This window comes from Larimichthys crocea, chromosome VII, assembly GCF_000972845.2.
Source record: "Larimichthys crocea isolate SSNF chromosome VII, L_crocea_2.0, whole genome shotgun sequence".
In the NCBI taxonomy this organism is placed as follows: domain Eukaryota; kingdom Metazoa; phylum Chordata; class Actinopteri; family Sciaenidae; genus Larimichthys; species Larimichthys crocea.
In genome coordinates this window covers 1611123-1683211 of record NC_040017.1, presented here as the reverse complement: position 1 = coordinate 1683211, position 72089 = coordinate 1611123, and the positions used below count along the sequence as shown (strand labels likewise).

The 72089-nt window shown below is 39.5% G+C and overlaps 2 protein-coding genes across 2 annotated transcripts; one reads left to right on the top strand and one right to left on the bottom strand.

The window, feature by feature from the left end:
* The first annotated feature begins 13246 nt into the window (after positions 1-13246).
* On the top strand, positions 13247-29295 carry pou2af1 (POU class 2 homeobox associating factor 1). The gene is made up of 5 exons (XM_010740323.3): positions 13247-13395; positions 19371-19498; positions 25187-25229; positions 25360-25655; positions 26961-29295. The coding sequence occupies exons 1-5, from the start codon at positions 13380-13382 to the stop codon at positions 27396-27398; spliced, it is 921 nt and encodes a 306-aa protein (XP_010738625.1). The 5' UTR covers positions 13247-13379; the 3' UTR covers positions 27399-29295.
* Positions 29296-49204: 19909 nt separating this feature from the next.
* pou2af2 (POU class 2 homeobox associating factor 2) lies at positions 49205-51864 on the bottom strand. Its single transcript, XM_027280860.1, has 3 exons — positions 51794-51864; positions 51303-51607; positions 49205-49642 (listed from the first exon to the last, which is right to left on the bottom strand). The coding sequence occupies exons 1-3, from the start codon at positions 51798-51800 to the stop codon at positions 49205-49207; spliced, it is 750 nt and encodes a 249-aa protein (XP_027136661.1). The 5' UTR covers positions 51801-51864.
* Positions 51865-72089: the final 20225 nt, after the last annotated feature.

The window sequence follows — 72089 nt, the reverse complement described above, 5'->3', positions numbered from 1 at the left end:
ACAAAGCTTTAATTGTATGGGGATAATTTTGTCTCAAAAAGATTTTAATGTGTACATATGATGTGTATACATGCATACATTTATAAATATCCAATACAAATACAAATATAAAATTGGACTACAAATAAATAAACGATTTGTATAAATAAATGTGGATTTGCAAATATATTTTCGAGATTTGAAAATAAATGTCCTTGACTTTGTGTGTGGGTCAGCATTTGTGGTCCATTTTTTGCTTTTCTCGCGATGACGTAATTTTGAGGACATTCCTACCGCTCACCACGATTCACAAATAAATGCCACCAGATTTGAATACAAATAGCGGTACACCCTTCACCGAACATCCAGCAGATGGCAGTGTTGTGCAACGGTGCCAGTCAGTCATTTGTAGGCTATCCAGTCAGAGACTTTCTTACAAGAGTAAATGAAACTGCATGATCAACATGGAAGCGGCCAGTGGATTAACTGCATGGGTAAGTAGTGTTATTTATTGCGTGTGTGTGTGTTTATAGTGGATTTCCCCCAACTTGACAGTAGACCTTTCACCGTTGACAACAAAAACAATGTGTTAAAAGGGTCTGGTAAAGAACGTTTTTTTAAATAGTTTATCGTTGTCTGTCCTTTGGTGGCAAACTAAGACAATGTGGCTAGATTTTGTTCCCAGCCAAAAAATACCACTATTGTTAATCCAGACCGGTTGCGTCTGTGTTGTGTGCGGAAGTGTACCGGAAATAAAGTTAGGGCCATAGAACGTTCGTACATTGTTTTTGTTGTCAACGGTGAAAAGGTCTATACTGTCAAGTTGGGGGAAATCCACTATAACACACACAAGCAATAATAACACTACTTACCCATGCAGTTAATCCCATGGCCGCTTCCATGTTGATCATGCAGTTTCATTTAATCTTGTAGAAAGTCTCTGACTGGATAGCTACAAATGACTGACTGGCACCGTTGCACAACACTGCCATCTGCTGGTGTTCGGTGAAGGGTGTACCGCTATTTGTATTCAATCTGGTGGCTTTATTGTGAATCGTGGTGAGCGGTAGGATGTCTCAAAATTACGTCATCGCGAGAAAAGCAAAAAATGGATCCACAAATGCTGACTCCACACACAAAGTCAAGGACATTTATTTTCAAATCTCGAAAATATTTTGCAAATCCACATTTATTTATACAAACTTCAGTTTATTTATTTGTATGTCACATTTTTATATTTGTATTTTGTATTTGGATATTTATAAATGTATGCATATGTATACACATCATATTGTACACATTAAAATCTTTTTGAGACAAAATTATCCCCATATAATTGGTGCTCTGAAAAAAATTTCGGCGCGCGCTTAGCGCGCCAATAACCTTTCTCCTCTATGAGCTAAGCCACCCCAGTTTCTTAAACCTAGTGACGTCCCTGCTTCTGCCTGTTAAAACGAAGTTTTTCCTCGCCACCGTTGCCAAGTGCTTGCTCATGGTGGAATTGTTGGTCCTGTAAATAATATTATAAATCAGGGGTGTCAAAGATCCGGCCCGCCTAGCTTTTTCATCCGGCCTGCGGCCCATTTTTAATAAAATTTAATTTCTTTTTTTTTTTTTTTATAATATCGTGACGCACCGCTGCGCGGCGCGGTGCTTCTGTACGCGCCGCTTAGCTTAACACCGCATGTGGCTCACTAGCGGGCGCTCATGAAGGCTTGGTTCTTTGAGAGCAGGTAGACACTTTGTTTCAATCTTGACACCATCGTTGGAAAAATGTCACTGTCGAAAAAGATAAAGGTGGACACTGAGTGTCGGATCTTCCAGGAAAAATTGACTAATTCGTATTTTTTCACGGAGATGAATGGAAACCTATGTGTTTGGTGTGCATGCAGCGAGTGGCTGTGCTAAAGGAAACAATCTTAAACACCACTACGAGAGTCTGCATAGCGACTAATACAGCAACAAGAGCTAGGAAGAATAATTGTACACATCACATCTGTATGTTTTTTGCTATTATTTTTCAATTTAATTTCACATTATGTTCATAAGTTTACAGAAGAGTTGAATTTATTAAGGTGTTGACTTTATTCAGCAAGTGGCCATTTTTATTGTTCAAAGCTATATTGTTAAAATAATCCAAGCTCATGCCTTCCATGTCATCAGCTTGCTCTGCTATGAGCTCTGCTGTGAGATATGACAAACATTGTTTGAGCTTTTTTGCACGTTTTGTGAACTATTGTGATGCGTTACTGCACAACTTGAAATTGCACTTACTTTTAAAGCCTCAGGTTGTTACTTTTTATTTTATTAAGGAAAATTTTTTTAAATAAAAAAGATTTCGTATTGCACTTGTTTTTAGCACATTTTCTTTATCTATATATTTTTTTTATATTTTCAAATGTATGCAGTGATTTTTGTGCTCCGGCCCCCTTGAGCTCATATATAGTTGTATGCGGCCCCTGGACCAAAATGAGTTTGACACCCCCGTTATAAAGAGTTTGGTCTAGACCTGCTCTGTATGGAAAGTGTCATGAGATAACTTCTGTTATGATTTGGTGCTATATAAATAAATAAAATTGAATTGAATTGAATCATGATGATAATGATTATGTCACATTCACAACTGCTCAATTTTGACACTTTGCCCATGTTTTCCTGCTTTCGTGAATGAAATAATATCCAAATCAAATCAAATAAATTTTATTTGTATAGCCCAAAGTCACAAAGTACATTTGCCTCGGAAGGCTTTACAATCTGTACAGGGAGTGACACCCTCTGTCCTTAGACCCTCGGTTCGAGTGAGGAAAAACTTGCCCACAAAAAACCTTTAACAGGGAAAAAATGTGGAAGAAACCTCAGGAAGAGCCACAGAGGAGGGATCCCTCTCCCAGGACGGACAGACGTGCAATGGATGTCACATGTACAGGACAAATCAACACAAACATATTGTACAATTACAATGACTGACAAAATGACAATGAATCACAATGACTGATAAAATGACAATGAATCACAATGAATGATAAACTGACAATGAATCACAATGAATGATAAAATGACCACAGTAGCAGATATGGTAGCAATAATGACGGTAATAATATATGTAGTGGGCGTCATGCAGGATCACAGCAGCAGCCACGATCCATGAGAACCTGCTGGACGACAGAGCACAGAAACTCCGGGGAAGTTTGGTTAGTAACATAATATGCTGCATTAAGACATAAGATAATGTAAAAATGAATAGTGCATATTTAGTCTGTATTGAACATTGTTCCAGTTCAGTATGAGGAATAAATACCTTCAGAGGCCTAATGGAAACATCAGAATATTAAGTCAAGTAACAAGTAAGAAACCAGGGAATCAGGATTTTCTTCAAACCTTCAAATACTCAAGATAACCTAGACTGATACTGACACTATGGGTTTGACTTCTTAAGGCTTGGCTGTATGTCAAAGTGTTCAATATTACTGAACCTGTACATCAGTGGATAGGTTATTGTTTTTTAAACCTGAGCAATGATATAACAGACGGCTGCTTATCAAACCTGACCTGGAAAGAGTTTTACATTAATGGCCTTCTCTCAATCCCAAATCAATCCTCAGATCACTTCACTGGCAACCAGTACGCGATGCAAAGTTCTTCTTCTTAAAGTTAGGTCTTGTTGCACTGAGTGTACAAATTCCAGCAGCATTAGTCTCTATGCGTCAGCTCTGTGACGAACTGGATTTGAATTTGAATTTGCCCAGTGTCAGTTGGGATAGCCTGCAGCCTCTGCCATCCTGATATAAATAAGAATACACAATAAGCAGTTAAGGAAGTGATGAATGAAACATTTCTTTCTTTCTTCTCGTCTTAATCATTGTAAACTGAGGTTTTCTCAGGGTATGAATCGTACTACATAAATAAAGCTCAGCATGAGGTGTTGTACACTTTACAAAGAAGAGCACCGTCCATAATATAAAGTCTACATTTGATCCGGGGGAGCTGAACTACAAATCAGACAGTATGGAGTGATGAAAGAATAGAGGATCCTCCAGCTCTCAAAAATCTTCATTTTATTGATGTGTGGACTTCTGTTTTGAATCCATCTCCAAACTGCTTTTCGTTGGTGTGATCATGTCAGCCACCATGAAACGATGTCTCCACTGGCTACGACGACTAAACTTTCAGCCTCTCTTGCATCATTTTCTCATCAAGCTCTATTTTAAATGATGTGCGGTGTTTTGGGGAGGGGGGCTTTGCCCAGCTCTCTGGCGCCATCTAGTGTTACAGGATGTTTTGAAAGCTGTCCGTCTACATGATGTGTAGTTATAGACTTTGCCACTAAGTGGCAGTGGTGTGTAAGAATAAAAACGCCACTTTATAGTTCTGACTGGAGCCTTCAAGAGTTTGTTCTTGATTTTTTGGTCACATTTGATTTGGTTGGTGACATTATTGAGTTTATATTCTTCTTTTATATCATTTATTGTTTGGTCTGAATCAGTTTGCTTTTAACTTTAAACTTTTGCCTGGCAACAGAGAGCTGTGATTGCCTGTCTTTCCATTTGTGCTCAGGCAGTAGACAGAAACAGTGGGTTTGCCTTTGCAGACCTTTCAGACAATGAAACACAAGTTATGACTGATATTAATCAAACAAATGTGATGACATGCCTCAGTGGTGAAAGAGAACATTGTGCACAGCATTATGTCTCCATATAATATGAACTGCAGGAAACACTATGTGTGTGAGAGAGGTATTAAGTCATGGTTTACTTTGTTTCTTACTGTAGAAACTTGTACAAGTCCTCACTTGTGTGGAGGTTGAGGTTGTGTTAAATGAGTTTCTGTGTAGATGCTGAATACTTTCGCTGTAGCTCACCCCGCAATGTGCTCGTAAAAAGCTCCTTCCTATTCTGACATATAGGAGAACACACACATTGCTGCGTCCTCTTAGCTCCTGGTTTCATTCCTTAAGGCATTATAGTATCACCAAACATTAATTTAAAAAAAACAGGATTCTGTCAGGTGACAGTTGCCAAAGCTGTTGCGCAACCTCTAATCTCTAAATATTAAACCCGGAAACTCTTAGAAAAAAAAAACAGCACACATGCAGGAGGTAACAGTCATGTGTCTTGTCATGTGGACACACACTTTGGGGGGGAAAACACAGAAATGATCAACAAGTTTTTTCTTTTTGGATGTGGATCATTTCAGTCAGTATGAGTGCATGCCCAAACCTTTCACACCCACTGAACTATAATGATAAGCCACCCATTCAGACTCAGTGCTATGAGTCACTGATGAAACAATTCAAGATAATATGTGCATAACTAGTTGCAACCAGATAGATACATTTTTTATCTATTACTCAGTCTTTTTTAACTTCAAGGCTGTGCTGCCCCCTCACCTGACCTGATCTGACCTGCAAATGATCAACTTTCTTTATGCACAATGAGCGCTTAAGTATCATAAAAGTCAGTTGATGCAGTTCAGTCTTCGTCTCTAATCATAAGAAAGCGGGACAAGTTCATGTAGTATGAGGACAACCTGTCTGTCTGTCACATGTATGTGAGTGATTACTTGGCCCGAGCAGTTCTGAGGGAAGCTGATGTTTAACTAAGATAAACTGAAAACGCACCTGGCACAGTTACCCATACCCCTGCTTAGAAACCAAAAAGGGAAGTTCCATAACTTCCTGAATACTGAGGGATGGTTCGACTGGCTTCAAGTGATCATCAGAATGTTGTTGTTGTTGTTTTTTTTTAATTAAATTAAATTTAATAGCCCCTTTTGTTTCAGATGTTCTGTGTTCTAATGAACAGTATTTCGCAGGATGGCTGGCCTCTCTCTTGCATGATGGAGGATCGATCAGTCAGGACTCCTGCTGCACTTCCAGCTTGTGTAAGGTGGTTCACACATCTGGTGAGGAGTCCACACAACTGTTGAAGTGACCTGAGGCAGAACCAGGACCAGGACCAGTGATGGAGGAATCATTCTCATTCTTTTATGTAGTACAGAGTAAATATCAACAACTCTAAAATTAAAATGTTACTAAAGTAAAATTCTGTAAGCATCAGTATGTATTTAGTAATAATGGTTTTGTTGTACTATTATAGATTATAAAATTGTATTGTATATTTTTTTATTTATATATTGTTGGACAGTTAATCCCAATTTTGATGGGATCAGCTGATGTTTTCTTAGGTGTAATCTTAATGAACTAAATCTAGTATCCAATATTTACTTCTTAAATGTGATGTAGTATAAAGCAACATTTTATTTAATTTTGTTACTTTGTTTGTTATTTGCTTGCTCAGGAAAAAACCCACAGTCAATGAACGACTGACAGACCTTCAATCAAAAAACAATCGGGTTTTAATATCTCACTATAAGTACGTACGTCATATCACTCCACACCAGGTAACTATTAACCTCAACAATCAACTGAAGGGACTTTCCAGATGTGTTCTATATTTTCCTTGGAACTGTTTTCTATCTTGACTTATTCTGAAGCCCTGTGAACTTAAAAACTTGCAGGGCAAGAGTGTGACGACAGAGCCCTAACACCGGTTCCCCTCTCAGTGTTTGACCGCTCATTCAACACAAGCAGCTGTGCAAGCACTTTGCAACTTTTCACTGATGTTTGCTTCAGACCCTCGGAGTTCAAGTCTGGATCCTCTGCAGAGGTGAGGGGCCAGCCAGTGCTGTCCTCCAAATCTGACTCACGTGCGACATACACATTAGTGTGTTGTTGTGTGAGAGAGAAAGTGTGTGAGAGTCAGTGAAAGGTGAAAGTGAAGCCCCAGCCCCCCACAAGCAGATTTATTTGCTCTACAGGTCGAGGCGTGTTTCAGGTCCTTTAAGGCTTGGCATGTACACACAGGTCAAGACCAAGCAGTGCTGGAGCCTGGCATGCATACACACACACACACACACACACACACACACACACACACACAGAGACCACTCCTTCGCCTTAATCACCTTACTTTCAGCTCCTTTCATTCCCTCTGGCCGAATCACGGAGTCTACAGCTATTATCCATTATCTACTTTCTATCACATTCCCTTAGAAATGCTATCACACACACTCACACACACACCACAATGAGGTTGGGCAGTAATCATTTGCATTTCTGGGGTACCATTAGAAGGAGGCACAGAGGTCATGAAGTCAAGACCATGCCTCCACCCAAATGACCCAACTGAAATGACACGACTTCTGGGCCCTTTACAGCCCTTTATACCTGGGTACCTCTCTATACAGATTCATTGCAACCATTTATCTAACAAAATGTAGAATAAAAATTTGGAACATTTTGCAGATCATCCTTAGCACCTGTGAGGGTGGCATGCTAGAATAGAAAACTTCTATTCTAGCATGCCACATACGAAGGTTACACAGGGTCAGGCATATTCTTGTCTTGGGGTCATTGTGGGGACAGTGTTAAATATTAGATTGTTACGGGGACACTGACTTCTTCTTCATGAGATATAGAGCAGCTGCATCTTTGTATTTAGGAAAACAGGCACAATTCTGATCATTACTAACTGAGGTCAGAGGATAGGGAAGTCTCACTCACTCACAACAGATAGGTAGATAATGCAGAAGACTCTACAGAGTCACACAATGACTCATATAGATGAGTCAGAGAGGACAGCTTTTTCAGAATTGAGGCAGCATCATGTCATGTTTTTTTTGGAGGTTCTGCACAAAGAAATGGAACATTCTCTATTACATTTTGAATAAAGTGAAGGATTAGTACTTATTGAGAATATTAAGTGGCTGAAAAACGTATAACACACAACCATTTAAATGGAGACAAATTCAGTTAATGGAAAATGGTTAAAAAATAAACAAATATGGAAGCGATATGTTAAATAAACAGTGTGATTGTGTTGTATGAGTTTAGACAAGTGCGCTGCTGCTTGTAGCTATATTATTATCACTGGAGTTGCTATCATTATTCCGGTTTTGAATTAGTTTTCTTTAGCCTCGTAAGCTTTTCCACCCTGACAGGAATTAGCGTCTAAAGAAAACAACCAGTTTCTGTAAGTTTTGGAACCTTGCCAGAAGTTAACCTTCTGGCAGTTAACCTACCTGATGAAACACAGGGCTTAAAGGAAAATTCCACTTTTGAATATTTGCTTTTTAAAATATCATCTGTCAACGTTTTCCACTAAACTCGACTTCATTGAATACAAATTAAGTGAAGATCCTTCTGCCTCATTTAACAACCCACCCTTGGCATTGAGAAGTAACTTTAATCTGTGATCTATTTCTAGCTGGATGAGCTGAGTTACTGCTTTGTAAGATTTGATGACATGACAGCAGGTTAGCCCCTGGGGACCTCTAGAGGAATGTGCGTGTATTGTAGCATCCTTGAAAAAGCCCTGAGGCTACCTCTCGTCTCATACATACAGTACGATGCTATCTTGATTTGACGCGTTTACTCTTTAAAGCACTGAGCATTGCCTCTTGTCTTCTCCATTGTGATCACCTTTACAACAAATCATTACATAGTTAGGAATAGAATGTCTGTTGTGAAATACAGACATGTCGAACATGAATCTGAGTGATCCACAGATGAGTCACCCACTTCACTTGTCCTCTTTAAAAGTCAGGTAGCTAGGATTAACTGTCCACTGATCCTCTGTGTCTTGTGGGCACATGCGGTTGACATGAGGCTACGTCAGTATCTGCCGTCTTTGATGGGTCAGTAGTAGCAGTCCCCTCCCTTACCCCCACAACACCCACCACTCCCACAGTAGAGAGTACTGAGAACAGTAGAGATATGATCAGTGATGAGACCCAGCCCACAGGCTAAACTGACTAACAAGACTCACAATGAAAAATAACTGTTGCCTCCATGGACAGATGGCTCCATCTTTCTCTTTCACTTGCTGTTTTTCTCTTTCTTATTTCCCCCCCCCCCTCCCCTCTCTTTCACACACACTTTGAGACCGGTTATCTGCGCCCCGAGTGACACACTTCTGAAGCAAATACAGATATTTGAACACCAATGTGCCCACGAGTGAAGACTTCATTATGAACAATCACAAGCCCAAGCTCTCCCCTCTTTTGAAAACCTTTTTGCATCAGCTATCTACATTAAGCCACACTTTGCATCACTCACTGCACACGTTCAAAATCCAGCAGAGCACAATAGTCTAGTCACATCATGGAGTAAAGGAGGAGTTGGAGCTGCCGTGAAACGCGGAGTGACAATGTGAGTGTGGTGCTTTTTCTCTGTTCTAGCAACTTGATGCTCAGGAACAGGCTTAGGGTTGTAGTGAAGGTTAGGGTTAGGGTGTGGGTTAGGATTAGACGTGACACCTGCCTTTTAACCGCATCAAATAAGTTTAGAAATGTATTTACGCCTCACACAAACCTCTATGCTTTAAATTTGTACCAAAACAACCTGGTGAAACATTTAGTTTTTGTCTGTATCAGCTTTCTCATCATTACTGACTGTGGATGGGAATTTAAAGATTGGAAAACGGGTATATTCCACCAGCAAGGCATATAGTTTCATCTGTTTGTCACAGACAAAGCAGGTGGTGTTTAGTGTAATTCCTAAGAAAAAAAATTTAATATGTATGAGGCATGAGAAAAATATAAAAGAAACACTCATTTAGGCACCGAAACATGCAGACGTGTTTGAGTTTCTGCTTGTGGTTTTTGTGCGTTGCTGGTCAGTGAACCTTGAAGTACATGCAGGTGTTTCCCCCCTGCAGAGCTACATGTTGACTCTGATGCAGACCAGGCAGTTTCAGGCTCAACATTTAGCACAAGATTCAACTCTGCAGCTGTTTACCGTGCTGCTGTGATGAAGGTGACACTGTTTTTTGAGTAAGGAATAAAGATGCAGTAATATTCTTAAATGAGGAGTAAACATCCTGCAGAGCGTCAGCTCGGAAAGAGGGAAAATGAGACTGTGCTGCAACCTGTCTCACAAGTTCTGTTTTGTTTGACTGAGTTTGACCACACACATGAGAGATTTGATCTAAGTCAGTTGCAGTGTAAAAAAAAACCAAAAAACATTAACCTGTCTGTAGCTTCACTTGTAGCTTAATGGCTGCACATAACCATCTATTAAAGTATTAAACACTTAAAATTAATTAAAAAAAATTCTGTTGGAGTAAAAACTTCCACTACCCTATACTTCGACTCCATTACATTTCAGAGGCAAATATTGTAATTTTTTACTTATCTATTTACTTGATAAATTTAGTTACTGCCTTTCAGATTTAGGTTAATAATTAATAATATAATCAACAAATGAATTAAGAAGTAATATTATGAATTAAGATGAAACTCCTTAGTGGGCAAATAAGCTACTGAGCAGAATGTAAAATAATTAAAATTAAAACAAAGTGATGAACACATTAAAGCAACAATAATTCTAATCAGATAATATAATATACAAAATACACCAGTCTGCATAAATACTTTTGCAACTATAAGTACATTTTGTTGCTTTTACTTCAGAATAAATAATAAATAATTCATAAAACTTAAGTCCATAATGCGAGTACTACTCCATCACTGTCTGAGGCCAACTGTCTTACGAGCCTCTTTCCCGTCTCAAAAGAGGAAGTTCAGCACACTAAATTGACTGGAAACACAACAACTGCTCGCTGTATCAGAACCGTACTCGATCGAAACACACTCTGCAAGATGTTTTTCTTTTTCCTGTTTAATTTGCACCTGCCTGCTACCTTCAGTACAGTTCATGGAAATTAGGTAAACAATCCATTTTTATAGTCATGCTTGACTGACAGATGTGTTGACAGATCACTCTATTATATTCCTTCATGAAATGACTTTAATTGCCTCTGCAAGCCAACAAACATAACGGTTTTTCATTTGTCTCAGAAAACAGTAAAACGACTGCACATTGTTTATTTTTTGGTCATTTTAACAAGAATCTTTCACACTGACGATAGTGACCTTTTTTCCTTTTTACTCCACCTTCCAGCACCGACAGGACAGAAATATAATGCAGGTTGTTCAATTAAAGAATTAAAAATTGAAAGTGCTTTGTGTATCTTTGCTCTGTGTGTACACAGATGTAACAACAGTCATTTTGAGACATAACACAAATACTGCAAACAAATGAGTCCCTTGGCAAGAAGCCTGGCATCCTGTGTTGTGTATTAGTCAAAAAGGATACAGCATATCACAGTGCTTTTTTATCTGTTTTCCGAGGAATGCACTCATCATCTGCTTAATGTAGGGGGAGGGGGAAAGGGTGCTGCTGGTGTCTGAGAATCACACATTAACTCAATGATGATACATAACAGGAAGGTTAAAAAAACAGACAACATGAGTCTGCTCTTGAACGTATCCCATGTTCTGTTTCCAGTCCATAAAGCCTAATTTTTTATGTTTTGAGAGTATTTTAGCCATAGCTAAGCGTGAAACCAAATCTGGTTTATTGTGCAACAGCACCAGTCTAAACGCCCGCATCGGGTGCTGAATCAACATCATTCCAAATGGCAGTTTCCCTGATCTGGCTTCGTGGCTTTGCAGTTGGTTGGGGGTGGGGAAAGCTGTGCTTGTACTTGAGCCACAAGTGGGATGTGTTCATGAACTCTTGAACACAACCAGTTATCTCTGCCATGCCTAACCATAACCTAACCTTAAGCCTTGCTTCGCCCCCCCCCCCCCCCCCCCAAAAAAAAAAAAAAAACAACACACTTCCCTACTGCTATCTGATCAGCCAAACAGAGGACATTGTTGGATCATGCTGTATGGTTCTTTTTTTTTTTGATGAGCACTTCCATCCAACAGGAAATCCAACAAGATAACTCTCCACTATTATTCCAGCTGAGTTATTTTGCCAAATTAAAGCTGGTTGTCTCTTGTCTTGCTTTGAATTTTGTTCCTCACAAGCCCAGACAGGTACACGTTGGCAAAAAGCTCTTGTTTTGTACCAGAACCAGATATCGCAGCAAGAGTGATCTGTACGGTTCATATCACTCCCATATTGGCTTCTATCCACTGGTGCACTCAGAAATGCAGGATTCTTTTCAAAATGGTGTCGATTATTTACTAAGTGTTTCATGAACAAGTCCAAACTCATTGTAGTGAATTCATTTCATTTCGAGTTTCAGGGTCACCTGATCAGACCTAAGTCTTCGTGTTTGAAATTGGCAGCACATCAGTAACATTACAGAACTATTTGGACTGGTTATGGCTCTTAGTTACATGTGTTGACACTCTGTTCTGTGAGTATTTATTTCACTGAAAGGCAAATTTATTCATGAATGCTGGTTTAAGTGTAAAGCCAGTGTCTCCCCTTAGAGCATATTTCTGTGATGAAACAAACAAGTTCCATGTGAAATCTGATCTTACCTCAGAGAAACAGAAGTACTGACAAGTACTGACACCTGAGAAACGAGATAGCACTGAATTTTGGTGATAATATATTGATGCTGTACCTTTGTCAATGGGAAACTTGGCTGAGGTTTAAAATGACTTTCAGATAATTTCTTCAACTTATTCTTATTTGTGCAAGAGGACTAATAGCAGTTTTAGCTCAAGTTAGCATAAACACTGGAATCAGGGGGAAACAATACAACCAATACCTTTAAAACGTATTAATTAACAAATTGTATCACATTTGTTTAACCTGTGCACAAAAAGAAATGTAAAAACAACAGCTGCTTCTTGATGGACAGCAGTTTATCCATCCATTCAGCACTAGCTGGAACTAGTAGTGTTAAGGTTAAGGTTCAGATTCAAGTGCAATGGTGCCAAACGGGCAACCTTGTGTGTACAAATTAAACAAACACAAAATGTAATGTGTTCACTGGTCGACTTTACAGGTGCATTGTTGAACTTTGGACAGGCTAGCTGTTTTTCTTGCTTCCTGTCTTTATGCTAAGCTAAGGCTCATCATGTCTTGACTCCAGCTCCGTGTTTAACACACAGACGTGAGATTGATGATGATCTTCTCATCTCAAAACATTTCTCAAATAGTTGATACATTCCTTCAAATTTGAAAGCAATTATAATTACTTATAAACTGCACTCACTCAAAGTTTATGTAAGTAGGCTTGATACACATATACAAAAACAATATTTGCATCTATGATGTTTTAATTGATTTCCCTTCATTTGTCTGTGATGCATTTGAATGTATCCGTGCCATAATGTTCAGTCACCTTGGTTTCTGCTCCGTGTGGCATCACCGGGGTCTTTTTGTTTCGCCTTGTTTAAAAATGTTTTATTTTGTGTAGTTACGATTCAACTGAAATAGTCTCAACACTGAAACTAGATGCATGAGGGAGATTTGTGGTTAGAGAAGCTGTGACATCCCTGGGGGATCTTCAGGCTGTTATAAAGCGTCGTCCGTCAACCCGCCACTTTGATTTGCTTCACTTTAGCTACCTGATAGAATCCAGATAGACAGTATGCACTGGGAGAAATGTAAGTACAACACATCACTGCTCTTTTGTTTACATGTATGTGTACACAGTAACTAAAATCCTACATGTAGAATGTCCTGTATTATCTTTATATAACCTACTGATTTGAATAATTGTTATTGTAATATTTGAAATCTGATCTGCAGAAAGTTTTTTAAAATTTCAAAGAAATACAGAATTATTGAAATATGGAAATATTTCTTGTCATTTAAAGGATGTAAACACAATAATATGAACATAATATCATGTTCAGTATAATCCAATGCCTTGCACACCTTCGTTAGACGTACTTCTTGTTGTTGCTCATGTCTTTCTATAATAACATTCTGGTTGAATATTGTAGGTCAGGGTTGTTGTGTCATGAAAGAGAATTTGATTTAGCTTAAATTTCTTTGAATTCCTGCTGTTATATTTTTGGGGCAATCGTAATTAATCATCGTAATTAATTTGACCGTTTGCTAATGAGAAGCCCAAATTAACAGACGACGGCCGTGCTCACGGCTACAACATGTCAAGTTCAAGTCGAGAGTTTGCGAACTTTCCCTGTTGTGAACTGTGTCAGGATCAAGGATGAAGCTGTTGTGTGGAGTCTTTTGGAAAGAGGAAGGTGGTCATTTGGAAGTTGGCTGCATGCTGCTATTGGGTTGTAATCTTGATATGCAAAATGGTATCAGGCTGCCATCACAGTAAAATACTGCACAGCTGTGGGGCTTCCTCTTTTTTTTTTTTTTGGTTGGTGCATGTGTCACGGTGATTGTTTGTCTGTCTGTGTGTGCTCATGTGTGATTGTTTGAAACTGAAAGAGAAAAAAGGCAGCAGCATCTCCTGTGCATCAACGATCTGTACTGTAGCATTGATTTTAAGTTGAAGTTTATTCCATTAATTCAACGTGTTTTTTTGACACCTTTAAAAGACCTTTAAAAATAAAAAGGCTATTATCAGACAGAAAGTGATAGATTGTGATAGTTCTCTGTCCAAATATTTCCAATAGTCATCAGTCTTTGTCACAAGGAAAAGCAATCCTTGCACTTGTACTAAAAAAACATCTTCAATACCACCCCAGGCTCTATCTATGCAAAACATCCTCACGGAGCAGTTCAGTTTAATTGATGGTTCATAAAGTAGATTTTATTTAAAGGCACTATGCCTGCTCTGTTGTAAATGCCTTGCTTTGATAAGCAACACACCCTGTTTGCAGCACACTCCTCACACTCCTTAAGTCCCCTGCCAGGAATCCTAACAAATCTTTGTTATTGTTGGCTGCATGAGAAGCGCACTCCCCGACCTCCTGAACACTAGACCTTCTCTCCTATCATTACAGTACCCACGTCCAAGATACCATACCAGTCACATGCTGTCCAACTCTAGGTTAACTGTAAAGAGGGTCTTATTCACCAGACAGAGTTTAAGCAGATTTTTACAGTGCAGTCAAAACTATTGATGTCTGCTAAACCTCTCCCCTGACAGCCATTTTGCAATCGTAGCTTAGCAACTGTAGCCTTTCCACTACCAAAAACATGTACAAAATATTCTGTTTACACACGCAATCTGCCTTATCATCACTCATTACTATGAGTTATATTACCAGGAATAACTTCCTCTACACTGAAATAAAGGGACATTGTTGTGTCTTCTACATGAATCATCAACAGGATGTTGACCTTTGACCTGTTGGTTAGTTTAGTAAGCCATCAAGTATTTAAGATCCTTTCACAGCTACACTCTTTACTCTGCATAACTTTAAGCCTTAATATAATCTGAACTGTTGAGTTGTATATAAATTCACCCTCAGTACAGTTGTCATGAACGGGGAAATTAGCTATAGAGACCAAAACTGTTTATGGTACCAGGCTGTAAACATGTTTATTTCTGCTGTGAAGTTGGACATTTGGACATAGGAACTCTAGGTCACTGTACTTATAACCCTGTTGCTGTGGTCTACCCAAAAGAGACAGTAAATGTTCTGGTCAATGTCTTTTATCTGATAATACTGTATTCATATTTTAAAATATAAACCAGCACAGCTGACGTGTTTTTTTTTTTTTTTTAACAGCTTCTGGCTAAGCTGTCACTCCACTTGTCTTTAAGTAAAACTACCTTGAACCAAGTGCTTGCTCTCTGTAAATGTGATTGAAGTTGAACAGTGCAGGAAAAACAAAACATTCATGCCGGTAGGTGGGATTGTATTTCCTTCCAAACAGCTTGGAACAGGTTTATCTTCGGTATCACATTTGCTCCATGTAGACTTAATGAGCCACCAGTCAACACTTAAAATGCACCACTAAAACACACTCTGACTAGAGGCCTGCACATGTCCCGAAGCACAACATGGCACCTTTTCATGTAGTAAAACCACCATGTTGCCTTTGTGAACTCACTGGCTTTTATTATTTATTAATTTATTAGGTAACTGTACACCAGAGCAAGCTTATCTCAGGCAGCTGTATGCATCCTTCCCAAATGGTCAGCAACACACACTCGCATGGAATTAATCTTGTGTGCTAGATATTAAATCACAGTTGATGTAATCACCTTGTACCAGGAACTGCTCATGTCATGACTTTATATGCATGATAAGCTGTATAAAATGGGCCTGGCACATGAAGCTCTCTTTTGGTCTTCTTATATGTAACTCAGAAGACTCCTGAAATCAACATTCTTTGAATTAAATGCTATATATTTAATATTTGTATGTCACAATTGGGAACTAGTATAACCATGCACCAAAACCCAGAGTTTTTACTAATTCTTGCCACAAAACAGTTCAGAATACATCCATTTGTTTATCTAATCTATATTAAATCTAAATAAATCTATACCGTGTATGCACGTGTATGTAAGAAACGTGTCCATGTGAGGGTGAGCGAGTGTGTTGTAACTGGTGACACAGAGTGTGTAGTGAGAAAAGAGTGAGAGGGAACCGGACAGACAGCAGCAGCAGTGACAGCACAGGTTAAGTGTAAAAAGTATGTTTAGTCTTAGTTTTAATCTTTAATTTGGTTCATTAAAAATATCCTAAAAACTTAAACCCACCAGAGACTTTATTAAAAAACATAATTTTCTTTTCAGGCGGTCATCAGAGGGTCATTTTTTGTTTCCTCTGTGCAGTTTTCTGCAGAGAATAGTGCATTAGGTTCTTTGACTGCAACATGTTTTAACAAAAAAGTTAACATTTTATCTGTTTAAATGAGGACTAGTGTAAGTCATTACGTGACACAATATGAATGGGGCCCCCAGGAAGGGTAGCTGCTGTTATAATACAGTATAAACAAACAGCCCTGCGGCTTCTGTAAGTTGATTGACACAGGCAAAGGTGAAATTCTGTATCTTACTGCCTGCAGTCAATCGGCAGGGCACATGCTGTCAATGCGTGAAAGGCTGCAGAAGAGAGACCCTGCAGAAGCTGGAGAAGAAGCTGAGGGTGGGAGAAAACTGAAACTATAACATGTTGCACCTTATGAAAAAAAAAACTTCTCATACTTTAGTTAATTGATTTATTGACTTGGATACCACAAGACAAAAATACATAAGTCTGAGGACATAACAGTACATATTTATTCAGAGCTACAGAAGCACAGACATTGTTCAGGTGTTGACTCAATCCTCCTACAGTGATAATTAGAAGGGATACATGTCTCCACTTAAAAAGTGATAGCAGGCAAAGTGTGTGTGATGAAGAGCCATGGTGCAGATCACTTTTCGGGGTGCTTAAAGTGTAATTTCGCTCACTGTTTTGCTTCTGACTGAGTCACTGAGGCAGGAAACAGGACGACTATGGACTATCAAGTGGACAGATATATGATCTAATTAAAGCATTCAACTGTGGAGGTGTAAAGCACAGCCCACATTCAGATATATCACCCTCCATCTGCAGAGAGCTGTCAGCGGGCACACTGCTGCACTGCTGTAGGGTGGAAATATTCTCAGTAACCTTGTAGCCTTGAGCTGTACTGACTGATAGAGTAGTTGGAAGTTTCACATGTACAGGGCAGCGTTGCTCTAAGTTTATTCAAATGAGGTCCCTATCTGTCAGACCAGAGGCCTCCTCATGCTTATACTTGCAGGAAGTCATTGCTTGCATGTTTCTATGTACATACAATCTTTATGATCGCGCTGTTTCCTGGAAAAGACAATAAACTGTTGTCTCTGATGAGCATGCTGCTTCATAAATCAACAGTAACCACAGCTCGTGCCACCACCGGCATTAAAACACTTCCAACGAACTATTACTGATATATTTTAATGTGTTAGAAAAACTGAGAATGTTATAATAATAATTCATAATTATATTTCGACTGTTAACATTATTCAGATGAAACACACATCACTATTGTACATGGTCCCACTAAATAAATGAATGAATATATATAACACATACACAGTTGCTATTGTTGCTGAAATTTTCTGGAAAGCACTCACCAACACAAAATAAAGATCTTGAGTCAATCTATTGGTCCTTAAAGGTTTTGTCACTTTATTCTTGCAAGAGGAAATTTTCTCCAAATGCACAAGACAGTCTGCAGAAGATGTTCAGAGTGGGGCAGTCCTATGCTGAATCTTATACTCTTATTATTATGATTTACTTATGATTTATTATTTATTTACTGCTACAAAGAACTTGCATAAATGAGAGAAATATTTCTAAGTGAAAGGCACTGAGTAAAACCAAACAAGACTATAATGCACATGTTAAACATGGCTATATATGGTTATAGAACACACAATCATGTAATTTACATTTTCTATTACACTATAAACCATCATACCCTTGGAATAGTTTGCATAGAGTTTATATCAAATCAAAGCAAATCAATTTTATTTGTATAGCCCAAAGTCACAAAATAAATGGCTGACATGCGGGTCAACTCAGCTTCAATGTATAAAATATGAAAATTCATGATATATTCATGATTCAGTCATCACGACACACGTTTGAAGACAAACCAGTGTTTCACTCCATCACTTCTTAAAAATATGTCTGTGGTTGATCACAGTCATGTATGTAATTAAATGTATGACCACCAAAAATGAAAATTTGCATGATTTTAGATACATATAGATATAATAACAGCTAATGACACTGCATGGATTATTATCTGTGTGCATAGGTAGTCATTATGTCTTAAAAGCACCATCAGTCAACAGCATCAGCAAGTCACTTGAAGTTAAAATTCATCTCACACCTGTAATGTTTCATGAGAGTGCTTCAGAAAGCTTTGTATGTTTATGTAATCATAAAGCATAACGAATGCATTATAATCACTATGAATGCTGCAAGAGCACACTATAGATGTGGTCTTGGTAGAAAAAAAGAAAGAAATTGGGAATGTAATCATTTTGCCCAAGGGAGACAGTAATGTTGGCTCCTGTTGTGGCAGATGGCCACCCACCATGATCTGAGAAGTTTTTCCTTGCCACTGTCACCAAGTGCTTACTCATGGTGGTAATTGTTAGGTCTCTGTTCAAAATATTCTAAAGAGTCTGTATGGAAAGAGTTACAAGATAACTTCTGTTATGATATTGTGCTACATAAATAAACCAACTTTGTTCACAGTAACTGTATGGTTCACTCACTGTAGTGTAGCAGCAGGTTTAGGCAGTAGTATAAAAGTATAAAAGAATGACTAGACATCAACTGTTTCCATTCTTGTAGTATTAATCATGTTTTACAAAATGACTAGTCAGTGTCTTTTTCTTCTTCTCATGCTGTCAGTCTCTGCTTCACTCAGGCATATAATTAACAGACGTTATCATGTGTGTGTCACCAAATAACTTCTGCTCACTGTTAGCCTGTACTCATACTCAAATGTTATAACTGAAATACCTGGATGAATAAAATGGATTCATTTTTCTATCCTGTCTTGTTGCAAGCTCTTTTCAGTCTAAGTGTTCACAGTATGCTCTCAGGGGACTCAACACTCAGATAAAGTCCTGTGTCTGTTTTTCTCTTCCTTCCTCTATTTCTGGCCTCTCTAGCGCCACCATCAGGACTGGCTAGGGCCAAACCGTATCAAGGTGTTCGAGTCAGAGACCCGGTCAAAGAGCTGCTGAGGAGGAAGAGAAGTCTGGAGCCGCACAGCACCAAGACGGCGCCCCCTACTGCGGTGAGGACACCATGACACATGACATTAACATGCATTTCATCATGCACTTTGGATGCTTTATATTTTTTATGTCTCAATGCTGTGACATTGATCAACATACTGATTTATTAAACATACATTTGCATTCTATACAATACAAAGCTTCTAAATATTTGTTAGCCCTCCGCCCTTCCCAAAGAAAATCTCCACATTGTTCCCTGTACCTCTACCACAGCATTGTTAGTCAGTAAACAAATAAGGAATGCAGGATTTACTGTAGCAACGGTTGCTGTATGGAGCAATGATTGCTCAGAATTAAGTGGTCTCTCACTAACCAAACATTTCAAAGCTGTGCTTTGTGAGCTTTTCAGAGGATGAAAATGTACTGAAATCTGTTCATCTGGTCGATGAAATTATAAAACAATGACAATCAGAGAAAAGAAGGATTAGGATCTGGTTTTCAACCAAACTTAAGTTCAGGATTTCTTTTTTCTTCAAATAGTTTTTTTTGCAAAACACGTAAAGACTTGTGCCAGGTTTCTCTTTGACATCTGAGTGATGCTTAAATAACTTGCAACTATTAATGCTAATCACGCTTTCTTTCCTGTGTTATGATGATTGATTGCGCTTAATTTCCAGGCTGACATTCAAACTTTATTGCCCCTTATTCCTTCTGCAGAAACTTTAATGACGTTTGTAAAGGTAGGCAGAAGCCGCAAGGTAACAGAGAAACAGAGATGGTTTTCAAGCGTGAGTATTATTCAGCAGAGAGTTTCTATAGCTAAAAGAAAGAGCCCCTTCGGAGCCACCAAGAAGTGAGCAGGCCTCTCCCAGAGTGAAGGGGGGATTTTGTCCTTATATAATCCAGGTGTTTTTCCATGACAGTTACAGCCATTCCCTGTGTAGCTCCAGGGCTGGGCACACAGCCCTATGCAAAATATCTTGCAGCCTTGCCAAAGATCCCTCCCACTTGCTATTTATTAGTACACCTACCAAGACCAGGGAAAGATACACACACACATACACACACACACACACACACACACACACACACACACACACACACACACACACACACACACACACACACACACACACACACACGCACACACACATACACACATGTGGACACACTTCCCTCATAACACACCCTTTGATAAGACAGAAAAAACATGAAGCATCACTCATAACATGGTGTTGTGTGTTATCTTCCAATAGGTTGCAAAATGTAACTGATTATACTCGTCTTTCGCTGTGAGAGCATTCCTGTGGGGCATGAAAATTGCTCTTGGAACATTGTTAATCATTTGAGGGTTCTTTAACCTTGGCTTCATTTCTCCTTGGGTTGCCATGTTTTTAAATGAATTCAGTGTGCTCATCATAACTGTGTTCACATTCATGCTGTCACACCGGGGGTAGCTGTGGCTCACAGGCAGAGCGGGTAGTCCACTAATCAGATGATCGGCGGTTCAATCCCCGGCTCCTCCGGTCTGCATGCCGAAGTGTCCTTGGGCAAGATACTGAACCCCAAGTTCCTCCCGAAGGCTGTGCCATCAGTGTGTGAATGTGTGTGAATGGGCTGAATGAGGTATGTAGTGTAGAGCGCTTTGAGTGGTTGGAAGACTGGAAAGGCGCTATATAAGTACAGTCCATTTACACTGAAGAGATACTTTTGAATTTTCATTTTCTTGTCAAGAGTTATGATGAGAAAATTGCCACTTTGACTAATAAAACAAAGTGTAAAACAATAAGTTGTGGTTTATATGGAGGGAGTGGCATTTCTTGATGGGGCTTAGTCACTTCTGCAGGACGTGTGACAACCTCAGAGTGATGCCAAAGCTCCTGGAAGTCATAGTACATATTATATACATACATGGCCATATCAGCGTTGGGATGAACTGACAGTGTCTGACAGTTTCCCACTTTAAATCACAGGGCGGGACTTATCTCGGCAGATAGTCTGATGTGGAGGCCAGTTGGTACAGGGGATTACTGTTTAAACAGAGAACTTGGTTTGACATCTTTGTGTTTGACACAGCGGATTGACTCAGTTTGACTCTATTCTATTCTATTCTAATCCCCCCTCAGCTTTTCTGCAGGCTCTCTTATTATCAAGGAACAACATGAAGCAGCTCTCCGCTCCAGGCAAAGACAGCTTTCACTCTGCAAACATCTTAATTGCTTTGTGTCTTTATCTAGTTTGTGATCCTCAGAAATTCAATGAAATCTTTGGTAACCTTTCACCTTTCACCGTATCTGTAATACTAATCACTCGTCTGCGATATTTCAAGCATCTGATAGCACGTGCCCTGCCGGTTGACTGCAGGCACTACGATGTAGACATTCCCCTTTGCTCATGTCGAGCAACTTACAGAAGGTGTGACCAGCTGTCAGTGCTGTCAGTGCTGTCGCTGTCTGTCCAGTTCCCTCTCACTGTTTTCTCACTACACACAGCTTAATGATATATGATATGATGCAACACAATAATCTACCCCATAGAAAACTAAAATTGGCCCTACACTAATGAACAATAAAATTCTCTCAGAAGCACTTGTTAGTGATGACATCTGAATTATAGGATATTCTATAATGATAAACACTATGGGATGATCCAGGTGTTTCAGAGCTCTTTTTCTCTTCACCCCTGTCATGTCCACAGAGTCTACTGAGCCCAGTTAGATTCGCTGCTTGCTCAGCTCCTGTTCTGGCATGACATCGGCTCTGCTCCACATCGGCATTCCTCTGCAATCAGCAACACACTGCTCCTTAAAAACCTTTATGGACAATTTTAGCTTGTTGTTTGGTGTTAAATTTTTCCAGGTATATGATGAAATGCACAGATACTTTAAGCCTTTCTAGATCAATTTTTATTCATCTTCATCATTGTTTTCAAAGATTATTTTTAAACATAATATAAACCTACATATGTTTATGACATTGTCCCTGATAAATAAACCAATATAAGATCATAATTATTAATGATAATGTGAATGATTCACGTGAAGAATTTTGTTCATGGTTCTGGAGATATATCTGTATTTCCATCCATTTGAATTACATAGTTTTAATATAAATAAACTAACAAACTTAATGTGAAGCAAGTAATAACATTTATGTAATAGTACTAGTAAACTCAGAATGACTGCATTCATTTTTGCTGTTGGGTTTGGGCAAACAAATCGGCTTTATTAATATTGAATGCATAAAGCTGGCTACTATTCCACTACTGTGTAGTGAAATCACACAGAGTTTATTAGGACTATTACATAAATCATATTACTTGCTTCACATTAGGTGTATTAGTTGATTTATATTAACCCTATGTAATTCAAATGGATAGAAATTTTCTATGTAATTGAAATGCATAAGTCCTGCATTTGGCCAAACTATTTTTTTGAGTGTAGATATTATCTGTTTTTGTGTCTGCACAGCTCGGTGCGCTATGATATACAACATCAACATATAAAATTACTTAAAGGTCCAGTGTGTACGATTTAGGAGTATTTATTTGCAGGGATGGAATATGAAATACAATAATCATTAGTGTGTTTCTATTACTGTATGATAACCTGAGCATAAGAATCGGTGTGTTTTTGTTGTCTTAAATGAGCCCTTTATATCTACAGTGAGAGTGGGTCCTCTTCCACGTCCAAGTAGTTTTGACCATTCATCTCCTGATCGACTGTAACGCAATCTGGGAACCCATCGTCTGTCAACTGATGACCAATGTCACTTTTTATTACTGTTTGTTTTACCTGCATTCAGGTTATGGTCTCAGGGTCTGTGGGCATATAACGATGCAGAGATCTGTTCATAGAGATTAGCAGAAATGTATCAAGTTGCTAATTGGACTGTAAACAATGATTGGCACACAGAAGTGTCCTGGCCTGCACGACTGTGCTTATATTTTGTAGATCTCTCTCTAATGTGTTGAAACTGTCTGAACATAAGCTTTTGATGGGACTCCAGCAGAGAGAGGGTTTTTAATTCAGACCATTTTGATTTGATGTTTAATAACAGGATGTATTTCGGAAACTGTGAAGGCAGAGACAGACTTCTATATCAGCATCTAGTCAGCCATGATCCTTTTGTCATTGTAGCATCAAGGCCTGACTCTCTTTGCTATTGCTCTGAAGTTGTATTACAAGTTTGCTATTTTTCTCTCCACGTACAGTTTGCCTTTATATGTTGGCTATTGAGAGGCATTGTGGAAAATGTAGGAAATCATTAAGGAGATTGGGGAAAGTGGATTCAGCAGAAACCTGTAAGACCAAGGCCCAGCTTTTAACAACATCTCATGATCTTCCTCAACGGATGGAGCAAAACCATAAAATTTTATTTATATGTTTTTCATTTTATCTAATGTTTTTGTACCGGATTTACTTACTAGCTGCTTTCCATCTGCTCAGTTTAAGGTCAAGAATGAACTTTTACTCTTGACCCCTAGATTACACTGAACAGAGGGAATATATATATAGTGGATTAAAGGGCAGGATCTATCTTAAAACAAAACCCAAATGCCCATATGTGGGTCTGCGTTAAATGTGTGCATGGCTGCTTTTATTGTTGCGCTTGTCCACACTGGCTGCTCCTTCTTCTAGTAGTTTCAGTGTAATTGAAATAATTCAATCTGTCTGTCTGACCTCAGGCTCATAAATACGGTAAGTAAAGTAAACCTTCAGCCCATGGCTTCCCCCTCTCCTTTCATAGTGTGAAATGCACAAGTGAAGATCTCTTCAGGGCCAGACTTTAGTTTGCCCATTTTTGCTTGCTACTGTCGTCAAGTGCTTGCTCATGGTGGGAACTGTTGAGTATCTGTAAATAATATCATGAAGAGTACAATTTAGACCTGTTCTATATGGAAAGTGTCATGAGATATCAAGATATCAAACCTGTGTGAATTCTTCAGTGAGAATTATGAATGATCTTACGAACCCACCTTCATCTAAAGGTGCAGCTGGTTTCCACCTTCTTCCTTTGAACAACCTTATACTGGTGTAATACAAGTGTGTCTGTTGTGCCTTCAGGGAATATGATATCCGTTTACGCAATATGATTAATTATCAAGTTGCAGCTTGGAGGTTGTCAGCGAATTATGGCTTATAAAAGAAACACATCTATTGTTTTAAGGCTTATTAAGATCTAATATATAATCTTATGGATCACAGATGTCTAATTAGATCCATTTCCACTAAGAAGCATAAATTTAGGTCAATACCATAATACGTAATGTGTATACGTATGCACAAGTTAGACAGTTAAAAGCAGTTCTGTCCTAACAGAATCACAAGCCGTAACTTTGCATTCGACCTGCAAAATGTTTTCTCCTGCCAAAAATGTCAGACAAAATTCAGTATACACATGAATCATTTTACACAAGCTGATCAGACCAAGACCAGCTCTCTGAAACACATTCTGGCTCATATCGCTTACTGCGCTCACACACACACACACACACACACACACACACAAACACACACACACACACACACACACACACACACACACACACACATACTTAAATTATGATCTTGACTCTCGCTGCTGCTCACACCTGGTCTTGAACGGTACAAGTGTAAATACCACATATTTATATATAAACATTTATATATCAACATTACAGTGTGATTAGTTCTACAGCAGCAACACGAATATGATCCTACTGAATTTTTTTTTTTTTATTGTTGTTGTTATCTGTTTTTTTTTTAGGATGTGGTCACACACAACAATAACCAGTCATCATACACACAAGGTATGTGTTCATTCCTAACAGCTGCTTCTGAGAGTCACAGACACACTTGTCTGATTGATTCCTGCAAATTAGGTTTTAGGCTCTGTTTGCCAAACAGAGACAAAAACTCAAACTTCTTTTTGAAAATCAGGAATCTTCAGCTCTGATATCCAAGGCGGTTCCCCATCTGAGCCGTCTGTCACCGGAGTCAGTGATGGAGGGCTGCATTGTGCTGGATGGAAAGCTCCATCATCTGCCACCAGTGCCGGCCTTCAGTCTGCTGTGACGCCCTGGTCCTCATCTGAGTACAACCAGCAGGACCGTTCAGCTCAGGCTCTTGCCTACTCAGCCACCCCCACCCTCACCGCTGATGTGTACATGCAGACTCTGTGTCCCAGCTACACCATGCTGACCTACACACACGCACCTTTGCTCACTAACTTTGGGGTGAGTGGGAAACAATCGGTGAACAAAAGTATGATTTAAGTTTTACCAGGCAGAATACTGTGTTCTACTGTGTAGAATTTGACAAACCAATCTGTCTCTCAGACAGACCTTTGTGCCAAATTGGCAGATCCCAGCTTTTCCCTAACTTCAGAGGGTTAGTTTAATTTTTTTTAAGTGGGGGTTTCCAGTGTATTATTTACTGTACAGCTTGCCCCCAGTTTGGAGAAGCAGACAAAAGGACAAGCAATGTATTTCTGTGCACAATAAAACATATTTTAGCCACCTGAAAAACTCCTTTGACAACAATAATTTTACCTTGCAGAACACAGGGTGTGCTGTTAATGGTTAGTTTATTTGTGTTACTGTATGTTGGTGTTTTAACATAATTTTTGGATCCAAACTAATGTTTGACTCAAGGCAGCAGTAGACCAGTAACTCCTGTGTCCTGTGAGGTAACAAGAGTCTGGTGGCTTTAGAGATAGTGATATAAATTTCACATGAATGTTAATTATATATGTTTTTAGCTTTGAACACCCCACAGTGAGAAGGAAATAAATAACAAGTATATAAGTATATAATAACGAGTTGAACTTGACCATAAACATTGACCATATTTAGGGTATATTTACACATGATCAGGCACTGTGTGGCAAAACTTCCAAAAGTTGGATCCGGCTCAACCTCTCCACTGCAGGTTGCTGCGTTTTTTGGCAAACAACTCTGTTGTCAAAAAATGCGCTACCCGTCACTCAAATGGATGGAAAAACATGTGAGTGGTTTCGTGATGGGTGTGGGTTAGTGCTAGACTAGACTGAGCCTACTTTAAAATATTATTTCCAGACATGTTTAAAGAAATCTAAAAAATGTCTGGGGCTGGGGGGTAGGGTTGTCACTGCAGTGTTGATGCTCATCAAAGAGGAACATGCACCATCATTCCTAATCACCTGGCCTTCACTGCTTGCACTGGAAGGATGTGACCGTTGTGATGTTGGTGGGGAGTAGATGGATGACTGGTTCTTTTCAAATGACATCTTTGTGGCCCAGTAGCCGAAACACTGTCCAGTACGGTCGTTGAGAACCACTGACTGAGGAGATTTGGCAGAGCTTGTTGAGCGTGTGTGACTTGGGAGGCTCAGTTCAGGTTTAATACCATCTTTCATTTCACATTTTTCTCATTTTCATCCATACTCCCCTGCCAACCTAGTCTCCTATAATTTTATGAATTTCTGTGTTGCTTGCATTGAGAAATCATAAACCATGTCAATTAACAGATGTTAACATTCTAGTCATATTTGTTTGTTTTAGACCATACCCATGGCCCCAACTCCAGGGTCCCTTCCTCAGATGGAGCTCCCAGACTCAGGGTTGACTTACCTCCCCTGGGCTCAGCCCCTCACCACCATATCCACCATACCTAACCCAGGGGGGGTCCAATTTGCACCTGGATCTGCAGCCCTTCCCGGGTCATCTCTGGTCCACATGCCCTTGTCCATGTCTTTGGCCACCATGATCCCTCAACTGGAGCCACAGGGTTCAGATCCTCAGCCACAGATACTGGAACTCCCGCAGCGTTCAGGTCACCAGCTGGACCTTGAACCACAAGACCAGTCTTTGGATGAAGACCCAGTGGTGGAGCCAGAATCTCCGAACCTCCTGGATAAACTTCTGGAGGATCAAAAGGATGATGGCGGAGAGGAGGACAAAGACTCGTACAGCAGCTCACTGTTCATTCCGAATGTCTGAAAATATGAGTGTTCTGTGGAGAACAGTATTGTTTCTGTTTGTTTCTCAGGGTTCACCATTTAATAATCAGTTTGGTTCATTACAACTTGGGTCTTCATTTTGTAGCTGTGGTCATAATTCTTATGTGATGATAGCACTGTTCTCAGAAAAGAATTTGCTGAAATTGCATAACCAGGGTAAGAGAACCTCCTCTCCTAATACAACAACTGGACATGATTAACCTATCCTCCTCTACAGCTGAACTTGATTTTATGTTAGTAGCACTTATTGCAGAACCCACATGTCCTTGTCACACTGCACTGTAGTGTTGTTGAATGTCATGTCTTTGGACTGTGGGAGAAAGCCGGAGTATGTGGACAGAACCCATACAGAAACAGAGAGAAAATGCAAACTCCACACAGACAGGTGCCAGACCTTGTTTCTTGAGCCCACCTGACATTTTAGTGATTTTGCCATGTGCTTGGATTCAAACAGTGAATTTCGTCACTATGAACAGACACAACAGAAAAGAATGATGGCCAGAACTACTAAAAATAAGACCTCAGTTGTAATAAAGCTAAAACACCTGTTTTCTCTAGCAATGACCAACAATATACAGCAATATCTTCTACTATTTTTGTTGTTTTTTACAAGTAGCAAAAAGGGAACCTCCTTTTCATTTTCTCCTTTTTTTTGCAGAATGCAATTCAGTATTATTTTATGCTCACATGTTGCCATGTAATGTAAATTTCTATTGCTCTAACAAGATTTGTTCAAGATTAATGATTAATGCTTTTTGCAACTGTACATTTGATTTAAATTCATATTTTCCTTTTTGCAGCAGGAGTTCTGTCAGTGACAGTTGCAGTTTTCTGAGATACAGTTACAATTGAGTTCTATCCACCCCCTCTTAGCCTTGAGATGTTTGCCTTTGTTAAAATCTACCACAATGCTGTCAGTTTAACGAGAGCCTAGAGAATAACCACGTGGTGATGGTTTCCTTTTTTACTAGCTGATGATTTATAATAATCCAGTAGAAGAGCCGGGCTTGTGCTCACAAGAGAAATTGACCATGCAAAGAGCAAAGATAAAGTAGAAAATTAGGTACTAACTGTCAGTAGTATCTGCACTATTTGAAATACATGTGTTTTTACATGCATGGAAGAGGTTTTGAGTGCTTTAAAAACGCAGGTCAGAGGCACAAACTATTCACTAAGAAGCAATGATAATCCTGGTTGAGCTTGGTTGAGTTGAGCTTTCAGTGGGGTGTCAACCAAGGCCAGTGAGCACATGTAAAGTCTTTAAAGTGAAACAGCATCAGGCAAGATTTGTATGTCAAAACATCAGTCCATCCATAGCATTGTGGAACAAGACTGACATGTTATAGACTACATTTCTGTGAGAAATGTGCTGTAGACCAGATGACATGTTGACATACCCAGTGTGTAGGCCTACTTGTAACTGTAACTGTAAGTTTAATAAAGAGGGAAGAAAGTACTGTAAATCAGCAGATATAATAAAGGTAAGTTTCAAGACAAATAAATCATTGCGTTGCATTGCATGTTTTCTTGGCGCTGAACTTTTTCTGCTGCAGTCACAGCTTTCTGCCATTTAGAGCAGCCAATATGCCAACCTGCTCAGCAACCTTTAAATTCCAGGAAATGTCTCTGCCTAAATTGGTCTTTTTTTAAGGTTGTTGTTCAAGCGATAATATGCAAGCTAGCCAGCTACAAAAGGGTGTTTGACCCTGACGCAGTGAGATAAGGACTTTGGCCCAGTGCTCGTGCTTGTTTTTGACAGGGAAGGATTCTCAGTCTCAGGGGTTTTCCCCCCCGAGGGGAAACTGACATCGTGAGAGGGGTGAGATGTTCATCTGTTAAAAAAAAAAAAAAAATCCCACACCTGGAAACACCTGAGATCATATCACATATGAGAAAACATGCTGAGCCTGCTCATGGGATGGGAACATATGAGGAAGAAGTGTTGACTTTGGCTCTGTTTTCACCATTCCAAGTTGTTAAAAACAAAACAAGAATATTTGACACCCCAATGAGCTCCAACAGGAAATGAAACTGAAAAAGGAAAAGCAGAGACAATAAATTAAAATTACTGGACTTTGTAGTTCAGGTGAGATGTGTAATTTTATAAAGTATGAATGTATTGTATGAATACCAGGAGGGCAGGTTCCCCAGTTCATTGTTTTTTGATATCAGCTTGAATATAAAACTGTAATTTAAGATCCTTGGTGAACTTAACATGAGAACTTTCAAAGGTTTTGACTGACACAATCATTTGAACATTCAGTCCAGCTGTTGAAAGTTGCAGGAAATGTGGAAGTGTAATCATCCATCTGCTCCCTTTGATTCTTGGCAAATGATTTATCTGATGACTCATTCAGTGTGTGTCTCTCGTGTGCCGCTCTTCGAGTCTGCCCTTTTATCGCAAAGCTCAAACTTGCCTCTCCTGTGGATCATAGAAGGGACAGTTTGTCCTCTGCTGACTTGCTGACACAACTTATGTCCTGGGGGTGCATCAGGAGGAGGAACGGTGTTGAAAGGTAATGCCATGTGTGACACTTGGCTTACAAGGGCCTGTAGGTTCCCAGTCAAGTCTTCCACCGCTTCTTTTTCAGCACATCACTTCATTTTATCACAAAGATGGTTGGGAAGCTGCGATGTCTGATGAAAGCCACATTTGTTGAATCGGTTGCTTTAAAGTGCCCCATCTTTCGGTGTTGCTGAAACGTGCCTGTGCAGCACCTTTGATAGCACTTAGGGCGGGTCGCATGGAGCAATTGACAGAGCTTATCATTATGAGGTTATGCCCCAGGGTCTCAGAAATCTGGCACCCCAAGGAGGCTGAGAATCAGCATACCACCTTTGTCACAATTAGAGTTCCTATGCATTCTGCTGTTGTACAACTTTGTAACAGCTAAATTATTTATTAAAGAAAGACTAAGCTTATAAGCCTCATTTCATATAGAAAAAATGTGAAGTGTTCTCAGTGATGTTCTCTCCTCTTTAATGGAGCTCTTTTGGATATTGGCAAAATCCTTGAAGTGCCCAACGACTGGGCATATTCAGTAATTTAAAATAAAAATTCCAGAATTACCAGAATATAACGCCCTTATGCATGAATACAAACCTTCATGTGAGTATTTCAATCAACATTGGTGACTTTATGTCTGACTTCACCAGCTGGGGGGTCCTGAGGCAAAAAGGAGCTGTTGGGCCCCTATAAACCCCCCATTTCTCCCTCTTTTTTTGGAATATGGACCCTGAATATAATATAAAATTTAAGACCTGAGGGCCTCAACATGTCCAAAGCAGGCCTTCATGTTTTAGCAGGATGTATCATTATTATTATTATTATTATTAGGCAGTAAACCTGGGGTAATGCGCTTTGGAATCCAACCATCATTGTCTCATGCATCTTAGCTAATAAAAGTCAGAGTACAAAACAGGACTGGTTTCCATAGAGATGGCAATGACTCAGGAGAAAAGCACTGCCTCACTTTGTCAACACTTCCTCATGAAAGTATTCTTTTAATCATTTAACACCTGTGCTATCAAATCCAGACAACTCCATTTTGCAAAGAGAGATCCAAGTGTGTGTGTGTGTGTGTGTGTGTGTGTGTGTGTGTGTGTGTGTGTGTGTGAGAGAGAGAGAGAGAGAGAGAGAGGGAGACAGAAAGGCAGTGACACCCTGTCAAACTGGCTTTTAACAAGAATCATGTTTATGTCTATCTACAAAAAGATGGGCTCAGAATTATCAGAAATGTATGATCCAGCCTCCCAAAAAGACCAGGTTTTCACGAAATGTTTGTGACTTAGTTCTGTTCACTTTGTTGCTGAGAGTTAGCTGAGAAGATTGATATATCACTCTCATATCTATCTCATTAAAAATAAATCTGGAGCCAGCAGTTTGTTAAATTAGCTTAGCATAAAGGCTAAGCTGTCAAAAAATCTTTCACCTCTTAAACCTATTCAGTTAGTTAAATCTCTAGGAAAAATGCAGCATGAAAAGACAATTCACTTTTTTTTGTTGGATCAGTTACTGGATTATTTCTTATCTTACCTTTTCCCCAGATAGGAATACAGCCTTTTTGCAGGAGCCACAACATCAACAGCAGGAGTTGTACTGGACCAGTGCAGTCATGCTGAGGCCTGTTCCTCCTGCAGAGAACACTTAACACAAAGATTGTTTAAACAAACTAAGATGCCACAGATGAAGATAGCAGGCCACAGATAAAAAGAGGAGATCTAGAGGTGACAATGTTCTCATGTTATGTCAACTGTTCTCACATATGAAAGATATCTATAAGGTTACGAAATCAGAAAGGAAATGCAGGTAGAGTGTTAAAACAAAAAATATCTCAAACTGCCATTATTTATGTATCATATGTTGTGAAATAGTGATTTTTCCTGAGACATTTTACAGAAATCTAAAAAAATCTACAGGTGGTGCTCCTCTTTCTATCAGTAAGCTGCTATTACAGATCAGGCCAGGTAAGTAAATAACCCACGAACATAAAAAGCTTCCTTCCTGATGAACTGAAGGACTTTATTGTTCTTCTAGCAGCGTAATATTTATATGAAGACTATGACTTTAGTAGTGTTGACTGACCTACTTCACAAATAGGAACACAGAGCTATCGCACATCAGGTGTGTTCACCCTCCACTTACCTTCTGTTTGATGTGTAAATAGGACATTCCTGTCACTTTCGCAGCAGCTCTGCGTTTGTGTTATCAGGTCAGGGTGTGTGTTGGGGTTTTGTGCACAAAATGTAAATGAATGTAAACAGCTTCACAGATTTACTCAATAAAGAAACACCCTGTGATATGAACACAAACAGGTGAAGGCTATCAGTTGTTGCGAAATGCAGAGTGATGTTACTTTTTTTTTTTTGTTTCCAGGGCTGATAACATTTTACTCAGGTTGCCAAAGTTTAATGCTGCAGATTGTTTCCATATTAAAAAAAATCATCAGCATTGATCATGTTGCTGAAATATGAATGAGAACAAAAGCAGCACTGTGTGTTGGCACAAAGGATTTGATTTAATAAATACAATCATAAAAACTTCAAAGGAGTCTCATAAAGGTGTGCAGAGACACAATATCCACTTTGATTGGGAGCATTGTGCGTCACTCCAAACGGACTACATTCACACAGTTGGAGGTTAAACTGAGACTTCTGTCATAATAAATGACTGCCACACATTTTTTAATATTTGTAATGTCTATGTTTTTCACTGAGCATGACAAGTTAAGGAGCACAATTGATTTAGCACATTCAGTATTGTTGGACTCACAATAGTCAAAATCAGAAGAAACAGAACCAGAAATATATATATATTTTATTCAAACCTATTCACTTCTTCTGGTGACTACATTACCCACAGTGCAACAGAAGGCTACATAGATCTAGGTAAACTCATCTCTTTTACACACATTTTTCCCCACAATTTATTTTACTTTGCATTCTGCATACATACATTATGCGTCTTTAGTTGGAATATGTCCACAGTCTAATGATGGTCTCTCACGTTTCTTCACTTATAATAATCATCATGGTACATTGAGTTATCATGAGTCAGTTAAGTTCCCATTTTTGTCCTTTGCCTCAGGGTACCTTTAGTTCCCATATGCTGTTGTTTTCCAGGGGCAGTTGTGAGCGTAACAGCAGAGATCGGCGTCAGGGAGTCTGCAGTCTCACCGCCTTTTTGATAAATGAAGATCTTTGAATGTATTTTCATCACTTAGTACATTTTTATTGGCTAACTCATATCAGTGCTCAATCCTGAAGGACTGAATGCCAGCATGTTCATTGCTGCATGTTCTAAAAGTTTGAACACTGTTGCACAAACTTCATCACCAGGTGGAGTTGGCTCAGTTGCCATGGAGATAGATTGAAGCTCAGTAGCTGTTCCACCTTTAGGACATCTCAGCAATGTTAGTTTAAGTGTTAAGCATGGGTGTTCGTTCTTCTGCAGATCAGTAACAACAGTGAACAATGGTCTCTTGTGCCTGTAAACGAATAAACAGATAGATAGATAAAATGTTTGTCCAAAGGCACCAAGAGAAAATAATAAGCCATAAAATAAGACTGTTGTCGGAGCGATGTGCTGAACGCCAGCAAATAAAGTCTGACTGAAGAGCTGTGCCGAGGCCTGAGTGTGTGGGCGTTTCTCACACTGATGCTGCCAAGTCTCAGCAGGGGGATTTCCACAAGTGGTGGAACAGAAGCGTGCGGGGAGCTCGCCAGCAGGATCTGTGGGATACACACACACACACACACACACACACACACACACACACACAGAGAAACAAAAACCCTAATCCTCTCACTTTCACAAGAATGGGAGTGTGAAGTGCAGCCAGACAGCCAGGAAAGACTTGGCAGACTTTGCTGTGACCTGGGTTAAATTCTCAGGAAATATGCTCCAATTCTCTGGTGCCAGATGAGCCCGTCACTGTCACAAAAACGATGAAACAAATCACTCTTCAGCCTTCATTACTTGAATCAAGGTGACATTTATTGAAGACACCGGGGGAAAAATGTCTCACATTCTTTCACCTTATCTATCTAATGATATATCGTGACACTGGGCCAAAAAAAACATGCCAAGATAAGAGCTGGCTTTAAGAAGAACAGTTTTTTAAAGAGTGATGCGAGTTATCAAAAGGACATTGCACAGGAGGAACTTAAAATGTGAAACGTATAAATCAGTGAAAGAGAGTTGACAGATTCAATTTGACTGTTTTTTTCTCCAGAGTCAGAATCCAACAAGTGCCTTAGTTAGTTTCAAACAGCAATATTAAGCAATTTGGCTCAGTTGTTCAGTCACAATCCAGTCCATTCAGGAATGGAGTAAAACTAAGTAAAAAAACTAAAGGGACACCACAGAGTCTTTAAAAAGTCTCAAACTGTGAAACGAATGTGGCACTTTCTTCTAACCAGCCAAAACAAGATCACGTGACCATGAATAGTGAGAATTTATATGTCAGTGATCTAAAACGGTCCATATCAGGGTTTGTGTTGGTCTGCACTAAGACCATATGCAAATACTAAATTGGAAACGGGGTCAGAACCTGACCTCTGGACCTCGTCAGAGTTCATAATATTTTTTTTGGATCACTTTGAAAAATGGAACCACACCCTCCACCTCTCATAAAGCAGAGGATGTAAGATCATTTCAACCAAAAATATCCCAATTAGTGTTTTTTTATTATTATTATTATTGAAGAGCTCTTTTGACTTTTGACTTTTTTGTGTGTTGGGAGAAATTATGTTTAATCTCCTAAATGCAGTGTTTTTCAAATGACACTTTTCTCTGCTCATTGCAAAAATAAAAAGCATCATCTAGACATATTTATGACGAAGCTTGCACAGGATGGCCGAAAAGTATAAATTTGGTGGGGAAAAAAATCACCAGGCCATCCTCCCAAAAGAAAAAAACAAAACAAACAAAAAGACATGCATGACCCTCTGACCCCATCTCTCTTTAATACGATCAGCTGTTAAACATGTTGTGATGCAGAACAGCAGACTCTACAGATTCAAAGAAAAGAATGAATGAACGCTGGACTTACACTTACACAAGACCGACTTGACAGAATTAAAGGGCCATTCTGCATTACGTATACTTATAGCCACACTGTAATATAACATCTGCACATGCTGTATTCTTTTCACTCTGTCCACACTATTCATACTGTATATATCTCATAGCATATTTATACATATGGCTCCACTGTTATTTATATATATCTATACATATGCACATTACTCTGCACTGGTTAACACTTAGCAGGGTGCACTGTGTTGCCTCAGTACTTGTACTCTGAGTAGTGACAATAAATTTATATGTAATCTGATTTAATCTAATTCAAATCTGGCTAAAATGATCACAGTTTTGGTCATTAGTTAGCCCTGGAATTATCTCCACTGAATATGATTGGATGTTACTTGTCAGCTGATACATGCCTTATCAGCAGTATTACACACACCACTGTCTGAGGGACTAATTATGTGATCTAACTTTCAGTCTGACTTGCAAACACTGTGATGTTGATGATCTGAATAAAGATTCCCAACATAGCAGTCAACTGCCTGGAGGCATATTGTTTGTTTGTGGTCACTTGCAGATTGAAGATAAATGGCATCTTTTAGTCAGGGGCCAGTCTGACAGTCAGTCTGTCAGGCGGCCAGAGAGACATTTTCTAAATATCTTTCTGTAATTATTCCCCCTGCTCATACAGAGATCTCTTTCTGACATGCTTCCAATGTAAATGACGGAGATTAAATCTCTCCTTGAAAAACAGTGTATCTAATCTCAGACCGATTAAGAGTATCTTCCAGGGTTACAGTGTTTTTAGGACCTGGTTTGTGTTCTGGTCTCTGCTGACTGTCAAAAAGACCACCGTTAAAAAATACTTAATATAAAATGATTTTTTTTTTCTCCATCACTTACATTAGATAAACATTAGGAGTGGGACTTTCCAACGAGCTGGTCGTAACAGCACCTGACTAGTGTCTCAATTAATTCAACTTTAATTCATTGCAAAGGTATTTGTTGTACTAAAACACATTTTTACTGATATGATACGGCATCAATGCAAGACAGGATGTTTAACCTGTGAAGTAAGGTGAGGCAGTCAGGTTATCTTTATGTTGAAATATTTCCAGCAATTATTCTGGTGAGTGCAGTGTGAGCACATAACCAGAGCAAATATGATCAAGCCTGATCAGGATAAGGGCCCGTACACCGGATTTAAAGAGACAGTTGGAGCCTGCAATCACTCTTTAAGGCCAAATTCATTAAGGGTGCTATATAGCGGGCTGCTTTCAGCTGCTTTGCTGTATCCATCTACCTCCACCTTTTCTTCAGTCTGTGCATAAAATGATGGCTGCCTGTCAGATGACGCCTGATCTTCAATTAACCCAAAAGGTCACATGTTACCCCGCTGCTCATCAAGCTCCACTAGCTACTTGTAGCAGCCCACATTAAATTCAGATCTCTAATTCTGACTGAATACTACTCTCCAGTTCTGCACCCACTTGAATCTGAATAACATTATACACATATATGTTACCTCCTCCAATGAACGACGTCTGCCTCTGCCACCAACATTAATGTCAAGCTTCCTTCATAATTTTCACATGGTTTCCCATCATTTTGCTGGCATCCTCGCATTGGGCCTTCTTCCTGTGCTGTAGTTGAATGGGATCAGACCGAAGAATCAGCGCCACCAGCTGTTTATCTCTGCGTACTCATCTCACATGACAGTTGCAGAATGAAACGTGCTTTAATTCTCATTTTCTTTTCCAGAATTTCTGGAAATGTGTCAAATATTTTGTGAAGCGTGGATGGAAACGTAACAGACAACCTGTGCAGCTCATTTACCATTTACCAAATATGGCAAACCCATTTTGTAGTGAGCAGGACATATGACTTATACATATGTCAATACTCTAGGACAGACACAGCTCTGTTTTCGGGAACAGGGATTTTTCTGTAAGCCACCTAAGATCAAAGGTTCCTCTGCGCTTGAATTGAACAGATTGGTTTTACATAGTAGCCCGCAGCTCTGAGAGATAACCCAGATGGAGACGCTTTGTGTTCTAAATGAATAAAACTTCACAACAGGCTAGGCTGTGTGATCCACTAATTCTCTGTTTGCTCATCAGACACCTGAAGGGATGAACCATGTCAACACACACACACACACCCGCAAACATCCCCCCTCTGGTGATGCACTTGCTGCTCTTAACAATGCTGCAGGAGTGAGCCTGGAGGGGGTCTGGGCAGAAAGCGTGCTTCTTTACTGTGAGATATCAGGGTGAAGGGACAGACAGTTCAGGTTCAGGAGGATTACCTCTTCACCTGTCAGTCCCACGTTCTCCAGCCCTTTCAGAGCCCTAACAACGTCTGCACCTTGAAGAGGGTCAGAGGTTTAACATTTGTCTCAGTTAAGCCCCGAGAGAGAAAATAATGTTACACACACTACACTGAAATGTTTCAGCTCGGGGAAGACGCCCAGGTAAACAGGTGATACGTATCTGAGGAGCACATTTAAGAAACACTTAAACAAAACACACAGTGGTGAATGGAAGATGCCACTGAGCGCTCTGTGGGACATCTCTATGAGAGAAGGAACAGAGATGCTGCAAAAAAGATTACACCAACAGGATTCATTTCACCCTCCATTTCAACTTACTCAAACTAATTACAAACCATGCTACAACATACAGCCAATTACTTTCCTATGATGTGATTTGCTATGCTTCTTAGGCACATGAATGGGTATCACCTCCAGGGCTTTTGCCCAGGTTTATGGGCTGGTGGAGCAACAGCCTCCAGTGCTGAGGGGTGTCTCCACCCACCCCCCCTCTGGTGATGCACTTGCTGCTCTTAACAATGCTGCGGGAGTGAGCCTGGAGGGGTCTCAGCAGAAAGCAGGCTTGTTTATTGTGAGATATCAGGGTGAAGGGCAGCAGGTAGTTCAGGTTCAGGTGGATTACCTCTTAATCTGTCAGCCCTGATTCAGAGTCAAGCCTTCAATCTAAAGCCATCAGGATCCCTCGACTTTGGAATAACCCGCGAGCCTGAGGACTTTTTATAGACTTGCTTTTATATGAGTTTGACTTTTTTTTCAGCTTGTGAAGGAAGCTTTATTTAAAACTTTTATCTGTCATATACAGCCACCTGATCCACTCCTACAGCAAAGACAACATGCAGATGCTCGACATGGCCGATAACGACAGCAGGAGTCTGCTCCTTAAACTTCAGTGGTGGTGTGGTGCCAGACAAATGTTTGTAAATGTCACGGTGACTCCCTGTTTTGCATAATTTTATGTCATTTTACATAGATGTATTTGCAGGTTATCAGCTTCACAAAATGGAATTATTGCACATGGAGCTGAACTCAGTCAGACTGTGGAGCCACTGGAGTTTCTATGTGAGTGCATTTAGTTGATTTCTGTGTGTTTTGATAGAGAGTTGCAGATGTGTTGTTCTGTATATTATGTTTTTATATTTTATTTTGTATGCATTGTCTGTTTTTGCTATAACCGTCTTTATTTTGTCCTGAACATCTGCTTAAATCTTCTTGCCTTCTTGTCTTTAAAGGTGCTATATACAGGAAATTAAGTCATTAGTATTAGTATTATTATCATGTGAGCAGCAAACATCAGAGCTGAGGCTCTCTCTCTTTTTTTTAACAATACTTTTTTTTATATGGTTCTATGGATTTTCACATATAGAAAACATACAAATACCAATGACCACAGCAATAGCAAATAATGTATAAGTGTACTATACAACAAAACAATCAAAAGATTAAAAAAAGAAATAAAATAACAATACAAATAAAACAATAAGTAAATAAAAACAAATAACTGAAAAAGCAGCAGTAGTGATGATCTTCAAGTTAATGCAACATTCTCATCCTCCAAAAATTCCAAAAACGGTTTCCATACTTTAACAAACTGTTTTCTTTTCCCTCTACCAATACATGTATGTTTTTCCAATGTAAGGTATGTTGCGATCTCCTTCAACCATAACTTTACAGAGGGCAATTGTATATTTTTCCAGAAAAGAGCGATCAGTCTTCTAGCTTGAAGAAACCCAAAACCGATCAATGGTGATTGTTTAGAATTTAGGACAAAATTTCCAGGGTATATACCCATGATACAAAGTTTCGCTTGTAGGGAAATATTTTCACCCACCATCTGGGAAATGGCCCCCATCACACTCGCCCCAAATAATTGTACTTTTGAGCATTCCCAAACACAATGTGTTTCTTTTTCCTCTTAAACACTTATCTGGAATATTAAGATAGCTCTTATTCAACTTTACTGGGGTGATATAAGCTCGCATTATCCATTTATATTGGAGCAATTTCAGTCTTGCATTAATTGTATTTTGCTGGGCATTTAAGCATGCCACATCCCAGCCTTCTCAGGTATATCCTCTCCAATATCAACTTTCCATGCTTCTAATCTGTCTTTATATGATTCCTTTTCATGAGATAAGTTCCATAAAATAAAGATACCAGACCCCTTTTAACCAGATTTGTAATGATTAACTTTTCAAGATTTGTCAAAGGTGACTCAGACATTATCAGACCTTTATCTTTATTTTTTGATGATATAAAATGTTACAGTTGTCCTTACATATTTGCTCAAAGGTAAGTAGTTCGCCATTTCTCTGTTAACTTTCATTCCATTCCTCCATTTTATCATCATATTTCTAGTGTATCACTATGCATATGGTGTTCACTGTGTTGCTATGGTAACAATACATGAAATACATAAATTGGTTTTCAGTGTTTCTTTCCTCGATGGTCTGATCTGAACCGTGTTCGATAATTATGGAGGTTAACAGGGGCGGGATGCAGGCCCTCGCTGCTGAAACATGTCAAGCTTTTGGCTCGGAGGAAAGTATGTGAGGAGTCAGTGCAAGTCGTCTTCCACACACAGAACCTCCTTTTGTGTGAGGAAACGTTTGGTATGTGAACTCATTCTGATGTTTAATTGACCAGGTCAAACAGTTACAGGGAGCATTGCTCATTCCAAACACAAGTGTTAGTGTTTCTGTTTTAGACCTAAGCTCTTTATTTTCTTTGTGTCTGTATTCTTGTCTTTCATACTGCTTGGTTATATACAATCTATATGTACCCTTTGTTACATTTCAATAAAAACATGACATATGTATAATCATCTGTGGTTCAATTAAAATGTTTGAAAACTTGAACTTGGGGCATTATTATTAATCTTTCAGGAGTTCTTCACCTCAGTGCAAAGTGTTGTGTTACAGCACGCCTCTGCCTCGACATGTTACCTGTCTGCATGTGTCATTTCACCTCCTCCTACTTTTGATTTGTTCATTTTGTTTCCTGATTGTACGGTAAAAGAAGGAGAGATGACGCTGAGCAACATGGAACAGAGCTGGGAGTCAAATGTGAAGCTACTGAAGCAGATACAGATGAACTTGACCAAAACTTTAGCAGCAAACTAATTAATTCTGACAGCAGCACCTCTATGTGTGTGTCTACTATATTACTAGATTATATTATTAAATAAAAAGAGCAAGAGAGAATCGGAGCACATTGGTGAGTTTGTTTTTATTAAGGACAGCAACAAGTCGTGTGTATGAAAATATATCTAAGTGATAAAAAAAAAAGTCATCAATATAAAAATATCAGCTTTTCATCCATTCAGCATTCATCATATTCACTCCACTGAAGCACAAACCAGTCAGAGGACAAAATGAAATGCAAAGCACTTAAAGAAAAAGATATTTACAGTCGGAGGACAAAACAATACTGCTTAAAGATCTCATCATAATACATTGTAACACATATCAGAGCTCATCTGCAAATCCCTCTTAAAATAGTTCTCTTCCACAGGACAGGCGTATGGATAGTCTGTGGGGTTGTAGTAAGGTGCATATTCAGAGGCAGGGAAGCTCTCCTGCTGACCTGGCCAACAGTGTGGCAGGCAGTAACAGTCCTGGAGGTTGCAGTGCTGAGAGTGGAAGTGCTCCGAGACGAAGCCATGGTAGCTGGACTCCATCCTGATGGGGGAGTCGTAGCAAGAGGAAGAGGAGGAGGAAAAAGAATCCTGTGGCGAGTAGCTGTTGGGATCCATGGGGTTGCAGAACTTTAGTGACTCTGGTGAGGAGCAGGGAGCCTGAGAGGAGGAGAAGACATGGCGGTTAGGTGAGGATTATGCCATGCATGTTTGCAAAAAGTGACACGTGACCGAGTCACAGTGACAGCAGGGCACGGGCTGAGCAGGGACGCCTGTGAGTGGTGTTTTTCTTTTTGTTTCGATGTGACATGCATGCATGTATCTAACTTGACTTCTTTCAGGCTGTTTATGTCATTTGTTACATCAAACCCAGCTGCTATTTTCTCCAACTGGAGTATTTTATCAGCAAAAACCAGATCGGATTGTGAACATGCTGCTCTAAATGTTCTGCAGGCCATGCAAATACTCTGAATTCAAGCCCTGCAAACAGGTCTGTGCTCAGCCATGCCACACCTGAGGTTGCCTGATGTGTCAGATAAAGTTTGTCACTGTTTTCATCCAGCACTGGACAAAATACATCTAATTACCAAAGATTTATTTAGATTTATTATTTTATTTAGATATAGTATGTGCCAAAAAATTAGCCCACAGATGAGGGTGGGGTCATCAAATGACAGTTTGGTGACTGTCAGTGGAGAAACCTACCGTGCCATGGCCATAGTAGTCTGCATCAGAGGAGAGTCCATGACACCAGGGCAGCGGGAGGGTAGGAGGTGGAGGCAGAGTGGTGCTGTAGCTGTTGCTGCTGCCGGTGTTGTTGTTATTACTGTTATTATTGTTGTTGCAACTGTAGCCGTTGCTGGGCAACATCACGTCCCCGAACTGCTGCTGGATGTCGTTAAAGGTGTTCTCCTGCACCTCGACGTTGCACGAGCTGTCAGGGAAAACGAACGAGGGCGAGCCCAGCTGGAGAGCTCGCGCACCAAAGCTGCACGCGTCGGCTGGAGGGATGGCGGAGGGAGGATCCACATAGCGACCTAACGGGATTCAACATTTAAATGAGATTTCAAACGTCAGAGATAAAGACTAAATAAAGACGCGCTGCACGCCTGTGGTGCAGATTAACATAACAAGCTGCGTCAGGACGTGTTGGATTTCAAAATAAAAGTTTTCTAGGCCTAATCTATTCACAGCAAGAATAAGAGGAAATCATCTGAAAGAGCGCACGTCAGGCTGTGGTGGTACCAAAACACAGGAAGACATTTAAATAGCACGCATGTATAGGTTGAAAAAGTGATGTCATGACACCATCAGCCAACGCATTTGAATGTAGCCTTGGTTTATAAGAAGGGACTGTTAATAGTTGACTAGAACTTTTTGTGAGTGCTTGGTCATGGCTGGATTATGTAGATTCATGACAGGTCGCTGCTTGTTCATCAATGGAGTGTACTTTTCTTTTCTTTTTTATGGTCTACAGTGTGGATCTCTACAGAGCGGATTTTTGTTTTCTCACATTTGTCAGTGTAGGCGTGTAGGCTGCGCTTAGGTCAGGTTCGATTCCAATGCTGCTTTAACTCGTTTGTTGCATGTTGTTAGACTCTGGACTGACTTTGCTGGATGTGGCTGCTGGGTAAACGTACCTGGAAATGTGGACGCGCAAAGCTCCTGGAGCTCCAAGCAAGCCTGGGTTATCTGTTCAAGGAGGCAGAGGAGGAAGAGGGGGGTAGAGTGTTAGATATTTTCTCTCAGAACATTTGGATCTGAATGTGAAAGAGGAGTTTTTTTTTTTTTTGTTCCGATATTTAGTGCAAACATTAAGTGTGTGCGTGCGTGTGTGTGTGTGTGTACATGCTTAATGACTCCCTTTCTGGGAGTGTAGTCAGTCATTTACAGGGACATAATATTGCTTTGCTCAGTGACTATGACTGAGGGAGAGGGGGGGAGAGAGAGGGGGGCGTGTTACCGTTTTGACTTTTTTGCTGTTGGCCTCGCGGGCTCTGTGCCTCTGCAGCAGCTCTTTGACTGTGGTCTTCACTCGGACTCCCTGGTACACCCTCGGCTTATCTGCTTATGAAGAGAAACAGCATGTCCCTCATGTTTACGAAACACGCTCATGGAGCAGACAATAGCAAACACTCTGACCCCCCATCCCTCACTGCAAGCCCCCTCCTCCCTCCACACGTTCACACACTTTAAAACAGACATGCACTCAATAAAATAAATGTTCCTTCAATCACTTCATGAAATGATTGATGATTGTGCGGATACATTTTACAAGTCAAACAGTTTTGTGTCTTTTTTTCATGCAGAGAACGTTTGGTAACACAAGCATAATGTTAAAATAACCAACAAACTGTATTTTGAACTGTGCTTAACGCTCAAAAGTCTAAAGTTTTCCCTAAGTTCGCGGTGCGTAACAGTGCGCTCCTTGAGCGCAGTGGCTCCGCGTATTTCCGACCCCAAAGCCCCCCAATCGGCTCCCGGTCAGGGCTTTGTCTTTACGGCTCCACAGGGCTCTGCGTTTCTTTACCATCGCATTCTTTGACTGCAGCCTTGTGTGTATGTGTGTGTGTGTGTGTGTGTGATCCGCGCTGCCGAGCCACCTCGCCCAGACAAAGGAAATCGGCGCAAAAATGGGTTACAGTAAGTACATATTTCTAATGATAGACTCATATGCGATGGAATGTCTTTAGAAAACAAGCCCTGGGCGAATAAGAGATGACAGAAATGCGTTAGATCGTTTGATAAAAGTTGGATAAAACCGCTCACGGCGTCCGCGTAAAACGCACGAACAAAGAGCTGAAAATATCCAGCAAATCGATCCAAGTAAAACCGCAAACTTAAACGGCCGATCGTGAAACTTGCGTTAAAGTTAAACGAGTTGTATTCACCAGCGGGGTAGTTGTGTTTGTTTCGTTGAGAGCAGCGCCGTAAACTACCTCTCAAAACTTTTTACACATCGAGTTTACCGTTGTAAACGGTTTGTAAAAGTTCAGTGTGGGCTTCGCTCTGATCGGATTGTTGTTGTTGGAAAATGTCGAGAGAATTTCAGCCTCTCTGTGTTTATAATTCTTCTCCAAACTTTATTCAAATCACTTCCGACCCATGCCCGACATGTGACAGTGAAACGTTGTGGCGCTTACAGACGGAATATTTAGCCGTATTTCTCCTATAGGTGAAACCTGATTAACAAACCAAGAAAGAACGCCTCGCATAGGTGCACGTAATTTAGGGCCTAAAGGCGTAATTTAACGCAGTCAGGAGTGGCGAGCCGTTTGGAGACGAGACGAAGCTACGAAAACCTCATCTGATAAATATTCATACGGCTAAATCCTACTTCATGATTTGTCTTAAATGTGGCAAATAGTGGGCCAAAATCACACAGCAGACACATCCCACTCGAACACGGTTACTCCTAATGTCCCGTTACGCACAAGCAGCCCGGGCTTATACGGCTGAAATGTCAGTTCTGCTGGTAATCAATCTTTAATAAGAAAAATGTCTGTTGAGATAATAGTCTGCATGTCCCAGCGCATGTCAGCACACAGTGGTCACAGACGTGAAACATATAATGAAGCCTCAAAAAGACGATAAAGCTGTGGAGCACTGTTTGACCGCAAAAAAATGCTAACTCTCCTGATCCACCCATCAACGAGGGGAGCAGGTGGCATTAAAGTACAAAGATCTACCACTTAGATTTTTAATTTGACTGTTGGTCATTTTATACATTATTTAAATTAGTCATTAAATGAACATCTGCAAGGAAAAGCCTCCTCACGTGATTCATTGTGTGCTTTTAATTTTTTTTGCCACTAAACATTTTTTTTCTCTCCTTCTCTCTTTTTTTTTGTCAAACAGGAAAAAATACAACAAACTTCAACCAATTCTAGATGAAAATCCGATGTGAAACTCACCAGACATGATGAAGAGAGGCTCCCTGGCGAAGACCTGTGGGACTCCACAACGTACTTTTCTGCCTCAGCAAAATGGCCAAGAACGAAATTTGTGCAAAAGTCTCCAAAAATCTCAACACAAAAGTCTTACAGCAGAGTCAGAGCATACAACAATATTGTAATATAGCTGGGGACATATTAGTTTGAGATTTTCTCCCTCCATGCCTACTATTTAAAACCCCTAGAACTCAATGATTTGACAATGATTTGATTGCGCGTTACTTTCAATTTGAATATTCAGAGGCAACAGACTTATATCGATTTTTCAACAAAAATCACTTCGCATGGACATCGAATAAGCCCCACTTTAATGTAATATAATAGTATTTTACACTTTGACCAAAAAGAAACCATACTTTTATTAATTTTATCCTCCTTTTGCAATATCAGAGCATCACACCCCCTCATTAAGCACTACAGCACTGGGTGCTTCTTTTGAGCAACTTTAACATCGCATTTCACTTTATTTCGGCTATTACACGTTTCCTGCGGCCACTGTACATGCCGACAACATTTTCAAACATATTTATAAGCTTTAATTCAAAGAAAAAGACAAAAAAGTGGTGAAGAAGTGGGCGTGGCAAAGAGCAGTAGCCATCTTTGCCATCGCAGGCCTTGAGCTCCTCCAGCAAGTGCTCTGAGCGCACTGAGCTGAAGGCTGCAGGGGGGAATGAGCGTTTCCCGACTTTTAGGACAATATCTATCTTAAAAAAATGTAAGATTATTACAAATTTGTAATTCCAGAATTACAAAAATGATGCCAGTGAAGATCTCTCCAGTCATGATCCTGTTCATGTGATACATCTTCAGTTTTCAGCTCCAGATCACTTTTATCCAAACTGAACAAAGACGATTCAAACTTTGAATTGAAGGTTTATTTAATATTAATAATTTATATATATATGAATATATATAAGTTACATTGAGAACTTTGAATAGCTCCTTCTGTACATCAGACAGCAACAATATTCCCAGCAGCTTAATAAATTGTTGCAATAGATTTCTTTATATTTAAAATGATGTGTGTAATTATAAGCAACTCAGTTATTAGAAATAACGCACAAAAAAACATTTTACAGCAACTATGTTATCCAGCTGTAAGCATCTGGAGCAATGAGTGATATCTCAAACTTTAGTAATTTAACCTCGATAATATTATCATTTAAATTTTTATTAACATCATCATTATTATTAGTGTAATGATCATGACTGTTAGAATTGTAATTATTAATACAACTACATTATGATTATTATTTGCTGCATTATGTAAGGACTCTAGTAGCAGCATCGAGACGCCATGAAGAATATTTAATATTATTAAGACACATGTTTGTGTTTAATATTATAAAAGTCCTCTTTGGCGATATCAAGCACTGTTCATGAGGTTCTCGAAGTCGTCACTCCATTACGCACATGAAAACTTCTTCCTTCATCCCTCCTCTGCTCTCTCGTTACATCCCCGCAGTGGCTCCCTCTTGCTGCAGCTCAGCGGCTCCCCTTCTCCCGCTGCAGATGTGGTGTTGAGGCTCTACCTAGTGGGCAAAGACCAGAACTATTTAACGTCCCCCTAACGTCTGCGTGCAATAACAGTGGCACAGTATTGAAGTTTTTGCATGTTTGTTACAGTTTTTATTCCTGATTCAAGACAAAAACAAAACAATTTCAGCTACCTTTTGTGCTATGTTATAGACACACACACAGAGATCCAGGGATTTATAGTCCAACCCTTCTCTATCAAAAAGTAAACTAACAGACACATTTCATGGATATTTCATATTATATTCAATGCAAAACAACAAACAGCACAGAATAAAAAACAATGAAGTGTGCAGTTAACACAAACAGTGAACACAATAGCAGAAAGTTTGTGTAAACGAGTGATATGGATACATTTGTGATGATTTATTAGAAAATTGCATTAGAGATTAGTTTTACTCATGTTTGTATGCAGTCACCTGTCTGTATTATTCTTTTTAATAAAAAAAAAAAATAATATAATAAAATATAAATAGGCTTCTTTTTGATCAGTGTATTTTCTTCTCATTATTTTATTCTCTTTGGTTGTTTTAACTAAACTATTTTTCAATATGAGGCCATGCCTTCATCCTGTCAGATTGATTTTTAAATATTAAATTTATATATAGTAATCTAAACTTTAAAATTATAACTAATTTAGTTTTCTTCAAAGAAATGAATGAAGGCCCACTGTATGACATATTTTTGAAGTTTTCTTAGACCCCTTAAAATCAAGAAGACCCTCCATGAAACCCTGGCGACCCCTAGTGGGGGTCTGGACCCTCAGGTTGAGGGCCGTTGATATACATTATTTGCCTTCTCTCTGATTGCAGTTGACTTCAACTTTAAACTTTCATGTAATTCCTCCAAAAAAGCAGTGATGTGTAATTTAGCAAAAGATCACAATTCCCTCTGTACATATGGAGCTCATTAACCAACACAGTAATTGTGATGGTTAATAAATTGTTCATGAGCTGAACAGGGTGACACACATTGTGGGTAACACTTCATTATATTTAGCATTTATAAACATCATGTGTATATATTAGTGTAGTTTTAAGCAGATGTTTGTGTTTTTTCTTTATTTATTGTTATTAATATCTATAACCTATAAAAACTTTAATGGGTAACACACTACACACACACCCACACAGCAGAGTATATAATGTGTGTGTGTGTGTGTGTGTGTGTGTGTGTGTGTGTGTGTGTGTGTTGTGGTGTATAAATTATATATATATATATACACACACATAAAGAGACAGAGCAGACCTCGCTTTAGTTAAAAGTGTATTTTCTACACTGAACAGTCACTTCATCAAACTTTACTTTTTCTTGTTTATTCTTTTTTTGCCTATAAAGTTTGTGGCAGCTTTACTCACTTTTTATAGCTGAGTCACACTTGTTAATAAGACATTACTGAATACAACAAAACATCCATATATATATTATAGTAAGAAATAGTGTATTCTAACCATGTGGTCAGCTTTTTGAATGCTTTTGGGGGGTTAAAGTGAAATGTTGCCATCTTTGGATTACCATGGGGTCCACATAAGTCTTTAATCTTAATCTACCACAACATGAGATCAGACATATATGTCCTCATTAGAGTTTATGTTTATCATTATTTTTAAATGAGCTAAACTTATGTAATCCTGTAACAAGTCATATCTAACAATCTCCCTAAAAAGGGCCACTGAGGGAAGTTTTCTATTCTAGCATGCCACATATGAAGGTTACACAGGGTCGAGCATATTCTTGTCTTGAGGTCATTGTGGGGACAGTGTTAAATATTAGATTGTTATGGGGACACTTACTTCATCTTCTTAAGATACAGAGCAGCTGTATGTTTGTGTTTCGGAAAGCAGGCGCCATTCTGATCATTACTATGGTAACCAAGGTCAGAGAATAGGGCTGTCGCACTCACTAGACACAACAGATAGGTACATAATGTAGAAGACTCTACAGAGACAGATAACAATGTCGGACCACAAATAGTAAACATATGACCAACTGTAGACTGTAGGTACATTAAATACGATAATTTAAGTGCACTGAGTAGTTGTGTTGAGGACAGTAATTGAGGACAACTTCTTCCAAATTGAGGCTGCATGATATCATGACACATGTATTGATGAATCCTCTATTCTCCTTCATCAAGCTTCAATAAAGCTTTCAGCATGAGACATCTTGGACTTTTTATTAGAAGTTTTGGTTTGTTTTCTAGGTCATTCATCACATAGTGTTCAGGTGTGGGTTGGAGGTTTGTCCTGTGCTTTTTTTTTTCTTTTCTTTTTTTTAACTAAAGATCAGCCTACATCATTTTGTAATCTCTACTTGTATATTTATTTCCACCTAAACACAATATATGGACATGTGTACTGTACATATTAGTTGAGCTGTTCCACAATCTTACTCTGTACCCACTGGAAACTACACTAGTACCTCTCCTCAGGGTAAAAGTATCTTGTAAGTTTAAGGGTCATGTTCACACGCAAGCACGTCTTTATATTACACACCATGAAAGTGATGCCCCCCGTTTTTTTTAATACAAATCAAACATAAAAAAACATTTTTTTTGTTTTTGTTTTGTGTTTTGTATTTAAATAAAATCAGGATCAGATCCACAGGGGCTACCACACTCCTACCAACATATTCAAACTTAATCCTGTCTTTGTAAATGCGGCAAAATCGTCCCATCAACATAATATTTCACAGCCAGTTTGACTGTGTTTCTCTGCTTGTTGAAGTCACTTTTAATTGTCTGTGAAACCTCCAGCTTCTTATAAATCCTGAACCTCAGATTCCGCCCCCCCCCCTGTGGTCAGTAGGCCCTCCTGATCTCGTAGGGCGACCACGAGCTCACTCCGTCCTCTTTGGCCCAGCAGGAGTGAGTCTCACTGTTGGGGGGCAGGCTCGCATGGCTATCGGTTGCCTCCTCTGTTACCATCTTGGACACCAGGTCGCTGACGGTGCTACTCATATAAGGGGGGCAGGGGAAGGAAGTGGAGGGGACTGGGTAGGAGCTGCTGGTGGTTAAGGGGTGGTAGTGGACTTCTTCCAGGGAGTGCAAGGTGTAGGGCTGGCTGCTGGAGACGGGGCCCATGGAGGAACCGCGACTGGGCGAGCGGTACTGGGAGGGGCTCCCTGGAGGTTCTGGGCTTGGCATGGAGGGTGGGACACTGACAGAGGCTAGACTGTCCGGACACAGAGACTCCACCTGGGATACTGACTCTGGAACTGCCTGCTCCCATGAGTCTCTCTATGGTAGGAAGACAAGACAAGAGAGGATGAATGATTCACTCATTTATTTCCACTGGAGGAAGCAGAAACTGTCAAATCAGATTAAAATCATCATGTCATAAATAAACAAACAACAAAACAACAACAACAATCTGCATAAAGTAGGGCAACTAACAAGATAAAGAAACAAAAGATCAACATATTGTGACTTGAAGTCGCTAGTATGGGTCAAGCTGGCAAAAATGTGTGATCCTATAATTCCCATAATGCAACTCCGCAGTGTCTTACATCAAGCTTAGAGCCCATGTCTTTCCACTCCGACTGCACTATTTTTGTCAACCATGGTGTGGAATACAATGCCTGACATTTATCTCTGATACGTGTTGAATGCTAATCTGCGGTCAGACCTGTGTAGACATGATATGTGATAGAACACCTGTTTTCAGTAGGTAAAAAACTGTATTTCAGAAGTAAACTAGCAGTTTTTAAAACATAATTTTATTACTTTCTGTAAACATTGGAAGTACAGTGTGGAACTTTTAGTTAACACATAGTTTTGTTGTCAAAAACCTTTGAAGCCTGTCCCAGAATAAGCAAACAGGTTTAAAAGACATCTTCACAAATTTTAAAGTTCATCTCGAAACAACAGGCAAGTCACCAAATGAACACTGGAACAGATTGTCCTCCTTTTCATACTGTCCATGAAGCCATCCCTTCCTAAAGTACTTTCAATAGATTAGATGTGAGAAAGAATCAAAAGTCTTTCTTGGGTGCAAAACTGTATTATATATTATATAGTATCTTCCAAAGTCTTTTTGTTTTTCCACACAGTGTTAATGACAGTGTTGTTGATCTACTAAAAGAGGACCTGTGACTTCTTGATGGATTAGATGGACCATGGCCAATTATAACAGATTATATAAAGAAGAGACATTTAGTTTAATCCTCTGAGGTCTAAGTTATCTCCCACAATTGCAAAAGCAATTGATATAGCCATTTACAGGACTCCACAGTGTTAAGAAGTGTTGTGATTGTGAGAGATATAGTCAATACAACATATAGAAACTTGAACTTTGTAGTAGAACAGGGAAGTCCTGTGAATAAGAATTCTATTCTATTCTATTCTATTCTATTTCATTTCGTCTTTAACCTCTGTACCTTCCTTCTGTTGTGTGTGATTTGTGTTGTTTATATTTGGTCTTTTTCATTTATGTAATTAAAATGTAAATAAATAAAAAAATACTTTTGTTTTAAAAAAATGTTCTGACTGATAGAGCAGAACCTCTGCTTTAGCTTTACATAACCTGTTTATGGTTGATGTAAACAGGACAAATGATTACAGCATGCAAACACAGTGTTCATGGGGGTGCATGACAATAGTTTTAAGACAAACTTTGAACTTTGTGAAGTTATGAAGCTGTTCTTTAAGACAAGGGGATGACCCACTGGAAAGGCTGACACTTATATCAAAATTGTGCATCTTTTACTTTTAACTACATAAGGTCAATTACATTGATGATATACCGTTAATTAGATAGTTATGTCTAGTGATGTAATTAAAATATATTATTTTATTATTTAAAAAATGTGGATTTAACTGATTTTAGGTGGATTTTACAGCTAAATTAACAATTTGATCATGAATCTCCCCCACCCTGCACAGAATGAGCCAATCCTACCAGAAATAAATGTGAGGATTCTCCACCAAAGGGAGGCAGCAGGGATGAGAGGGCTGACGAAGGTAGGAAGGATCCTCCAGAGCTGGAGAAGGCAGCAGCACTGCGGTAATCACCAAAGGTCTCTGGGTAGTAGCTGTCAATGAGGGAGGAGTAGCTGGTCATGCTCGAGGGCTCGCAGCCCAGAGGTTTACCACCAAGTGTGGACGAATAGACGTCGGGGGAGAACTGCTTGGTGGACGAGCAGAAGTCTGAGTCTGAGATGAAGGGACGCCTCATGCCGTAGTAGCTGGGCAGCATGTGAGACCCTGCAGAAAACAATATGAAGCTTTGAGCAATGATATTCTCATCTTCATCATGTCTAACCACAGTGTTTACACACTTTTAAAGAGGCTTTGAAGACAAATTAGTCCAAATGTTATTAGTATTAGGTGAAGTAATAATGACAGTTCTGACTGATTTGTCTTGTTGCCAGTAGAGTGTTGAAGTCTCACCTGGCATCTGGACAAACGAAGGTGGAGTGGTTGATCCTCCCTGTGGCAGAGAAAAACAGATAATCACACATGATGAGGAGAAGTTGGTGAAGACGAATATTAGCAGAATGCAATGAAACATGTTGTTTCTGTCAAGTGCCACATTCTGTGTTGTTCTGTGTTGTTCATCTGTTGTTTTAGACAGATTTCACTTAGACTCAGGACTAGTCATGCTCTTCATTTGGATTTAGTCCTGAACAAACAGCCTGGTACTTTATAGCAACAGAGCAGCTCTTGTTGTTTGTGTCTCTTTATATCTTTTAAATAGAGATTTCATTGAGTAACAATTTTGACTCAAACTGAGTGACTTAAATCTCTTTTTGCAAACAAGCAATATAAATCCTGAACCTCTTGTTATATTTGCTTAATTTAAATGAAAATCAGTGGGCTGTTGCTGTTCTCATTTAATTGCTATAAAGTGCAAGATCCACCTGAGCTTTCTCTGTATTCATTTAATATTGGGTATGTTAACATCAAGCATTAGAGCAATATCTAATTTCTCTGGAGTCTATTATAAGTATTATTATAATATTTATTAAAATATTTTTTCCAATCAGAGCTCTTTGTAGGTTACTAACAGAGACCCTTTTCATTCGATTTACAAATTATTTGTTGTCATTATTATTAATGTTATTATTATTGTTATTGTTATTATTATTATTATTATTATTATTATTGTTATTATTATTATTATTATTATTATTATTATTATTACTGGCACTGGGTACCGTATATCTTGTTGTGCTGATGTGATCAAATTAAGACATGATATTGGACAACATCAGCATACACCCAGCAAACATCACTGCATATGTCAACATATGTTTCTTTATAATATAATATAAAGAAAATAATAAATTCTAGATCTAATATAAAAATTATTTTCTAAAATAAAAAATAAAATTTAAAATTGCACCATTTTTAAGCACCATTCTCTGAACGCGGTCACAAGTCACAAGGGCCTGAATCCGTCTCACACATTGTTAGAGGACCTGTTCACTGAATGGAGGCCCCTGTAGCCCACAAGCCCCAGTGCAACTGCATTATTATTATTTACAACCCTGAGCTGGAGGTAGTATTTTTTACTTTACTTTAGTTTTTGTAAAATACTGAATTATATACCAATGAAAACATAGTTATGAATATGAATACAACAAAAGCAATGGTCCTTTGAGGAATTCATCTGAAAAGTTACAACTTGATGATTCACTTACTAACTAACTACTGGATGGAATAACAAGTTGTTTACTCTTCTTTCCAATCTACATAACATTATGAGGAAATATTTAAACCTAAGATGTTTTTATGGCTCCACCATTCCATTAAAGAGAAACACTTTAGACATCTTGTCTGACATATCACCTCAAAATTCAGCCTGACATGTGCTTGCTTTTTAAATTTGCTTTTTTAAAAAGTTAAAGATCAGATCAATCATTTTGAGAGATTAAAATACAGGGAAATATTCATACAGAAAGATATACAATATGTGCATGCAGTTGCAGAAAGCCACAGGAATTATCATGCTCTGGAAGACTATCAGGTGTTATCATCACATCACGTCATGTTTAAGTATCTACATTCATGAGTTCATCTGAGCAAAGCACAATTGTTCAAAATAGAGACGTAGAATTGACAGTGAGGAAGTTCTATACATATCTCTGGAGTTTGAAATGTACAAAATTACTTGGAATTGAACTCCAGATTCCAGGACTCCTGTTAGAAATGGTAAATTGTAATCTGATGTAATGATGAAAATGCAGGCGGAAACTGGAGACTGTTCCTGGTTTCATATTTGGTATTTTTTCTAAATTTGTGATGTGTATCAGAAAGTATGGCCGCGCAGCATGAATTTATAGGTGAACTATTGCAGAGTTTATATCTCCTGACTTATGATCTGTTTGTGTGTACCGCATCCTGTTCCTGTTAGCTGCTTCACCTACTCACATTTGATCAAGAATAGATTTATTATCATACTGATATGAAATGTCACATTTTCATCTTGCTAATCAATACAAACAAATTGTCTCTTCTTCTTATAAAAGCAGTTAGAGATTCATGCAGAGTCACAGAGCTCAGAGTGCAGAGCCATGAAGACAGGGTTTGATGGGATAGGCTCTCTCGTTTGCATATTGCTAACATGAAAGAGTTGATATTAAGCCTGTGTTGGCTGGGAGGCAAGCAAATTTTGAGGCCAGAATTTGAATGTAATTTGCCAGTGCCAAGACTTCCTCATGTGGCCCAGGTACGGCTCAGTGCATCTCTGAAGGCTGCGTATGGAAATAAGCCTCGCTCAAGCTCAGAACGTCAGGTCGTGTTTGCGTGCTTGTGTATGTGTGTGTTTGTTGTGATGGAGGTAGGGGGTGGTGGAGGTTAATGATGATGGATTTATTTAACATTATTTCAAAGAAAAACTCTTTCTTCCTATGCAAAACACTCTTCATAGGAACCCCAGTATCTGATGCACGCTGATTCTTTAGAAATAGACGCGCCCATTTCATACTATAACACAAGTTCTACTTATTTTACTTACTTTAGTGTTTATATTTATCTGGTGTTCAAAAATGAGCCCTGTTTTTGTTTCTTTTATATTATTTGCTGTCTGAACTGTTCTGATTTGCTGTTGAAGCATGAGTTTGTCTCAGTTTTCTCTCTTTATCATCTATCAGCATTAAAACATTTGACCCAGAGACGCCTCCTGCAGCGTCTTCAGCCATGTAAAATGTCACTGACTTCATTTCTCACAGTCCTAGATCATTTATGTAACAGCAGCATGTTTGGGCACAACACCTCAATAGAAACACTGTGAGAAAAGAGAAGCAGATGAAGTGAAATGATGTAAGAACTTTAGGTTTTTCACCGCAGCTCTCCGTGTCCCAACATGAGGAGGCCGGCTCTGTGGTCAGAGTTTGCTCTTCGCTCTCAATGGCCTTTTATTCCCAGAGATAAAGGGTGGCATTAGGTAACATAAGGACATGGATGGCTTCAGTTACTGTGTGTCTCTGTGCATCATTATGTCTTCATAAGTCATTTATAAACAGACAAGTAAACATCACGTTGAAAAGATGCTGAACTGAAGGCCAGATACCTGCACATACAGCCCAGTATGATAATAGTATGGCTTGTAAATAGATACCTATAATAGGACATTTAGAATAATTTTGTGATAAAAACTACTTTATAAAACCTGATTATGACTTAAAATGACTTATTTACTTCAAATATTTATTCATTAGAAAAACAGTTAAATTAAAGTAAGAATATTGCATGTCACATTTGCTGTGACATACAGTATTGACCTTTCCTTTAAGTGGCAGTTAAAGGAAAGGTAACATTGTAACATAAGTAGAAAAGTCGGTAAACTGACTGACAGTTAAAACCAGCTCCACAGCTTGTGTTTAATTGCTTATTAATTCAACTTTTAACTCATATTTCCTCTTTCTCACTTTAATGCTGGATTATATATTTTGTTTGCAGAAGTCACTTTATTTTAAAAGTCTCTTCAGTGAAACACTTTGAAATAAAAAATAACACCTTTAACAGCGCGGGTGCAAATTCAACTTTAATGTTTAATGCTGAATCTGTAACTATAAAACTGAAGCAAACTCTCAGTATTTTGTAACTCGTCTATTCAACAGTCTCTAACAGCAGGAGGTCTTGTCACACCGCTGCCTCCACATGGTGGATGTCATCTGGTTTGTACAATGTGTTCTGCTTTCACAACATTAATTTCTGGCTTTGTTAGGTGATGTCAGTACTCAGTGCTCAAACAATGCAAGTTTGCTCACATAAATATTTGTGAGAAGCAGAGCTGAACTGGAGGCAGATTTAGAGCATACGACGTGTTATTCCATCTTTTTTCTTATTGTCAACAAATGCCACCAAGTCCAAAACCAATAACACCCTGTTTTCTAGCCTGTCTGTAGCTCTCAGCAACAAGTCCACTGGTTCCTACCGAAGATGTAAATCCTCTTCAAGAAAGTTTTCTTACTTTTAAAAACAAGCTGAGGTCTTTACCTCTTACTCAACTTGGAGGTCAGGAAGCATTTGTTGGGGACTATTTTCAGCTGTGGATTAAAACACATTTCGGGTGCTGGTGGGTAATTAAGCCAGCAGGATGGTGTCTGTGGGACTGAGTCAAAATAAACCATAGTGCACGTGTGTGTGTTCTTGGTAATACAAACGTGTGGCTCATTGATGTGTTTTTAAAGGCCAAATAGAGTACCTAATTCAACTCAGCTTCTTAATACAAGTGACACAATAACACGTTTTCTACCAAACTTGAAACACTTTTGGCTTTTGTACAAGGTCTGTTATGATATATTGGCATTGAGAATCTGTCTTTTTATTAATATACATATGAATAACCTAGCAGCGCTTAAATCATTGTTCTCACTTTGAAGTTCACATATAATTATGGTTACAGACTCTTCACCTCACTACAATCAGATTCTGTATGTAATTCTTTTGCCAAAAAAAAGAAACAAAACACAATAAAAAAGGTAGATTAATTTAATTTTTTCTTCCCAAATGTTATTTTGAATTCACGTTAAAGTCATGTCAGATATTGATATCATATATTGTGACAGTCCTACTGGAGACTTTTCTGTAGCTTTACACAGAGACATATATGACATATATCAGAGGATGCATATCATTATTGATTTTGGCCTTTTCATGAGATTGGATGAAATATTATCAATCAACAGTCTCAGAATATTTGCAACAAAATGTTAAAAGAGACTAAAACTGTGCCTGAACTCAAAATAAGAGATCAGATCATTTTGCCACCTGCACCCTGAAACAGTGTTTGTTTGACTTTGCCAACTGAAGCTAAACTTGACCACGTGTATATTTCATCTTTCAGAGCAGCTTGAATTTGCATTTATATAAAACTTCATTCTGTCACCAGCACAGCGAAGAATTACTGCTGCCTCACTGTCCACTCACACTCAGAACTCCCACCTTCATGTCACGCAGCACGGCCCCGATTGTTTGTGACCTCTTTGCTAAAATTACAAAACTCTAGATAAAAGTCCAAAGATGCACTGACAGGCACAATCTCTTGCATAGTCTTTTTGTGTCATCTGATGAAATCTCCTCTTTTGTCTCTCGCAGTCGCCTCATTAGGTGAGTTGTGAGTGGCCTGCATATCTATGGAGTGGACATGCCGATGCAAACAGTGAATGGTGTCCCATGAAAGCCCTTTGACAGGCGGTTTTGTGAGAAAAAAAATGAAAAGCTGGTCTTGCTTGTGCATGCAGACGTCTAAAGCAGAGCCTAACTTCTCTGGCTGTGTCGGTGTGTTGGCGTGTGTGATTCTGAGACAACAATAGGAGGCTTGTCTGCGGCCTGTACACGGCAGAGGACAATGACAGCTGGCAGGTGTGCCTGGATCAAACTTTGCATAGGCAGCCTCCTTCACTGCCCTCTTTCTGTCTCCCTGCGCTACCTGTCCACCGAAGTGTTCCCACCACGCCCCACAGCCTCCTACCTCAGGGGGGAGATCATGGCCATCACCACAGCGAGCATTGTCTAGTGGTTCTTTTGTGAGGTCAGGACGGGACTCTGCGCTTTATGTCTCTCTCTACACACACCGTGCTCTGCTATTTACAGATTGGCTTTGCAGGCGCTCGAGGGGAGCAAAGACAGAGGTTTGGGGGGTGGAGGAGGGTGGGTACAGGTGGTCAATGGATCAACCATGAATCGTTGGTCCACACAAAAAAAACCAAAATGTAAACAAGGAGAGGGGATTTTTTTTTTTTAAAGGCGACCTCTTAATTGTGCCACCAACAGAATGTCAACTGTGGCTTCACTGTTTGGTTTGGGAGAAAAATGAAGTGAGGAGAGACAGGACGGGACAAAAGCAGCACAACGGTTTAGAGGAGACTGTGCTTACACTGTATCTGGGTCCATTTGTCTGTCGGGATCGCTTCTCCGCCAGCAGGTCTTTGACTGTGTGCTTCACTCGAACGCCTTGGTACACTCGTTTGGAATATTCTAGACAGAGTTGATACAAATCCATGAAACAGTTTGACTTCATACAAATTTTCATCCATACCCACAAATGTGTGTTCATTTGACTGTGTCACAGTTTTATTCATATAGGCGAATGGCTCTTTGGGATTGGTGTGTAAATGTCATGGAAATTGCCTTTGGTTTGGTCGATGCAAATGGACTGCTAAAAAGAGCCAGTTTATTCCAAACACTTGCAAAAAAAAAGAATGACTCGGTTTAATCCAGATTATTAACTGATGACACAAAATTAAACAAATCTCAAATGTGTGCTGGTGTGATTTTGGGACATTCCTGGGAAGCAGAAGCATAAATGCAAACTTTATGATGCAAACGGAAATTGCATGCAAAAACCTTCCCATTTTTTTGAATGGATATTTTAGATAAGACCAAACTTTGCTCGTCCAATGATATTCTTGAGGATATGAGATGTTCTTTAGATTAGATTGCAGCAAAAAAATGACAAATATTTTGCACTTTGCTGCTTTGCCATGAGGTCATCCTCTTAGGTATTATTATATATTCAGACATACAATATGAATCATAATAATTGTCATATTATGACCTACAAATCTTTCAGATATCAAACACTAGTTTATGTGAGTTGTATGGAGGAGACATCTTACTTTGTCCTAGCTGATACATATTTCTTATGAAAAAGTAAATATCAGGAAAGATCGCAATCTAATAAGCACATGAAAAACAGCCAGAACACAGCTCACATTATTATACACGAAAAACAGCATTAAATGACCAAATAAAAGCACAGTCTAATTGAATAATAATAATACAAAAAAGAACAATCACTTTTAAAAAATATATATAAAAAAACAAAAATTCTATGAAACATTACATGCAGAAAATGTCTGACAGTCATAGTGACAGCAGCTGTCAGCCTGTATATGAATAACTGGTTCTTACCTGTGTCCATGATGCTGAGAAGCAGAGCAGTCTAACACACAAACACACACACCCACAGAGGCCTCTCTGTTCTCCCTCTCTGGCTGTATTTGCCTACAGTAGCTAAATCCCAGTGTGCAGCACCATACTGAGTGGCGTGCCACGGTGGGAGCTTTAACTATGTTGTAAGGAGGGCAGGGACACATGGAACATGCCACCTCACAGTGCAGTCATGAGGAGGCAGCTTTTTCAAAATGACCTTTATCTATTTGTTTAAATGCAAATGTTTGGTAGGGACGTTTTTTAGACTATTTGCATCTGCAGTCAAGATTAGGGGTTGGAAGCATCAGCAGCATGTAAGAGAGACAGGGAGGCAGAATGTCACTCCTCCCTAACCCCCCACTCATCATCCAAATTTGTAAGAGTATATTGTTTCCACATTCTGATTTGTAGCTGCAGGAGTTTTGTTAGTTTAAGTTTGTGGGACAAAGCGTGTTTCTGTTTCAGTTTGAGCTTCAAAATCTCTGAAATAAATAAAGCCTGTACCAGGAAGTACCAGCTCAGGACGAGTGTCTCATGGCAACCAGCTGATAACAGACTCCAACCCCTCCTGCAGAAAACTAAAGACAGAAAAACATTATTGTGCAATTTTCTACTCAAATTGATGTGCTGAAATTTGTATAAAAGATTTTGAGCACACTAGAAACAAATGAGTCATCTTAACCTTGTGTTTTAAAGCAGAGGAGAGAAGAATAGATGGAGGCAAGCTCTGCTAAACAATTTGTGTCTGGTGTTTTAAACTAACTTTTTAATTGTTTCGTGGCTGAAGCTCACAGACTGTTTGCCTTCAGATCATCGCTCCTGTTTGTTAAAAAAAGAACTGTCTCAGTGAAAATATAGTTTCCCCGTGCTGTGAGATGTGACGTGACATAGGTCGAGTCTGGATACATTTTTACACACATGAGTTTGTAATGATAAACTGGCTAAACATTAAAGCGGTACAGTTTATACCTCCTTGGATTTGCATGCAGTTCAGTGTGATACTTTATCATCCTGATGCCGACACTATTACAAATGTTACTGCATGCTAAACATGACTGAGTTTAAAGCCTGCAAACTGCAAATGCTGACGACATCCGAATCACAGTGTCCATCACTTTATTCACCAATGCAAAAATTCTGCAGTAGGGATACACGATGTGGATTTTTTTTTCAGCTGATACAAGAACAGATAATTTTACATTTTGTATTTTAAGAAGCAGATCATAACCTGTGGTTTATACAGAGAAAGGCTAAGGTGTAGTTTCCGATAGCTCTAATTCTGACATCACTGTTGTTCACACAAGAAAAACAAAGAACATCCTGACTGCTCAAATGTTCTTTTGTTTATAGTAAAGTAAAACTTTACAAAACAAACTTTGTTTTTTATTCAACGTGAAGACGGTAAAAGCGAAACTTATGAAAAAATAAAGAAATTAACTGCAAGAATCCTCTGACACCAGAAAAATAAACTGGATGAAAACCGGGCAGTGAAACCAGTCCGGCAGTGTGCGAGAAGTGTGCAGGACTGAACACATCTATGAAAACTGGAGATCAAAACATAACTTGACAATAAGAAATCATATTCTTATTCTTATCCATCCTGATACACGTCACGTGAAGTTAACTGACACAAAGTTAAGCTCAATAGTAAAACATGCAGCCACATACTACAGGTGTCCATCATACATACTCGTCTCACTATGACTCATTTACAGTATGTTGGCATGTGGTGAGAATGTGAGAAACAGTCATGAGACAGATACTGCTTATTTGTATCTGCAGAAATACACTGAGAGCATCAGAGTGGATTAGACGCAACAAAAATTTAATAATTAACACAATGATGGCAGTTATGTGGTGGCCTGCCTGTTCACTGATAAACATTAACAAGCAAACATGAGTATAACCATCTAATGTATGTCTTTTGTATTTGACCAGCGACTGTGACTCCAGAGCTGAGGCACTTTAAAAAGTCTTTTGTTCTGCTGACAAAAGGGTCAGAATTTAATACAGCAAGTAAAAACTGTTTGCATGTGAACCAGGTTTCAGAGCTTCAGCAGCTGTGGTCATGAATTTAGTGCCTCCACATGGTCAGTTGAGGTTTTACTGAACAGAAAGTGCTACAGATATTCAGTGTGATGGTTTTTTTTTTTGGAAAATAAAACAATATGCAACAGCATGCACAGTATAGAATCTGTCCTGAATTCGATATCACTCTGGGCTAGCCAAAGTAAATGTTTGTCTCATGAACACCTTCAGTCTTTTGGGTGAACAACATCACGCAGAGTAACAAGTAACATTCTCCACCCTTATCTCCATGGATGTGGCCACAATATTTGTCATGCAGTGTGCCTCTGTTTGTTTTGTTCTGCCTGTCTGCAGAGTGTCTACAGGAAGCATCATCTGTGTTATCCAGCATTTCACCAGGCTACAACACAAGACCTAGTTTTCAGTCGACAACTAACAGCTCTGTAGATGACTTTGTGAGAGAAGTCATGATTTAATTCTGTTTGCAAATGTGAAGTTAAATATAAAGTTAGCCATGCTAGCAGGCTAACATTTGCTAATTATACCTGAACTCTAAAACACATTGGGCTGATGGGAGAGGTCATAGAGTTTATGACTGTATATGCCAATAATCTAAAAACATCATTGCTGAGTGTTTTTTTGTCTGGTTGCTAACAAAGATGCTAACAGGGTTATATAATGGCCATCCATTGTTCTGCATGATTCTCCCATCTGCACACAAAACTGGACTTTATCCACAAATGTCAACAGTTAAAAAAAAAAGAAGCTCATTCTCAAATGTGGCATGTTTTCATAGTTTGTATTTGCAAAGCACACACAATGAATGCTGGTACATGTAGGCAGTGTGTTCATCTTTCAGGACTGTTTGAATGAGTCTGGAGCTCCACATTTTTAATGACAACACAGGCAGATAGACGTGGTGCTGCGATGAGCAACATGATGATGAATAAATGAATGAAGATTAAAGAAGCAATGATTTCATTCCCAGATGGCGATCAGGGGTGTCGTGGGGGGTAAACAGAGTAAACACAGGTTTATACAAGTCTTTGAAATGAGGCTGAGAGTTTAGATCTACAACCCTGAATTCAACTTTAAACTTTAAAAAATTTTAATAGTTTCAGAAAAAAATACATGAAGTATCATTTTATTTAAGGCACTGTACTGATATCCAGCTGACCATCAAAGTGAACTTAAAAAGAGTCATCTGCTATCTGCATTATGTATGTATTGTATACATTTATATATATATATTTATGTGTGAAATTGCACAACAACAATACATTTCCTCTGAAGAAAACTCTCAACGAGAGAGAGAGAGAGAGAGAGAGAGAGAGAGTAACGGCTGGCCACAATCGTGACATCCTATAAGGGCACCCAACCGCCTTTACATACATGATAATGTATCCAAGGTGTATCCACAGGTGTGCCAACAAGGCAGGATGGACATCTACACACACACACACACACACACACACACACACACACACACACACACACACACACACACACGACAGACTCTCTTGTAAATATATGTTTGTCTCTCATCTCTAAGAACATCTGTCAAACATAAAACTCCTTCACTAAGCTGATTGTAGGATAAATATGCTGTTAAACATTTATTGTGCAGCTGCTGTGTTATGCTGTAAGGAATCAATACAAATATATTAAAAGTCTTAGATATAAAATATTCTGATGCCTGGTCAGATCAGACTAAGTAGTGACACACTTATTTCCAGTGCTCTATGCAGTAAATTAATCAGGACCTCATTTACATCTTCCAGTGGGAAAATAAAGGGAATTTCTTCTTTTTTTTCTCTCTCACAGGAATGGCCAGCAGGGCTGTTGGCTCTTTCCTTCCACCACAGAGTACAGCGTTTCCAACTCGACACCTTTGAGTCAGGCCTGGTATTTAACATAAATTACGAGAGCTGACTTCCTTGTCAATAGCAGTATTGTGGCTCCCTGTACCTCTGTGACCGAGGCGATGTTATGACGGGAGCGTGGAGTTTTTATCAGTTAATGACTCAGAGATAAGAGGGATGTACAGCTCTCCTCTGCAACGGACACCTGGGAGCGAAGAGGAAGGAAAAGAACCAACTGTGCTGCACTGTGCAGTGTCAGTCATGTAGTGTACAATGAAGTCATGGGGCTGGAAAATATGACTCCCTTACATCATGTCTGTACATTTTAAAATACTCCAGTTAGTATAACACAACGGCCACGTCGCCATCTTGCCTTTTCCATTTGATGTTGTAAACAAAGTTCAATTGCTCTGCTGTCTTTTTTTTTCTCTGGTGAACATTAAGCGGTTTTCCTTCTGTTTACTGTTTGTTTTGGTACACAGGGCAACACAAAGGCGGACTGTGTTGTGGAAAATACATGAGTCAAAATGCCAGAAATAATACGCTCAGAGTCTTGCTAAGCTCGGCTTTACTTTATAAAAGAAAAGACATAAATGAAAACCCAAAATGTAACTTTTCTACCTTAAATAGCTTCTCTATCAGGTATATGCTACACTTATAGTAGTCTCTGACATTTCCACCCACCCCACTTCTCCAGGATAACTGTGGTCCCCCTTGTGAGAGTATAAGTTTAGTAATCTCAGTGTGTCATTGTGTTCTGTTGTATCTGCCTCTGTTGATATTTTTCTTTGTGCCTCTCCATGCATCCATTTTTCATAACCGCTTATCCTTATCAGGGTCGTGTTGGGCTGGAACTGATCCCAGCTGACATTAGGCGAGGAGTTGCCAGTTCATCACCAATACAAGGAAAAGCTGTTAAAAGCCTCACCCTGGTGTTACTCATGTAAGGACACGGCGGGGTTACTAGATTTCTGTGAATGCATAAAGAGCTGCTCCATGTTGTTTTGTAACTCACTCAGAGTTGGCTCTTCCATGTGTACATGGTGACCTCAGTTTAACTAATCATGTGACTAATCAGACCAATCATGTGGGTGCATCTGTAATGATCTGAGGTGTGTCACATTAAAGGAGGCTGAATGCATATGCAAACATGTATGTTATATTTTGTAATGAGTTGAAATCTTTGCATAGGTCTGTCTTCATTTTCATATTTAAGAATTCTTTGTTTGTCTGTTGAAAAAAGACACATTAAATGCACTTTGATCCGAGGTGTGTATGTAACCTCACAAATGAACTCATTCAAACTATTGATACTACAAATACGACTGCTCAGAACGTTTATGAACCTTAAAGAAATGTTCAGAAAACGTCTTCCTCCTGGGAAAAATGATTTCCAATGAAGAAATGTGTGTTTCTATGCTGCCCTCCAATGGAATCCCTTAGTCACAACAGCTGAAGCGGTCAGCAGTTTATCCACTGGAGGGCAGTAAGAGACAAGTGAACGCAACAAACATTCTGACAGTGAAACATCAGTGACATCCAGGTGAACGGGTGGAAACACAGGACATTGTGATCAATTCAGTGACACGGCTGTTATGGGACACATCCATGGATATAACGAGTAAACACAGACATTAGATCACACAGGGAGTAGAGTGGCTGACCTGCGGACAGAAACGAGCAGACATACAGTTTCTCTCATCCCTCTGTCATCCGGGCTTGTTCGAACAGCTTTCCCTTATCATGCTACACTGCTGAGTCATGATTTACCACAGGCTGGGTCTGATCTCACATCTCCTCTGCTGCTGTTAAGTCTCCACTCTCAACAAAGAACAGACTGTGCTCAGGTCAGGCTGATGTATCAGGCTGGGGTTTTTTTTATTGGAAACTGGATATCAGCCAGTTTACAAATGCTGTTGCTGCTTCCTTCTACCATGCTGGTGTCACTGTGATATTCCTACTACCACCAATAATGATCATGATCATGCCCATTGATGGCCCTCCATTATGATTTGTAAGGACTTTAAGACAATAAACCAGCAACAACTACTGAATACAACAGTGATGGAAAGTAACAAAGTACCTTTACTCAGGTATTGTAGTAAAGTATAAGTTGTAGTGTACTTTTAACCTGCAGAAACACAGTTTTGCCACTTGGGGGGCAAGTAGTGAACACATCACACTGACATATCATAACCTGTTGAACTGTTGTGTTGGTTATTTTGATTCCCTACCATGGATACCATGCCTGTGCACTGAATATGAGCTAGCTTAGCACTGAGACTGGAAACAGGGGTAGCTTACAACATTAAACGTAATACTTGATTAACATTTATATAAGAGTGTAACAATCTGACAGGAGTGAGTGTGCCTGATGAGTACTAGCACGTCATCATATAAAGTTATTATGGTGAACGTGTTAGCAAAGCATTTCTTATTTACACACTCAGAAGGCAAAGAGCAACATTTTAGCTGTTTTGCTCTCCAGAGAAAAAAAGATCTGTCTCTTCAGCTGCTAAATGTTCCACTATGTTCACCAGCCGGCTGCTATCCGTGTCTGTCTGCTGTCAAGTGCTGGGCAGGTACTGTACAGTGTGTTTTTAAAGCTCAGGCAAGGAAAAAAGCTGCCCGTCATGACCAAAAACGACGATGAGAGTGGTGAGATTGAACCAAAACAGTGAAGTTATGGGGAGAAAAAACAAAAACAATAAGCTGATAGGAGCTAAAATGCTCTGTGGAGCTGTAATTCTCTGTGAGTTTGTCATACTTACACATTCATTTTTGATAGATAATATTGATTATATAACCTAAATATATTCAAAACACTTTCATAAATACATGTAATTTGAATCTCCTAGACTGTCTACATTCTTTAGTCCCTAGTTATAAAGAGACGGTCCTCAGAGTGTCCTTACTTCTCCACTGCTACCTGTTACATAAGAAAGAGTTGATGTTGTATAACAACAGTGCCTGCCATCCCCACCGGCAGGACCCCCCCCCCCACGCCCCCCCCCCCTCAAAAAAAGTCCTTTTTGTGCAACCGACTGGTTTGAAAATGTGAAAAAAAAGAAAAGAAAGAATATGACCGCCTATGAAGGCAACAATTGGGACTAAACCTAAGCAGAGGGAGTTTGTCAGTTTAATGGAGTGTAGCTTGTGACCAGAAAAAGTCGCGCCAGGTTTGAAATATCTGTCACATTTTATATAAAAAACCAACAGAAGCTTGTAAACTTTATAACTCATTTTGGATTTTCAGCCCTTAAAAAAAAATCCCAAAATGTTATTTTTTCTGTCACCATCAGGAATAATTTCTTATCGCAGGACATGGTCTTGGACGGCTGAGTGGAATTTTCCAAAGGACGGAGTAGTCTGTCTCGAACGGAGGAGGAAGTTGTATTGGAGAGGATTCTTCGTGGGTTCCTGTACGTATCATGCGCATATAGGGATTATTCTCATAAAACTAAATTCCAGCTTGTAAAGTTTTGGTATGTCTCTCAGCCCTGGCCACTTGCTCTTTCTTGGAAATTATAGTGCTTCGTCACACTCGAGAGAAATACTGAAATCTTCAGAGAGTTGGATGATGTGTTTTTGGTGGGGTAATATAAATGTTTATTCAAGTCCTGCCTGCACAGATATTCACATCATTTTGGCGCAAAGGAGACAATGAAATACTTCTTTCCATGCTTGTCATTTGCCGAGACAATGAAGATCTACATCAATTCCATTTCTGCATATTTATTTAAACTCGTCGCACGCAGATGGTCAGTTTCACCAAAATGGGTAAGAGTAAGACTCCAGCAGGGAGTCTTATCAAAGCCACGACCAGCGAGCCACCATTATCTGAAGTCACTCTCTTAATCAATAACACATTCTGTCACATTACAGTAAAAATGGAAACGTGGTCATGAAATAAAAACCAATGAATTGAAGTGACCAAAGACAGGCAGTGCACTCTTACATAAAAGTAGTGATATATTACAGTATTACTTGGACAAGCACATGGAAACATATTAAGTTGAAGGGAATCTAATCCTTTTTTCAGACTTTCTAAACAATTTCTCTTTTTCAAATGTGCAGGAGTGAGAGTGAGCAGGACACGTTATTTAAGCAGACACTTCTGTGGATGAAGCAAGAGATGGAAATCTTTGGTAAACCAGACTGCTGGGGAGAACACACCCTTATCAACTGGTGAGGTAATGCAGACAGTACATATAATGCTGCACAGCGGCATTAAATTTAGTGAGACATATAACCCCCTCCTCCTATTTTATAATTTCCCTACGACGACATGTGCAGCACAGTCAAGAGCAATTTAATCACAATAGCAAAGCAGGTACCTGAGGCGGAGAACAAGTTCAACGTGGGCAAGTGCAGGTGCATCGCAAAGAAACAGAAAAACATAAAACATTTCACAATGCTTTCATACGTCAAGAGGAAGAGTCTGGACGCACAACACAGAACGACCGCATGTCATTGAATTTAATGTGATCCACCTTTGCAGCGTGCAGTGTTTTCACTGCCAATTCAGTTCAAGTGAAATCCCTCGGGTGTTTTTCCAACACGTGGTTAAGCCCGATCCTGGAAGCTTCCAAATAGAAAATCCCAGAGAAAGCAGCTGCACCGCTCTTTATTGGAGGTCCAAACTAACCAGTTGTCTTGAAACCTTCTCTCTCGTAAAAACCTTCTCTCTTGTTTTCAGTGCTACCAAACACCTCCTATAAAGCTTATATCTCACCTTTGCGCTGCAGGTCCATGTAGTTTTCACGTGTGCCGTCTTCTACTGTCCCCTCTGGCCAGAGAGCAGAAAACACCCCTGCTACATGCAGTTGTAGTGTAGCAGCCACGAGAGGCAACAATGGGTCCATTTCATGGTCAAACACAAACCTGGATGACACAAAGGTGAAATTTCTGCTTTAATAATAATAAAAAATCTATCTTGCTTAACAGGAGAGACAGCTTCAAGGATGAAGAGCAGCTGACTGGTCTGGCAAATGCACATCTGGTTAACCTTCCTCCAGATAAAGAGGCGGCTCACAGCTGCTTCTTTAATCTTTGTATGGGAATCACTGGGAACAGGGCGGGGTTAACCATTCTAAACTAGATTTATAATCTATTATCTTGGACATAATTTGGTGTAATCCAGCTTTGGACTGCTGTTGAATGTATTCAATTATTTCCCCAAGGATGATCGAGTTAGTCAGATAAATTATAATAAGATAAAAGGACCAGTATGTCAAACTAAAAACTTACCAGGTCTGAAACTTCACCTTTCAAAGGTTGAAGGGTATCCTGCATCCATGAAAGTAGCCACAGCTTGAACATGGAAGGGTGTGATTGGATTCACACTACTCCAATGAGGCCATTCAGAGCAGATATAAACACTGGGACGACGTTGGACGCACACAAATAAGGCTGTTTGTTTCAAGCAGGCTGGATCCTTGAGACTGTTTGTAGACCGATAAGCACAGCCATCAAGTGAAGTGCATGTTGACAAAAACAATTAATTCAATCATTATTTTCTATTCAAGGCATTTTTGTCTGTTACATTACATTACATTACATTGCATTTAGCAGACGCTTTTTCCAAAGCGACTTACAGAGGAGGACATAAGCTGAGAAAGGTGTAAAGGAGCACAGAGTAGTTGTTAGTTTTGTTAGGCAGGGAAGCAGTCTCGAAACAGAAAGGTTTTTACAAGTTTTTTAAAGGTAGAAAGGGATGTTGCTGTTCTAGTAGCCGTTGGTAGGTCATTCCACCATTTGGGGACAACCACAGAGAAGAGTTTAGAGTGACCTCGCTTTGCGAGAGGCGAGGGTACAACTAGACGGTTTGTATGAGCAGAGCGTAGCGCCCTGGTCGGGACGTGAGCCTTTAGTAAGGCGCTGAGATAGGCAGGGGCAGATCCTGAGATGGTTTTGTAGGCTAGCGTCAGAGCTTTGTGTTTAATTCTGGCAGCTACAGGCAGCCAGTGCAGGTCGCTGAAGAGTGGGGTGACATGTGACCTTTTAGGTTGATTGAAACCTAAAAGGTCACATGTCACCCCACATGTCACCCCACTCTTCAGTCTTTATTCAATGTTTGACAGTAAAGACAGACAGAAACAGAGGACAAGACGAGAGAGGGGCATGAAAAAAGCGCCCAGCTGGAATCAAACATGGGGTGTTTCGGTGCAAAGTACACACCTTAAACCACGAAGCTGTGAGTGTACCCAACTCATCAAGTTTTAGTTTCTGAGACAGTTTTCACATTTCTTCATCAAACAGAGTGCATTCATTTCGATGATATAGCTCCAATTTGCCTTTTTGTGGAAGATAAAAACCTGCTGTCTCTTCTCTTCAGATCACTTAAAAGTTTTTGGTTTTGTCTTTAAGAAATGGCTGTTTTATGCATCCATTGTTTTGTCTGTCTGTTGTCTGTGTTTAAACCACACCAAACCTTGAGGTTTTTCTCCAGCTTCTATGAACATCCTCAGGCAAATGAAGTGTTGTGTGTGCATCATCTCTTTAATGACATACCTGGTATGAATATTGGCTAACTTTGTCCAGAACATTGCAGGTCTAGAAGGAACCATTGCAAATGTCTTGCTTCAGTCAACAGTGTTTTTGATAATGATATTAGATGTTCTGATGAATCCTCATACCACACTATCAACAAGATGCAACTGAATGATTTATTAAGAAATCAAAAGATTGTGAGTGGAGGGTAAACTCTTGTACTTCTTCGATCTGTTGCTGTGTTGTGGGGAAGCTTCGGTGTGGAATCCACCGTAGCATCCGGGATGCCCCACAGAACCCTATGGAGAGTAGAAAGAAGAGGGATAATTAGGAGGAAGAAACAGGGTGGGCAGGTGGGCTGCAGAATACGAGAGCGAAAAAGGGCGAGGGGCTGAGGGTTATTCATAGGCATGCCAGAGGTGGCACGGTTGAAGCTCCTGAAACTCTGCTAAAAAGCTTCAATTAGTTGAAAGACTCCCAAAATGACATATACCAGTGGAAAGTATCAGCACCAAGCTTATGTTCTTTTATGTGACATGTGTGTGACGTGATTGCAGTCTGGTTACATTTAGGAAAAGATTGTGGTTTTGGTCAAAGTAAGTAAGTACATTATGTAAGTCAAGTCGCGGAATGCAAGTCACGTACATAATGCAACTAAAATAACTTTAGAAGTCAACATTGACTTGGTTTCACATGGGACACCAACAGCAGTCTCCTTGGTTGTCTGACCCTTCCATCCACCCCAACCTCCTCCGTATGTAGACTTACTCCCTAAATGAAATGAGGAGGCAAAGAGTCGGATTTATTTGCCTTTCTGCTCTCCTGGTTTTGACCCTGCCTGTACTTTGGACTGACTAAACTATTTATCCCTTAAACTTGTCTGCCTCCGAGTCGTGCTTTTGGGTTCTCCTTGCCAGTACCAGCTCCCTGACGTTTAGACTCCTAGCTACTTGTTTTGATGGTGGGTATGAGCAATCGCCCACCAGATGTTTTATATGGAGAGATCTTACCACCACCATCAACCCCAATCAAAAACGAAACGTCAGCAACTAACTGATAAACATCATGGAGCCCTTAGCAGCTAAAGAGCCAGATATTTCCCTCAGCAGTTGGTCAAGACCAAATGAGTTAAGGTGGAGCGCAATAAGAAAATATTTCTGCTTTGTTTCCTGTGGGTATATTCTTTGCCCAATACAGTAGCCATAACAACCTCTAGGACTTCTAGTATCCAGGTTACTTTGTCCACCCTCAATGCAATTTTGACTTTGCTCATCTCATGTAAATTCCTATGGCCAGTGGAGATCATCACATTCTCCTTTACCCAACTTGGCCTAATTAAGGGATTAAGCGCAGACGCAAACATTTACATTCACCCTGTGACTCCTCCAGTCTGGATCACAGTGTACAGTACCAGCTGGACCTGGCTCACAGACAGAAGCTGCCTTCAGTTCACAGACAGGCCAACGTGCTGCCAAGGCCCAGAGGTTGGGCATGTGGTGCGGCTAGACGTCAGCAGGCGCTGCAGGTTCAGCAAAAAGACACATGGAGAATCAATATAAGAACTGCAGGAATGTGTTTAAGGGTGAGAGGTTGTGTGTATTGTGTTGTGTGTGTGTAAGAAAGTGGACAAGGGCCGGGGTTAGGGGGTGGGGGCGGATGACGCATAGAGGGAGAAGTGCAGTAAGCTGTGCGCTCACACACCATAAATATTGTCTTTTCACTGGATGTGTGCCTCTTTCACCCAGTTTCTGTGGCAAAGCAGCTTTGACAGCTTCGGTCTCCTTGAATGGAATTACACACCCTTGGCCTTTGAAGTTCTGATGCGCACACACACACGCACACACACACACAGAGTGCCGTGAGGTCCGACAGTACCATTAATCCATCAGGCCACCCAGTGTCCGGTGTTTTAGTGGACCCTGAAAACCAAGCCAACCCTGATCTGTTAACCGGGGCTAATTTCCAAGACAGAAAAGAAGTGAAGGAGCCTTACTAATGAGACCATCACAAGGTCTTTGGCTGAAACACACAGTAGCAGAGTAACTTCTAAAGCCTATTTTTGACGACTCAAAGCCCCCATGTGAGAAAATTTAGAGTGAAAGGTGTTGCTCATTGTAAGAAAAATGCACAGACAATTATCACCCAAGTTTTCCTCAGTTCTGTGAAGTGTATTAGTGTTTTCCAGGCTTACAGGACATTAACGTGACACATGGCCAATGTGAAATGACTGAAATTTGATTAAGTTTAGAAAAAGAAATGGTTTGGGTCAAGTCACATAACTCACATACATAATACAACTTAAGTGCCTTTATATCTTAAATAGGTTAACGTTGACTTTGTGAACACAAGAAAGTCCTGTGTTTGTTTGACCTTTCCATTCACTCCAACTTCCTCCATATGAGGACTTACTTGTATTTTCTAACACTCCAGTGCTAATGTTTCCAACCACTAGAGGTCTGTACCTAACAATATGTAAATATGTGTAATAATAAACAGCTTTTTTATCGTCTATCTCATTTACAGACACCAGTGTTCTGTTTTCAGGGAGAAAGCTGTGCACTATCTGTTAGCTGGTGAACGTAGAAGAAATTTAGCTCCTAAACATCGAGATATTCTAATTTAGTGACTATTGGACCTCTATTCATCAGGTGGACATGAACACAATGCTAGATAAATACTAATATGGCTCTGCTTGATGTTTAAAGATGTAAATTTTGCTAACATGTTTGATATAGTATGGAAGCGCATTGCTACGGAAGCGCATTGCATTCACTGGATAAAAAAAAAAATTAGACACCTTATCTTGCAATTACAAGATAAGGAAAGGTGCCACATTGGCCAATGCACTTCAGTAAAGTTAGAAAGATAATGGCAGATTCGAACTTCCAGGAACAATAACTCTTTGTTATTGCAAGCATCAG

What these genes read in the sequence shown, in the direction of transcription:
- pou2af2 (XM_027280860.1), bottom strand. An exon ending in AATCCTCACATTTATTTCTG is followed by an intron (nt 49,643 to 51,302) that starts GTAGGATTGGCT and finishes TTCCTACCATAG; the next exon opens with AGAGACTCATGGGAGCAGGC.
- pou2af1 (XM_010740323.3), top strand. An exon ending in AGACGGCGCCCCCTACTGCG is followed by an intron (nt 19,499 to 25,186) that starts GTGAGGACACCA and finishes TTTTTTTTTTAG; the next exon opens with GATGTGGTCACACACAACAA. An exon ending in CCAGTCATCATACACACAAG is followed by an intron (nt 25,230 to 25,359) that starts GTATGTGTTCAT and finishes TTTGAAAATCAG; the next exon opens with GAATCTTCAGCTCTGATATC.